Source organism: Temnothorax nylanderi, unplaced genomic scaffold (assembly GCF_030848795.1).
Source record: "Temnothorax nylanderi isolate EJ_2023f unplaced genomic scaffold, tnyl_v1.0 TNYL_tig0431_pilon, whole genome shotgun sequence".
Lineage (NCBI taxonomy): Eukaryota > Metazoa > Arthropoda > Insecta > Hymenoptera > Formicidae > Temnothorax > Temnothorax nylanderi.
Window position 1 is genome coordinate 25,314 of NW_027249493.1, and position 72,089 is coordinate 97,402.

General features: G+C 36.2%; 3 protein-coding genes across 3 annotated transcripts in view; 1 reads left to right on the forward strand and 2 right to left on the reverse strand.

The window, feature by feature from the left end:
- Window positions 1-3,857: 3,857 nt before the first annotated feature.
- On the reverse strand, window positions 3,858-6,314 carry LOC139782633 (uncharacterized). Its single transcript, XM_071721647.1, has one exon. It carries the CDS (start codon window positions 6,312-6,314, stop codon window positions 3,858-3,860), a length of 2,457 nt encoding a protein of 818 aa, XP_071577748.1.
- Window positions 6,315-34,380: 28,066 nt separating this feature from the next.
- LOC139782634 (uncharacterized) lies at window positions 34,381-36,973 on the forward strand. The gene is made up of 5 exons (XM_071721648.1): window positions 34,381-34,401; window positions 34,611-34,809; window positions 36,021-36,556; window positions 36,752-36,851; window positions 36,915-36,973. Exons 1-5 carry the CDS (start codon window positions 34,381-34,383, stop codon window positions 36,971-36,973), a joined length of 915 nt encoding a protein of 304 aa, XP_071577749.1.
- Window positions 36,974-51,634: 14,661 nt separating this feature from the next.
- LOC139782635 (uncharacterized) overlaps window positions 51,635-72,089 on the reverse strand; it is a 25,956-nt gene continuing 5,501 nt past the window's right edge. The window contains exons 3-7 of the mRNA XM_071721649.1: window positions 63,544-63,796; window positions 61,301-63,460; window positions 59,944-60,081; window positions 55,901-56,014; window positions 51,635-52,184 (exon numbers count right to left, since the gene is read on the reverse strand). Of these exons, the coding sequence (XP_071577750.1) occupies window positions 52,099-52,184; window positions 55,901-56,014; window positions 59,944-60,081; window positions 61,301-63,460; window positions 63,544-63,796 (2,751 nt within the window). The 3' untranslated portion in view covers window positions 51,635-52,098. The remainder of the gene's footprint in view (window positions 52,185-55,900; window positions 56,015-59,943; window positions 60,082-61,300; window positions 63,461-63,543; window positions 63,797-72,089) is intronic.

The following is a 72,089-nucleotide window of genomic DNA, read 5'->3' on the forward strand; positions in this document are numbered from 1 at the left end:
CGAAGATGCATCTGATTGTGAGATTAAGATGGAAGAGGAAATAATTGAAGACTTTGATAATGTGAGAAGCACTGACAGTAATCTTAGTGATAATGAACACGAGTCTGAGACTGACAATGAGTCTGAAGAAGAAATAGTTGATGACTTCGATAACGTAAGAAGCACTGATAGTAGTATTAGTGATGACGAAGATGATAGAGATGAACTTGTTAGAGATGATCTTCTGTATCCTGGTGCTCCCATAACTGTGGCAGAGAGTCTTCTTGCTATATTGACTGTAGCTTTTACGCATTCTCTTACTGGAGAATGTCTGAGTTCCATACTGCAGTTAATTGCATTACATTGTATTGGTAACATCAAGATTAATACTCTTTACAAATTTAGAAAGTATTTTGCAGATATTGGGAAGCATATTCTTGTACTTCATTACTATTGTTGAACTGTTTTGTTCCATTAACAGCAAAAGACTCTATTTGTAAATACTGTCAAAGTAAAAGTGGCAACAGTTTTTTTATTGAATTGCCTCTTCTGAATCAATTACAGGCCATGTTTTTGCGACCTAATTTTGTAAAAAAATTACAATTTAGATTTCATAGAGTAAAAAAGGCATCAAATAATATAGAAGACATATATGATGGTCGAGTATATAAACGTTTCTTTGGCAATGGAGGTTTCTTGGATGGAAAAAGCAATATTTCATTTATGTGGTATAGTGACGGAATTTCCATTTTCCATTCATCACATTTTTCAATTTGGCCCATGTACTTGGTTATTAACGAACTTCCATACAGAGAAAGAATCAAGAAAGAAAATATTATTCTGGCTGGTTTGTTTTTTGGAATTCTAAGCCAAATCCTAATCTTTTTCTTGCACCTATTCACTCACACCTTCAAGAATTCTTTGCTGATGGGATATATGCTTAATACACATAATGGAGACCAAGTACGGGTTCATGGAAAGTTATTATGTGCGACTTGTGATCTACAAGCTAAAGGATTATTTATGCGATTTAAGCTTTATAATGGATACTATGATGCAGTCGTTGCAAAATTAGAGGTATCAGACATAGAGTGGGAAAAATCGACTGTACAAGTATATCCTTATGAACGCATACATCTTCGCACTCAAGAGGAAGTACAAAACTATGCAAAATTTCTATTGAATTAGGCAAACCTGCAAAAGGTGTCAAAGGACCATCTCTTCTTTCCAACATAATGCCAGACATGATCTCAGGAATGGGAATTGATATTATGCATGGGATATTTTTAGGTCTGGCAAAAACTGTTGTTGAGATTATGGTTTGATCCTTCATTGGCTAGTGAACCCTATTCATTATCTGGTATGCTACATGTTATTGATGCTCGTCTCAGGAACATGCGACCACCAAGTTTTGTACAGCGAATGCCACGTGCAATTAAAACCCCTTATCTTTATGGAAAGCTCAAGAATATAAATTGTGGCTTATCTATTATTCCGTACCTATTCTCCTTGGTATCATGAATGAAAGATATTTTAATCACCACCTTCAGTTATTATCTGCTATATATCTCTTAAGCCAGGACAGTATCTCTTTACATCAAGTTGAAGTAGCAAAAGATCATTTGCACTTATATGTTTCCAATTTGCTGAATTATATGGTGTAAGGAATATGAGTATGAACGTTCATCAACTTTTACATCTTCCTGATGTTGTTTTAGATCTAGGGCCTCTGTGGGTATATTCTTGTTTCTTTTAGAAGATTTAAATGGCAAACTGAGTAAATTAATTCATGGGACCCGTCATGCAGGACTACAAGTTTGTTCAGGTGCATCAATTTATATGAATTTGTCTGTCCTGATTGGCAGTCTACCTGTTGATTCTAGAGTAAGAAATTCTGTGAACAGCTTAGATGTAATAAAAAGAAAAACAAATTGTTGAAATTATGATCCAAGACTTACGTACTTGGAAGTTTGGAATATTTAACTGAAGTACCATATAATATTCGTGCTATTCTTATAGATAATTTAGGCATTAATAATGGCAACATCCAAATTTTTTATCGGCTTGAAAAAAAAGGCATTCTCTTCTCTAGTGCAAATTACAATCGCTCTAATAAAAAAGTATCTCATTATGTATTATACACTTATGATAATGAGTCATATATCTGTATGATCAATCAATTTATAAGATGGTCTGACTGTAATTGTAATAAAAAATGTAGATGTTGCCTGCAAGATATATTGCATTGGAATTTGTTATAAAAAAGATATGTGGTATGTCATGATGTTCCTGGAATTCGCTTATCATATTTGTCTCAGGTTTATTCTACTGGCCAGTATGTAGCATTTGATGTTTGTTTTCTTGATTGCCTATGTTTTCATATGTTAGTTGATGGCAAAGAATTTATTGCTCAGCCAATTAATTCGTTAGAGAAAGAATAAATTTATATTTGTATATGTACTATTAGAAAAAATATTGTATTAAATATTTGTTAATTCAAATACTGAGCATTATTTACTCTCCACACAATTACACAATATATTACTAGACAATATCTTTTATATTTATAAATATATATTATATTGATAAACAACTGTGTGTTTTAATTATTTCCATCAATTGGTTCAGCTCTTATTCTGTGCATGATACAATTGTCAAAAATAATTTTGAGATTTTTTTACTTTATGCCAAAGTATAAAATGTCAGGATAAAATATAAAAAATCTCTTGAACTATTGATTTTTCGACAAATCTACTCTAATACTTTTATATGCAGATTAAGTCGACCATCATATTATGTAAAAAGATAATACAATTTTACATAAAAATGGCGGTGATCTTCATATGACCATAAAAAATCGATGTTTCCAAAAATTGATTTTACCATTATTTATCCTCATTTAAGCCATACAACTTTCATTTGAACAGATATTTTATTCAACTTTATTCTGCAAAGAATAAGAGGGAGTCAAAAATATTCACACAAAAGGGTAATAGATTAAAATAGTAGATTATCTACTGTGGCCGGTATTCATGGTCGATTCTTATTTCAAGACGGTCTGAAGTGATATCTTAAGATGCTAATACGGCCCTCTGATTGGCTGATGACGCCTTAAGACTGTACTTAAGACGATCTTGGATATAAGACCCGACTATGAATACCGGCCTGTGTATGTACATATTAACGTACTGTGTATGAACACACCACGCGCGCGCGCACACGCACACGCACACGCACGCACACACACACACACACACACACACACACACACACACACACACACACACACAAAACATATTGCACTTATAGAAACGTTTAATGCAAATTTCTCGCGAATATTTGAATATTACATCGTATCACTTATCTATTGGTGAAGGATAAATAGTGTAAGTACTAAAACATTAACCCTTACGGTACACTTTGAAAAAGTTTTTAAGTTTGTAGAATAAATGTACTTCAATTTAGAGATAAGGAGGAGATAAGGAGTGGGAGTCTTTCAGAATTTATAAGAAATTTCGATGGATAGAAATCGAGCTGACTCGAAATCCCCATGTATGTACCATAAGGGTTAAAATCGGGCGAAATCCGCGGATATTTCTTGTGAGTAAAAAAGGAACGTACTAACGTATTGTCACTCATCAACTGAAAAATGAGTGTGAAAACGGACAACCTACTTCGTCCTCATCCTTATGAGTAAAAAAGGAACGTATTAACGTGTTGTCACTCATCGATTGAAAAGCGAGTATTAAAAACGGACAATCTACTCAAAAATACTCATACGCATACTCGCGTATACTCATCATGTTCTTCGCAGTAGACTGCGCGTGCTTGAGAGTGCAAGAAACGGACACAAAATGATAAAACGGGCTAAAAACGGGCTAAAAAAACGATCTATATGAGGTGTAAAAGCGGTGAAATATTTTTGTAAGGGGATACTTTTTTATGAGGAACATTTCAGCGATTTCTCTCTTTTTTTTATTCTTTTCTCTGTCCAGTACTTCCACATCGGACCATTTGAAATCATGCCCAAGAGAAACACGATGTTTACTGACGACGGAATGGTTACTGTCGTCTTTCCTTATATCCCTGAAGTGTTCCGTTATCCGAGTCTTTAAATGTCGTTTAGTTTGTCCGATATACGATGCGCAACAATTATCGCAGTTAATTCTGTAAACCAATTCAGTCGAGCTATTCCTGTCAAGACGGTCCTTTCCTCTCCTTATAACAACGTCTAATTTTTTCGGGACAGTGTGAACAGCGACAAGACCAATCTTATTCAGCATGAGACGTATATCATCACCGAGGCCTTTAACATACGGTAGCACAAAACTTCTCCGTGGGTCGAATAAATTTTTCGGAGCGTTTTCGGTGTCACGTCTATGCTGAAGTTCTTTTATTCTGATATTAATGTGTTTGTTAATAAGATCCATCGGAAAGGAATTATTCAAAAGTATTTTTTTAACCGTATTGATATTAGATGTATGGAAGCTTTCATCTGACAATAAAATAGCTCGATCAAGTAGGCTCGTGATAGTGTTTACTTTATACTTAAATGGATGGCTAGAAAAGAAGTTAGTATATCGGCCGGAAAACGTGGGTTTTCGATACCAATTAGTGATCAACCGATTTCCCACTCTAATGACTGTGGTGTCAAGAAACGGGAGAGAATTATTGTTTTCTAACTCGAAAGTGAACTTTAGTCGTGGGTGGTAACTGTTGAATACGTCAAGTATGTCGTTTAATTTGTGCCTAGGTATTATGGCAAATATATCATCTACATACCGACGGAAAAGCAGAATTTCGAAATCGAGCGCACCCAAGCATTCACTCTCCAAGTCCTCCATAACTATATCGGAAGCTTTAGGAGAAAATGGGGAGCCCATCGGACTGCCAAAAATCTGTTCGTAAAACTGCCCGTTAAAGCAAAAGCTTGTGGAGCTTAATATTAAGTCAACAGCGTGTAGAAACTGAGGTAACGAAAAATTCGTATGTGGCGATATAAAGTGCCATCGCTTTTCAATGCCTTTTAAGACCAAATCCTTAGGGATATTCGTGAAAAGCGACGTGACGTCGAAGGAAACGAGGATGTGATCAGGACTTATAGTCACATCCTTAATAATCTTCACGAAGGACCAACTGTCCTTTACGTACGATTTAGGTTTCGGTAAAGTGTCCTCCAAAATCGTGTGCAAGTAACTGGCTATGTTATATAGCGGACTCCCAATAGACGAAACGATTAAACGCAAAGGAGAGCCCGCCTTATGCACCTTTGGCAGTCCGTAACAACGGGGAAGATTACCGTTGGTGCAATTTAACCGATAATAGTCGCAGTTATCTATAATGTCGTTATCGAGCCATGATCTAACTAGTTTATTAAGTTTGGTAGTCAATTGTTTACTGGGATCGTTATTTAATTTTTTGTATGTTGAATTATCATTAAGAAGATCCTTCATTCGATCGTTATAGTCTGTTTTATTCATAATGACAGTGATTTGACCTTTGTCGGCCTTGGTAACGAAAATATCTTGGTTATTCTTTAAAAACTTTTTGCAATTGTTAAACTCATTTAAAATGTACCGATCTATATATTTCATATGTAAATCTTTATTAAGAAAACGATGCAAGGAATCCGCAACCGAGCTGCGTGCTACGTTAATGGCAGCTGGAGGTATTTTGTAGCTACTATACTCAAAATTTTTTACGGTGTCAAGGGTAGTACGTAAGCGGTCCTTTTTGTCAAGGTTAGTGACCGGTAATCCGAATCTATCACCCAAACTTAGAATGTGTGCAACGTTGTCAGGAATATTAACATTGGCAATATTAATGAGCCATTTTGTTCTGTCATTATCGAAAAACGCTTTGTATAAATTATGTTTAGAAGAAATTCTGTTGAATTTATTGATTGCGTTGTGCCTCTGCTGGTCGTTGTGCTTGGCAATTTTATGACTGTTACTATTAAAAAACTCAATCAACAGTTGCTCAGGCAAAAGAGAGAAGAGATCGTTCAAAATCAACTCAATATCTGATCTAAGGAAATTTAAGTGGTGATTTAAATCTTTGATTTCCAAATTCAGAATTGCCTTCTTATAACGCTCCCCATATCCAACAAACCTGCGCTTAACGCTGAAACTTCTAAAATTAATATCAAGACGCATGTGCAAGATGTGCGGTGGTAGTATGTCGTGTCGCCTGCAACGGAGTAAGAAAACAAGTTGCTGTCTCGCTGTGCAGATTTTTAACGTGTTATTAATCCATGCCTTCATTAGTCGGACAGCACGCCGTCCAAACTGGTTGTAGATCGTGTGGTAAAATCCATTGTTGTTGTTGTGGGGCATCATTATTTAGGTCGATGATGTACAAGTATCAAGAAGTAGGAAATTGTTTCGCCAATAATGTATAACAGCAATAGTGTATTGAAATCGACAACAATTGGCAAAAATATATACATAAACTTCACAACGTTTCCACCCAAGCTTCGGGTCCTTATCAAGTGATCTAGCAAAACGAAATAACGCACGGGGTCAAATAACAACGTCAATAATCAAATGTATAAAATTCTTTGTAGTCGGCGCAAACATATTCAATCTAGATTAATTACCTGATGAGAATAAAAGTCCCACCGCCAACACATTCTCAATCTAATATTTAAGAGGTTTTGGCAGAAACATCACGCATAGAAAGCTGAATTAAATTAAATTAAATAAATAAGTATTAACTAATATGCTAAATTAAATAAATGAAATAGTGTCAAAAAGTAACAAAGGAGGGTAATTACAAAGAGAATGTCCCACGGTAGCACCAATTTCCAAAACGTGTCATCTTAATAGATAATGTCTCGGAGTTAAGACAAAAAAGATTTCCGAGTCACGCAACGACTCATGTTCACACAATAAGAGTCGGGAACAAACTGACGATATCGCATGTGTTTTTAAAAACAGACAAATTGTCAGAGTATCCAACATCTGAAAATAAAACAATTAAACGCATGAGATGACCTTATCGTATATAGGATTTAAATTATCCGTGTCCTTTTTCAGATTAATAGTATCCGGATACTTTTTTATGAGGAACATTTCAGCGATTTCTCTCTTTTTTTTATTCTTTTCTCTGTCCAGTACTTCCACATCGGACCATTTGAAATCATGCCCAAGAGAAACACGATGTTTACTGACGACGGAATGGTTACTGTCGTCTTTCCTTATATCCCTGAAGTGTTTTCCGGCCGAAGTGTTTTGTGCTACCGTATGTTAAAGGCCTCGGTGATGATATACGTCTCATGCTGAATAAGATTGGTCTTGTCGCTGTTCACACTGTCCCGAAAAAATTAGACGTTGTTATAAGGAGAGGAAAGGACCGTCTTGACAGGAATAGCTCGACTGAATTGGTTTACAGAATTAACTGCGATAATTGTTGCGCATCGTATATCGGACAAACTAAACGACATTTAAAGACTCGGATAACGGAACACTTCAGGGATATAAGGAAAGACGACAGTAACCATTCCGTCGTCAGTAAACATCGTGTTTCTCTTGGGCATGATTTCAAATGGTCCGATGTGGAAGTACTGGACAGAGAAAAGAATAAAAAAAAGAGAGAAATCGCTGAAATGTTCCTCATAAAAAAGTATCCGGATACTATTAATCTGAAAAAGGACACGGATAATTTAAATCCTATATACGATAAGGTCATCTCATGCGTTTAATTGTTTTATTTTCGGATGTTGGATACTCTGACAATTTGTCTGTTTTTAAAAACACATGCGATATCGTCAGTTTGTTCCCGACTCTTATTGTGTGAACATGAGTCGTTGCGTGACTCGGAAATCTTTTTTGTCTTAACTCCGAGACATTATCTATTAAGATGACACGTTTTGGAAATTGGTGCTACCGTGGGACATTCTCTTTGTAATTACCCTCCTTTGTTACTTTTTGACACTATTTCATTTATTTAATTTAGCATATTAGTTAATACTTATTTATTTTATTTAATTTAATTCAGCTTTCTATGCGTGATGTTTCTGCCAAAACCTCTTAAATATTAGATTGAGAATGTGTTGGCGGTGGGACTTTTATTCTCATCAGGTAATTAATCTAGATTGAATATGTTTGCGCCGACTACAAAGAATTTTATACATTTGATTATTGACGTTGTTATTTGACCCCGTGCGTTATTTCGTTTTGCTAGATCACTTGATAAGGACCCGAAGCTTGGGTGGAAACGTTGTGAAGTTTATGTATATATTTTTGCCAATTGTTGTCGATTTCAATACACTATTCCCATATATACATTTTGTACGACAATATCGGGGGTCTATCGTTAGTACGACTAAAAGGCGGTCCTTTTAGTATTTTTCTCGGTTCTTATACGTGGCCAATTACTTGCACGCATGCATGCACGTGCACACACACGCAGACGCACGCACGCACGCACGCGCACACACACACACACACACACACACACACACACACACACACACACACACACACACACACACATTCTGACTCCGCTGTTTTGAATTTTCATATTATTCATCATATCAGATTGGTTTTCAGTGACCCCAAAACCTACTATCACGTGCACAAGTTACGTGTCTTCCAAGTTTAATCAGCACTTCAATATTAATGAATTTTTATCTCGAAAAGGATGCGTTATATCAATAAATTGCAAGAGGGCATTTATACTTCAAATTTGACCCAGAATATGACCATATTTTTTTCAATTACAAATTTTAAGTTATAACTTTTTATTATGTGACTCTCTGCATTCTAGGCGCCATATTAAGGCCGCCATTTTGAATTTTTTCAAATGCGCACTCGGTATTCGAAAGCTTATATGTTTACATAAATTTTGCACCCTGGAAAAAATTTTTAAACCCTCTCAAATTTTGGACACGGCGCTGTTCCGGTTGACATGGAATGTCCCATATGTATTTTTGTTTATATTTCCCAACATTTTATTAACGAAATAATAAATAGAGTTTCTTGTCCTAAATAACATTACCGTTTTTCTTTCTTCAAATATACCCTGAATCCTAACACCACACTTCCAAAAAATCCTGATTTTACCATACTAACAATAAGTGTACGCTACCCAGTGTACTAAGAGAGAGAGGGACAGGGATGGAGAGAGGGGGGGGAGAGAGAGAGAGAGAGAGAGAGAGAGAGAGAGAGAGAGAGAGAGAGAGAGAGAGAGAGAGAGAGAGAGAGAGAGAGAGAGAGAGAGAGATATGATATGATATGATATGATTTATTATGCCCAAGCATGACTAAAGGGCAAATATACATAATTACACAGTGTATTGCACTAGCAGACTAGAAATGCAATGAAACAAGGAAAACTGCAATATTGGATAGTACAAATAGAATAACTACCGTATAAAATAACGCACTTAAAACTAATATAACAAGTAAGAAATAAAACTAAGAACTAACGCACTTAAAGCTAATAATAAAAAAGAAATTGAGGAAAGACAGACCAATGCATCACAGTTCGCTAGCAAGCAGAAACTTCCTAAGAAGATTCTTGAAGGAAGGGAATGAAGAAGCCGAAGTGATATTACAAGGAAGAAAATGCCAGAAATAGATCGAGGAAAGATGAAAAGAGTTTCTGTATGTGGTTGTTCTATGGGAAGGAACATGAAAAGTTTGTGATGCATGACGGTCGGATCTCCTCAACGATGGATCAAGTAAAGTGAAATGCTCCCTCAGATAAGAAGGAGAAGACATATAAAGTATACGAAACGTTTGGCAGCCGAGAAAATACAATCTCCTATTCTCAACTGAAAGCCACTTCAGTTGGCGTCTAAACGGAGTGATATGTTCATCACGCTTAAGATCAAAAATGAAACGAATACAACAGTTGACAAGTCTCTGTAATGCATTGTTCAACTCTCCACTCAAGCCATGATAAACCAGACAGCAGTAGTCGATATGAGGCATAATTAGAGACAATACTAGCTTTATCCTTAACCCGATAGAAAGAAAATTTTTATTGAACTTAAGCTTGTACAAAGCATGATGAACCTTCTGAGAGACATGTAAGATATGTTTTTTCCATGATAAATTAGACATGAATGTCACGCCCAGATTCCTCACTTCACTTACAAAGGGCAAAGGCGTCTGGTTTACAATAATAGGTGGCAAGCAGTCGAGGTCAATATCATTAGTATAAGACCTACTAGCGAATATGATTACCTTTGATTTAGCCGGATTAAGTTTAAGACCATTCAAGTTGGCATAGTTGAACAACGCATTTGCATCTCTTGAAATAAGCTCCAGAGCATGACGAATATTAGCCAAAGAACATTGCAGATATATTTGTATATCATCAGCAAATAGCATATGATAAACAAAAGACAGGATTCCACCAATGTCATTAATGTAAAGAGCGAATAAAAGTGGGCCAAGTACAGAGCCCTGAGGAACGCCTGAAGACGTGTATAACCATTCAGAAAAATTACCCTCATCATCCACTACAGCTTGATAACGGCCAGTAAGATAAGAGAAAATCCACGCGAGAACCGCATCAGAAAAACCGATTTCTTTCAACTTGATGAGCAGTCTTAGATGTGGGACAGTATCGAATGCCTTACTAAAATCAAATAGAATCATTAATGTAATTAGTCTGTTGTCAATTCCGCTCTTAATATCGTCACAGACACGTAGAAGTGCAGATTGAGTGTTGTGACCCACCCGATACGCAGATTGTCTAGGATTCAAGAGGTTGTATTTATTTAGGTAATCTGTGATTTGTGAGGCTACAATTCTTTCAAGGATTTTAGACATTTCCGGCAAATTAGCGATGGGTCTCGTATCGGACGGAGACAGCGGAGTACGAATTTTCGATAGAGGACGAATCAGCGCGCGTTTCCACATTGAAGGAAAGAAGGAAGACTCAAGTGAGCGATTAAGCAGCGGTAAGAGCCATTGAGAAACAACCGGCCAAGCAATACGAAGAACATGAAGCGGAATGCCGTCAAAGCCCGACGCACAAGAGTGAAGCGGTCCACTGGTTATGATCTTGTACACCAAGTCAGACGAAATAGTAGAAAAGACAAATTCAGGGCGATGAGAAGGTCGAGAAACAGAAGACATGGCAGAAGTGAAATCTGCATACAAGCAGGGAAGTAGAGAATTAGAGACTGAGGCATAATATGAGTTAAGCTGATTTGGTGTGAAAAAGCGGAGAGGAGAGACTAAACTCGACTTGACTAGTCCAAGACGAGCCAACTCCCTCCACATTTTAGCAGGGTCAGTGATATTACTAAGTGACGCATATTGAAATTCTCCTCTGGCACGTTTAATGTCGTTGTTAAGCTGATTACGAAAAAGTCTGTATCTAGCATAGCCTAATAGACTCCGTGAACGCTTTGCCTGTTTATACATTTGGTTACGAATACGGAGCCTGGACTTGAGTTCATCAGAAAGCCATTGCACAGGAGGCTTCCTGAACACAGACATGCGAGCAGGAGCAAAAACATCAAGTGCCCCAAGTAAAGTACGTGACAGTAAGGTACAAGACTCGTCGACATTAGACTCATCCAAGAGCACATCGATCTCCGTCTGAACCACAGCAGCAACAGATTGAAGATGTTCAAGGAACTCAGAAGTGTCCATACTCTTAAAACTACGTCGCAACATGGACCGCTTAATATCGAGCTTACAATTAAGTGAAAATGAAAGTTCCAAGAGATCATGTCCAGCAATGAATGGACTCAGGGATTTGGAAAACTCTTGAACCTTGTCACAGTCATCTACAATAAAAACATCAAGCCACGAGTCAGAAGTAGCAGTGTGATACGTAGCATCCGAGCTGACAACATATAAAGATAAGCTTAACAATAATTCACGCAAGTAATTAGCTTCAAAACTGTTCGCCAAGAGATTACAGTTTAAATCACCGCCAATAATAATGTGTTTGTAAAGATGAGAGACGCCAGTCAGTGATTCGACGAAGTCATTAAAAAGAAGGCCTTTAGGTCTCCTATATACCGATGCAAACAATATCACTTCATCACTCGGCAAACGAATCTCCATTATTAGATATTCAGGAGCATTGACATCGACCCCAGAGGAGATTGCAATTAATTTAACTTTTAATGACTTATGCACAAAGCAAGCAACACCCCCTCCCGCGCGTCCCACCCGATCATGACAAACTAGAAAATAGCCGTCCAGAGCCACAAGATCGTCCGACACCCCCTCATGAAGCCACGTTTCAGATACTGAGATAATATGATGAAAGTTAGTACTAAAGTATAGACGAATGAAATCAATATGACCTCGTAAGGAATTAGCATTGAATTGAGCAACGCGGAGCAATAAAGAATTACGTGTTGGGTTATGCCGAACGATCGATGACAAGGAACGAGCAGGTCGGACCCGTCAGACGAGCTTGGCGAGATCAATCTCAGAATTAACGAAAATAATAGGCTCCCCATCGGAACGCCTAGCGCATATCTGGCCATCTCTCACCCAGACAAACTTATACGCTCTCTCTTTAGCAACACGCCTGACCCGCTGCAGCAAATCGTAAGTACATTTGGGAAGCAATTCATTGACGTAAATATTGCCGGGAACACTCGTCGAGAAAACGTCACCAACCGTAAGACGGCGCCTGCCGCGCGTTACCTTGACAATGTGGTCGCGAATCTCACGTGACTTGAGCGCGACTATCACCGATCTTCTACGACCCGCAGCGTCAGCCCGATCGATGGCTGAAATGGACCCCGGCGCAGCATCACGCGCCACTGGCGCATCGCGCGCTGCAACGTCACGGGTCTCAAGAACGTCGGAAGTCAGCTGAGGAATTTCGAGCGCACGAAAAACACTCGCGACTAGCTCACCGGATGTATGAGTAATAGAAGATGGGATACCAGAAATTATAATATCCGACGTTCGAGGGACACGCGACGCAGCAGACAACATATTCTCACTCTCATCGCAGACATGCGGGACCAACTGAGCGGTCTTTAAAGCCTGGACATCACGTGCCAGAGCAGAGTTCTCCTGCTCAAGCTTGTCAATGCGCACAGTATTTTGCGCAACTGTGTCCGCGATGAGACTAAGTTTGCTAAGCTTGACGTTAATCTCACTAATCGCACGCCGCTGCTCATCAACAAAAGCGGAGAGTCTCGCATCCGAATCATTCAACTTGTCGCATAGCTTTTGCAACAGCGCATTGGTTGTAGCATGCTCCTGCGACTGCGACTGCGTCTGCATCTGAGTGCCCGATAACACACCCGGAAAATCGAAGGAACGCGCGCTCGCCTCAATTATCGGTGTAAGAGGTGTATCCAAAGAAGCTGCTAGAGATTTGCAGCAAGTGTCTGCATATTTGGTTGCAGCATAAGGTTTGACACAACCAGGGTGGAACACTCTCTTACACCCGTCACACCCGAGCGATTGATTCGCAATTGGCTTCTTGCACCTAGTGCACGCATGCGACTCCATGTATTACCGGCACTCAAATGCAGCCAACAAACAAGCAGTAATACGAGGTCACCGTAAATATCGCGATAAAAATCAATTGTGATGTCAGTCAAATAGCACACGTACACACGGAGCGGACAGTCCAGCAAAACGTGTTCCAGCAAAAGTAAACACACGTACACACGCACCAGAGAACGACGTCACGTATGGTTGCCAACCAGCAGTCACTCAGATAGCAGATAGCAGGCGCAATAGATCCACATGCACAGTGTAACGCATAGCAGCCAATCACATCGATCACAAGTATGGTGTCTCGCACAGCAGCCAATCGGCAGTCATAAGGCAGCACGTCACTCAGCAGCCAATCAGAGATCACGATAGCACGTGCTCAGAAAATAGTGTGAAGATAAAGCAGATCAGTAACGACAGGCGCATGCGCAGCTAAGATCAACGTCTCCCACAGGAACATCCAAGAATTAGGTTAGACCAGAACAATGATACTCGCACAAATCCTCTCAATTCAGCAGCAAGCACAAGAAAGATAATAATCGTGCATGACAAGCAGCAAAAAACACGCTAATACCTGCAACAAAATGGCCCGAAGGCAGCTTACGGCAGAAAATAGATTCACTTGAAGCAGGAGCAATAGAATAGACACACAATGATACTCACAGAGCGAGAGAAAGAGAGAGAGAGAGAGAGAGAGAGAGATTTATTATGCCCAAGCAAGGCTAAAGGGCAAAAATAAGATACAGTGCTGCAATACAAAAAAATATGCGTGCTCTCCCTCACATATGAGACAGGCAGGAATGAAGCAGCGAAGAGCTAGATACTGAAGTGTCCAATAAGCTAACGAAGTATGATTCTAAAAACTATAATAGTATAACTAAAGAACTAACGCAACTTAACTAGTAATATATTCAATGTAACTAACAACTAACGCAACTTAACTAGTTATATATACAGTATAGTTATGTAGTAAAGAAACAACAACAATAAACAAGAAGTACAGGAGAAAACAGAAGACGTAAGAAGAATGTTACCCTGTTTTCCGAGCAAGCAAAAATGCTTTAAGATGATTCTTAAAGGTAGGAAATGAGGAAATAGAGGTGATATTAACAGGAAGTGAGTGCCAGAAATAAATTGAAGAAAGATGAAAGGAGTTTCTGTAGGTGGTTGTTCTATGAGAAGGAATATGAAATGTATGAGACGCAGAAAGAAGGCGGTCAGATCTCCTCAACAACGGATCAAGCAACGTGAAATTTTCATTCAAGTAAGAAGGGGAGCACATGTGAAGTATGCGAAACATTTGACAACCAAGAAAATATAGTCTTCTATTTTCAACTGAAAGCCATCTTAATTGGCGTCTATACGGAGTAATATGTTCATCTCTCTTAAGATCAAAGATAAAGCGAATGCAACAATTGACAAGTCTTTGTAATAAGGTATTCAACTCTCCACTTAAACCATAATAGACTAAGCAGCAGTAATCAATGTGTGGCATAATTAGAGCTAATACCAGCCTTATTTTTAACCTCGTAGAAAGAGAATTTTTGTTAAACTTAAGTTTATGCAAAGAATAATGAACTTTTTGAGAGATGTGTAAAATGTGTTTCCTCCAAGACAGATTAGACGTAAAAATTACACCCAAATTCCTGGCATCATTAACAAAGGGTAAGGGTGTGTGGTTTACAATAATAGGTGGTAAGCAATGGAAGTCAATATCATTGACATAGGAATGACTACCAAAAATTAATACCTTTGATTTCGCAGGATTAAGTTTAAGATCATTCAAATTTGCATAGTCAAAAATAGCTTTCGCATCTCTAGGAATCATTTCAAGACCATGGAGAATGTCAGCACGAGAACATTGGATATATATTTGTATATCATCAGCAAAGAGCATATGATACACAAACGACAGAAAACCACCAATATCATTAATATACAGTGCAAACAGAAGAGGACCAAGTACAGAGCCTTGAGGGACACCGGACGATGTGAACAACCAGTCAGAGAGATTACCTTCATCATCAATTACAGCTTGAGAGCGGCCAGTAAGATAGGAGAATATCCACACAAGGACCTCGTCAGAGAATCCTAATTCTTTTAACTTCATAAGTAAACGGAGATGTGGAACAGTATCAAAGGCTTTGCTGAAGTCGAAGAGAATCATGATTGTGATAAGCCTGTCATCGATTCCCTTTTTTATGTCATCACAGACGCGTAAAAGTGCAGATTGCGTGTTGTAACCTGAACGATACGCAGACTGTCTGGGATTCAAAAGATTATGCTTATTTAAATAGTCAGTGATCTGTGAGGCTACTATTCGTTCAAGGATTTTAGACATTTCCGGAAGGTTAGCAATAGGTCGAGTATCAGATGGAGACAGAGGAGTGCGAATCTTAGAGAGAGGGCGGATCAACGCACGTTTCCATAATGAAGAAAATACGGAGGATTGAAGTGAACAATTGAGCAGTAAAGTGAGCCATTGGGAAATAACAGGCCAGGCAACACGGAGCACATAAAGCGGAATGCCGTCTTGGCCAGATGCATAGGAATGAAGAGGTTCGTTTGTGATAAGTTTATATACATCATCAGGTTTCAAAACAAATTTTGAACGTTGAGAAGGACTAGAAATTGAAGCAATGGCTGACATGAAGTTAATGTATGAGCAAGGTGATGAAGTATTAGATACAGAGACGTAATATGAATTCAGCTGATCTGGTGAGAAAAAGCGAAAAAGCGAAGAGGAGAAACCGACATAGACTTGACAAGACCAAGACGGGCAAGTTCTCTCCACAATTTAGCAGAGTCAGTAATGTTAGTAAGAGAGGCAAAGTGAAAATCACTCTTGGCGCGCTTGATATCCGTGTTAAGCTGGTTGCGAAGATGTCGGTATCTAGCATAGCCAAGAAGACTATTGGAACGTTTGGCTTGCTTATACAGCTGATTACGTGTACGGAGTCGGGATCTAAGTTCGTCAGTGAGCCAATGAATAGGAGGCCTTCTAAACACAGATCTACGAGCAGGAGCAAACACATCAAGCACGTCAAGCAAGGTAGACGACAGACGAGAACAAACCTCCTCAACGTTGGTCACATTCACAATCTGAACATTGATTGCCAAGGAATGAAGATGCTCAAGGAACGCAGAGGTGTCAAGGTTTCTATAACTACGCCGCAGTACAGATTGCTTAGAGTCAAACGTACGATTTAGAGAGAATGACATTTCAAGCAGATCATGTCCTGCAATGAATGGGCTCGAGGATTTGGTAAACAATAAAACCTCGTCACTGTCATCCACAACCAGAACATCTAACCACGAATCAGAAGTGGCAGTATGAAAGGTGGCTTCAGAGTCGACAATGTTCAAAGATAAACTTGACATAATCTCACGCAAGTAGTTGGCCTCGAAACCATTCCTCAAAAGATTACAGTTTAGATCGCCGCCAACAATTATATTATTATAAAGATGAGAAACACCAGTAAGTGATTCAACGAAGTCATTAAAAAGGGCGCCCTTAGGTAGGGATGTGCGATACTGTATCAATATTGCGAATATCGATACTTTGTAGCTAAAATATCGATATAAAATATCGATATTTCAGCCAACGATATTTACATGTATCGATACTAGATCCCGAATATCGAATAGTTATTTCGACGCATCTGACGCCTACGTCGCCAGCGTCGCCTACGTCGTTCGCCATACTGCCATTGCCATAATTTGCTTCGCAGTATTCGCACGTGCGCGGACCGGTTAACTTGCGTGCCGTGTACCCGTTGCCCCCGTTGGCTGTTATACGACATACGTCTCCGGTGCGTGCTCCTCGTCCGCACCTTCCGCGCGACCGATCCGCCCGTCGTCGTCGACGCGGGATAGTCGCGCTCGCGTACGGCGAGCGACGCGCTCATCCCAACTTCCGAGGAGATTCGCAGTATTCGCACGTGCGCGGACCGGTCAACTTGCGTGCCGTGTGTGTACCCGTTGCCCCCGTTGGCTGTTATACGATACGACATACGTCTCCGGTGCGTGCTCCTCGTCCGCGCCTTCCGCGCGACCGATCCTCCCGTCGTCGTCGATGCGGGATAGTCGCGCTCGCGCACGGAGTCGCGTTTGAGTGTGGACGTGTTCGAACACGTGTTTTGTCCTGAATAAATTTTTCAAGATTGCTGATGCAATCACCATTTCCACTCAGACTTCCAGTAATTTTCACTCAGATTTCGCTACGCAATCAGTGATTTAGACTGTTAAACAAACAGTGGTAAATCTGGCCGTATTGTCTGCTGAAAAGCGGCAGGAGCCAATATAAAAATAGGAAGAAGAAGAAGAAGCGCTCGCGCACGGCGAGCGACGCGCTCATCCCAACTTCCGAGGAGGGCTCTCCGTCGGGCGTCGACCATTAGTGTCTAGTGCAAACTGCAACATATTGAACATATCGGTCACTTCCGTGCAACCAGCTGCCAGCTATGCAGAGATTTATTCTGCAGTCGTTAACAATTTTAATAATTGTTTACCTACCAGGTGAGTAAAGTACAAATTGAATAATACGCATGATGTTTGATTTTATTTTGCTTCTTGGGTCTAATCAACCATGGGTCTAATCAATCAAATTTAAAAGAATTATATATGAAATAGTAGGGGTAGAAGAAACCAAAGAAAAGATTGTTCTTTGAGTTTTTGATGCTAATATGTTCAGTGTTCTAAAACGTCGAAAAATTGTATTTAAAATTAAAAAAAAATGTCCGTGTGTGTGTGTGTGCGGATTTAATGTCCGTGGTTGCTCTAACTTTTGTAAATTTTGAAATATTGGGCCATTTCTAATTTTATTATATTCTTCAGTTTTTTCTACCTCTATTTCATATATAATTCTTTAAAATTTAGCGAGGATCAGTGAAGGAGTTACCGATTTTTGCTTAAAAAGTTACATGTATAAGTTATACATGTTGTTCCAAATTCGCCGTTACTTCGGAATTTCAGTTCTATCCAGATGTTCGCCTACGACGACAGCGTGTACGGCTATCACGCGTTCACGTGTCACAGATAATAAGATCACGCGGGGGCCATGCTTCCGCATACCGGCGCCGCTGCCGAATTCGGCTTCTCGCGTGTTATGAAATGTCTGTGGTAGCTTTAACTTCCGCAAATTTTGAGATATTGGGTTATTTCTAATTCAGTACTAATTCTTACATTCTTCAGTCTTTTCTACCCCTATTTTATATGTAATTTTTTAAGATTTGGTTGATTAGACCCATCTTTATACGCGATCAAAGGTCTATAATATTTGGAGAAATGTCTGTGGTTGCTTTAACTAACTTCCGCAAATTTTGATATCGTGTTATTTCTAATTCTGTTATATTCTTTATTTTTTTCTGGAATTTGGTGAGGATCGGTGAAGGAATTACAAATTTCTGCTTAAAAAGTGTATAAGATGTACATGTAATTTTATATAGATTATCATTAAAGGAAGGTTGTTTTGAATTTTGCGAGGATCGGTGAAGGAGTTACCGATTTCGGTTTAAAAAGTTACATGTATAAGTTATACATTAGGGTGTGTCCATTTAGACGATATTAAGGTTTAAAGTTCAAAGTGTATAAAAATTATTCTTTTTTTTTCATATTATAACAAAATTATGAGCTTTATCGGATTTTTTTTTATTTTTTCCGTAAATTATTAAATAAACTGTAAAAATAACTTTAATTCTAGTCAATAAACATTATTAGTTACTCATTGAAGGCCATAAAAATATATTTTTTGTCAAAAAATTGGTTTTAATGAGCTAATATTCGTTATAATAATTGCACAAGTTTTTCTGAGTTAATGACACCAAATCACTATTATCAACCGAGAAATTGATTGGAATATACATTAGAATCATTCTCACGGATATTTTAATAAAGATTAAAAATTTTTTACCCAGTAATATATAAATTAAACATTCATAATTGTCAATCAATAAATTTATTGGAAAAACTATTTTGAAATATTTTTATCATTGATATTTGGTCTAAAAAAGTGGTATTTTATTCGTCAGCATTTTGTCAATCACTTGTGCAACTATTATAACGAATATTAGCTCATTAAAACCAATTTTTTGACAAAAAATATATTTTTATGGCCTTCAATGAGTAACTAATAATGTTTATTGACTAGAATTAAAGTTATTTTACAGTTAATTTAATAATTTACGGAAAAAATAAAAAAAAATATCCGATAAAGCTCATAATTTTGTTATAATATGAAAAAAAAAGAATAATTTTTATACACTTTGAACTTTAAACCTTAATATCGTCTAAATGGTTATATTTATGAAAAAAATATAAGAGACCTTTTTGAAAAAAAAAAGTTGCTCCAAAATGACACCCTATTATACATACATGTAATTTTATATAGAGTATTATTAAAAGAAAGTTGTTATTGAACAAAATGGAAATGGAAATAAGATATATCTGCAAATAGTAGAGATCTTTTTAGTAAAATCATTAATTACTTAATTGATTTTTGTAAGAGTAAGGGAGACCGGGGCTAAGCCGACACAATTTTTTCAAAGGCAATTTTCAACAATTAATTAAAATTTTCAAGCAAATTTAATGGTACACATTTAAAGAGCGTTCCTGCCGGTGCGACTGAGGTGACAGGTGCGAAAGTGTGCGTGAGGAAAGCGAAGTGAATTGAGAGTACAAGGAGGCAGAGGAGGGAAAGTGTGACGGAGCGAGAAGGTGTGGAGGCAGGAGAGCAAGGAGACGAAAGGGGAGAGTGGTGGAGTAACAAGTAAAGGAGAACTAAGGGTAGAAAAGTGGCAAGGCCAGAGGCAGGTTAGGCACGAGCAATAGTGAGAGTAGAGGGGCGTCGCGGTGGGGGAGCAGAGCCACGTGCGGCAGTGAGCGCGCGCGGCAAGGCACGAACGTACGAAAGTGGGTGTAGAGGGGCGACTGGACGGGAAAACTAGGACACGGCAGAGCATAGAGTATAGTATAGGACAGGTAAAGGGAGAAGAGAATAGGAGAGATAACGAATAGGAGGGTCAAATCAAGGTAGGAGCGGCGGATGGAGCAAGAGAAGGAAGTAAGAATAGAGAGTGAACAGCAAGAAGGCAAAGAAAAGAAGGGAGATGGCGAGGGGGAGAGGAGGGCAAGGGGCAGACCAACAAAGGCCGAAGAGCTTGGAAAGCTGAGAGGGAGAACGGATAGCCTAGGGTCGGTCTTAGATTTCTTTCAGAAAAGGAAAAGAGAAGAGGAGGAAGCAAAGGCGAGAGCAGAGGAAGAGATCCTAGGAAGGTTCAAAGAAACAAGGAGGGTCTACAGATCACCGCCAGCGAAGATTAAAAAAGGAGAAGAAGGGGAAGGAAATATGGAGGCAGAAGAGATGTTCAAGGAGATATTAAGGAAGATGGAAGAACAAGAGAAAGAAAGGAAAAAAGACAAAGAGGAAATAAAGAATGAAATCAAGGGACTAAAGGAGGGGATGATGAGAAGGGAGGAAATATGGAAAAAACAGAGAGAAGCGCTGGAAGAGAGAGTAAAGAAGCTAGAGGAGAAGGTGGAGGGAAGAGAGAAAAGATGGGAGGAGAAAATAGGAGAGAGGAAGGAGGAGAGAGAAGGGGAGTCAGGTAACGTAAATGAGGAAGTGGTGGAGAGGATGAGAGAGATAGAGAGAAAGCTGGAAAAAAAGGAGAAGGAGGAGAGAAGAAGAAATGTAGTGGTAAGGGGGCTAGAAGTGTGAAGGAGGGAGGGAGAAGACAAGAGGTGGAAAAGCTATTGGAGGGAATGAAGGCCAAAGTAAAGGTGTTAGAGGTGAAGAAAATAGGGGGGGATAGGGAAAAAGGAAGGGAAATGGTGCTGCTGAAGTTAGAAAATGAGGAGCAAAAATGGGAGATAATGGAAAAAAAGAAGAGTTTGGCGGGACGAAGGGAGAGAATCACGGAGGACTTGTCTTGGGAGGAAAGAAGGACGGATTGGATATTGAGAGAGATAGTGAGAAGAGAGGGGTGGAAGGGAAGAAGGGCTTGGATTAAGGCAAGGAGAATAAGATTGGAAAATGTATGGTGGAGATGGGACGCGGAAGAGGGGGTATTAAAGGATGAAAGGGGAAGGGTAAGAAGGGAGAGCGGAGGAGGAAAAGAAGGGGAGGGAGGCAAATTAGGAGGGGGAGGAGTAGGAATGGAGACGGGGGAATAGGAGGAGGAGAAGCTGGAGGGGTGGAAGTCGGGAAGGGAAAGGCGGAGGTTGGAAGAGAAGGGGAGGGGGGAAGTAAAGCAGAATGGAGAATCGTATTCTGGAATGTAGCAGGTTTGGAAAATAAAGATAAGGAGTTCTGGGAAGGGCTGAAGAAACAGGACGTCCTAGTCATGGTAGAGACGTGGATAGGGGAAAAGGGTTGGGGAAGAATAAGAGGAAGGCTGCCAAAAGGGTATGAATGGGGAGTGCAATTGGCAAGGAAAAGGAACAAAAAAGGGAGAGCGATTGGAGGGATGATAATGGGTATAAGAAAGGAGTTAAAAGAGAAGGGAACGGAAATAGTAATAGGCAGGGAGGGACTGATAGAAGGAAAGGTTAGGAAAGGTGACGAGAACTGGAGTATTGTTGGGGTCTACGCAAAGAAGGAGGAGATGGAAGATATGCTACAGGAACTGGGATTAATAATGGAGAAGAAAGAAGAAGGAAGATTTACGATTATTGGGGGAGATTTCAATGCAAGGACCGGCCAAGAAGGCGGAGGGATAGAAGAGGAGGAGGGGGCAGGACAGCGCGAAGGGGAAAGAAGATCAAAGGATAAAAAGATAGACAGAGAGGGGAGGCGGCTGATAAATAGCATAGAAGAGAGAGGATGGGAAATCTTCAATGGCAATGTGAGAGGAGACGAGGAGGGGGAGTTTACTTTTACGGGGGGAAGAGGAGACACGGTGATCGACTATGTGATAGGAGAAGGAAAGGTAAGAGAGAAGGTAGAGAGTATGACAGTGGGGGATAGAGTGGACTCGGATCATCACCCCTTGGAAATAGCCTTAAGGAGGGGGAAAGAAGGAAATGGAGGAAAAAGGAGGGAGAAAAAGGGAAACAGGGGGATATGGAACGAGAAAGGATCAAAGAGGTTCATGGAAAAAATAGGAGCGATGGAGGAAAAGGCGGCAGATTTGAACAAGGAATGGGAAGAAATGGAGGCAAGAATAAAGGAGGCAATAAAAGGGGTGGAGGAGGAGATGGGAGGAAAGAGGGGGAAGGTAGGATGGTGGGATGAAGAATGTAGAGAGGCGAAGAAAGAGGCAAGAAGAAAATTAAGGAATTGGAGGAAAGGAAGAGGAGAGGGTGGAGCGTACAAAGAAAAGAGGAAGGATTTTAGAGAGATGTGTAAGAGGAAGAGGGAAGAAGAGAATCAGAGATGGGAGAGAAAGGCGGAGGGAGCAAAGAGGGAGGCGGAAGTATGGGAGATAGTAAATATGGAGAGGAAAAAAAGGAGGGGGATTGAGGAAGGAATAGAAGAGGAGGAATGGAAAGAGCATTTTATGAAGCTACTGGGAGGAGTGGAAGGGAGGGTGAGGATGGGGAAAGAAGGAAAAAGGGAGGAAAAGGAGGGAGAAGAGGAAGAGGAGATTAGCCTAGAAGAAATGAGGAGAGCGGTAAAGAGGTTAAAGGGCGGAAAAGCTATGGGAAGGGATGGGATACCAGGAGAGGTCTGGAAGCGAGGGGGAAAGGGGCTGGAGAGTTGGGCATAGAAATATATTAACAGGATATGGAAGGGAGGGAGATGGCCAGAGAACTGAAAGGAGGGAATAATTGCGCCAATTGTAAAGAAAGGATAAGGAAAAAGAGCGGAAGAGTATAGAGGGGTGACAATAATGCCGTCGTTATACAAGGTGTACACGGCTATTCTGGCAGAGAGGTTAAGAGAGGAGACAGAGGTGAAGAGAATAGTACCACAGAACCAAACAGGTTTCAGAAGGGGGATGGGAACAATAGATAACATCTATGTGTTGAACTACTTGGTGAACAGAAGGTTAGAAAAGAAGGGGGGAAAATTGATAGTATGTTTCGTGGACCTTAAGGCGGCGTTTGATTCGGTAGATAGAGGAGTCCTAATAAAAGCAATGAGAGAAAGGGGAGTAAGAGAAGGGCTGGTGAGGAGAACGGAGGAGTTGTTAAGCGAGACGATAAGTAGGGTTGTGACCGAACATTTGATCAAGGATCCGTAGGACTTACTTGGATATAAGTATTTTATGGTCGCCACTGTGTTTTCAAGCGATTACACAGAACGCTTGTATTCTCGGTCGCCTTGATCGAGATGCTTCCTTCCTTCCTTTTTGAAATATTATCTTCCGACTGCGTGGCTCGTCACGTTTTTCGGCACGATGTCGTTCGACAAGGGCACGTACTCGCACTCGGTTCGCGTTTCAGATAACGTAATCGTAGGATAGGAAATGTGAATGAACTTTTAGATTTGTATTTAACTATAACAAAAATAAAATATATTTGTTTCGGCACAAAGTACACGAAATAGAGAAAAGTTATCTCTGTAACTGGTAACGGATGTTAACCGGGTTCAATCCCGAATCTTAAACTCTACTCGCTTTATAAAACACGCTACGCGAAAAACTTTCTTTCCACTGAGCGTATCGCAAGATATTTCCGAGTGATTCTATATGGAATAACTAACCGTCTACCGACTGACTCTCCACGGATTGACTAACCTCGAGCGTTCGCTCGAGCTGGCTTATATACCCTCTCTGGGCTGATATTCCCACCCACAGGCTCTCAACCAATGAGAATCGGTTGCGAAGCCCGTATTCGCTTTCTCTCTCCATCATGCAGTCGACTGGTCTGAACGCGCTCGACGCAAACAAAGATATCAAATTACCTCGCCGGCTCGAAGCTCGCGGCTTGCATCAAAGCAATGGAATTTTAATTGATTCTACGAAAAGACATGCGACTACATGACCGATAAAATTTATTCTTCTAGCAAACAAATATATGTTAATAAAATTGATGAATCCTGCGAATATCGTTCCCGACATTATTCTTATTCCATTTCCCCTAAAGTATACATTCTTGCACACTGTACAATGAGTACGGATGTCCCTGCTCATTACATAATTATCTAATCCCGTATGTACATTCGTTCATGCATACCTTCTCTTTTTCTTTTCAGACTCATCACGCTGGCTTTAAGATTCTTCAGGATTCACCAGGTAAGTATCGGTAAGTATGTAATAATTACACTTTCTCCCTTTTGGACAAAGTAACGTAAAACGCTTGTAATTCTTGTAAAAGGTATCCAACGTATTTATATCTGTTCACGCTACATGATTTTATCGTTAATACTTATTTAACACGCTTAATTCGAAATATCACGCAACTGACCTATGACAATGCAATAACTATATACGCATCTAAATGCAATTCTGACTTGATACACTTCTTTCTTTCGTTACAACAATGCATTTTATGCAATAAAATACGCATATATCTCAATAATTAATTATTTCATAAAAATAATAAAAATCTTTAATACTGACTCAAATTGAGTAATCAATAGCTCGTTGGATTCGTTTTACCTCTCAGAACTTATATCTATTGATAAAATATAATAATTACGCCAATTACGGATTTTGACCCTAACAAGTGCATTTCTTAATTAATGTCTCAAAATGAATTTAAATAGCATAGGATGGTTTCTTACATCCCTCTGAACGTGAATCTATCGAAATATCACGAAAATATTCGATAATTTGCAATTCGACAATTTTGCAAAATTTTGTGAAAATCCGTAATTATGAAAAATTTCAAGGTTTTTTCCCATAGGTGACTTTGGTTGGTTCCTCTGAACACAAATATCAAATAAAAACTTTAGAAAATCAATTAATACTAGTTTTGACCCCGAATGGTCATTTTTTTTAATTATAATGAAAATTGCATAAGTCACGTCAGATTCTCTTTTCATGTGTCCTCAGGAACACGTATATATCGTTGAATCATTATAATTCGACTTAACAACAATTTTCACCATTTTATTGAAAATCTTTAAATAACTGAAAATATCAGAATTAAACTACGTGAATCACTTCCAGGGATCATTAGAAATCGTTTAAGACGATTCGCAACTCGATCGGTCGCTTATTGACAAAGTGCACCCTAAATGGTGAAAACTCGTAATAACGAAAAATATTGAAATTAAACTATATGGGCAGTCTCTCTGGGACTAGACAAATCGTTTAAGCCCTTAAAAACTAAAATCGCATCATAAATGGCGAAGTTGCCCCCGAGGGGTGAAATCTTTAAATACCGTTAAAAATCGCAAATAAACTATACAGGCGGTTTCTCTAGGATCTAACGAAACGTTTGAATCCTTATTTCGCTAAATCGCATCACAATTGGCAGAGTCGGTCCAAAAGTGTCAAAACTTGGAATATTTCAATTTCTTTGAAATAAACTATATAGGCTCGTTCCCTGAGACGATACGAATGTGTCCACGCTCTTGTTCGATCAAAATTATCCAAACTAAAGATTTTTCTAGAAAAGTGTCAATTTTGTAAATATCGATCCTAAATCGACAATTGACATTTATCTGATGTCTGGTAATCATAAATGATCAAAATCTATCGTTATCCGCGCGAATTTATCTTTCAATCGATTAATCAGCTGATCGCGCTTAATTTGAATCCGATGGTAAAGTTATCGTATATTGAGCATATTCGGACTCGTCTCGATTCACTCTACGCGAATCTATCGAAAAATGTCGTTGCTAGACGTTGCTTTACGCTATTGGCCTATTTCGTCGCGAAATCTCCTTTCTGGCCAAATAATAATAAAATTAATCAATTTCGACTCTAAACGTCGAATAAAAGAAATATATAATTGTCGGATGCTTTGTACATCCCTATGAGCTATCGCGCTCTATCGGTTTCGTTAAGATTACAAAGTACTCGTCGTCGTGCATCACGATTACGCGATAAGTCCTATTCTCTACGTATGACGTTACTCTAATCGTTACGAATCTATATCCAGTCATTATAGTAATATTTAGCTCGTTTGGAAGAGCTCTTGATTATTAACTCGATAAAATAAACGAATATATTATAATGTATGACTTCTGTCACAACAAAAGAATAAATTGTGAAAATCAATCTATCTCTATTTCTCCAACCTTTGGGTATCCGGTGTCGGAACGTCGTCTGGCTTCATCTGCTGACTGCTCTGCATCAGCTGATCGACCTCCGGTGCCTCGCTGTCGCTGCTCTCCAATGGAATGGTGATATCAAGGCTGGTATCGTTATCATTAGGATCAACCTCGGGAATGGGAGTCGAGGAACGTAATTGCGGATCTATAGATTTAATCGCCGCCTTGGTTTTGACGGGTTCTCTCGTTGGTGTTGCCTCTCGTCCCTCCGTGCTTTGGCTTGATCTCTGGGTGGTCATTGCGGTAACGGATGGAGTCGATGAAGCCGTCTGAATTTTTACAGGCGGTTTCAGGGTAAGGGTAGGAGACGGAATGGGAGAAGAGTTCTGGACGGGAAGAGGAGTAAGGCAAGGGTGCCCACTGAGTCCGTTGCTGTTTAACGTGTTACTGGCGGATATGGAACAGGAAATGGGCAAGGTTAAATGGGGAGGAGTGGTGTTAGGAGGTAGGAGGGTATATACGTTGGCGTATGCGGATGATATAGTGCTGTTGGCGGAGGACGAGGACCAAATGAGGAGCATGTTGGAAAGACTTGAAGGTTATCTAAGTAGGAAGAGATTGGAATTGAACGTGGGGAAAACAAAGATTATGAGATTTAGGAAAGGAGGAGGGAGGGACAGTAAGAGAAGATGGAGGTGGGAAGGGAAAGAATTAGGAGAGGTGAAGGAATTTCGATATTTAGGGTACATGTTCCAAAGGAATGGAGGACAAGAAGCGCAGGTAAGGGAAAGGATCAAGAAGGCGGCGGCAGTAATGGGAAAGATCTGGGGGATAGGGAAGAGGAGATTTGGGAGAGACTGGGGAAAAAGATTGTGGCTATTTGATAGACTGGTGTGGACGGTAATGGGATATGGAGCGGAAATATGGGGATGGATAGAAAGGGAAGGAATGGAAAGACTGGAAGAAAGGTATATCAGATGGGTACTGGGAGTGGATGGGAGAACGCCATGGTATCTAGTTAGGGAGGAGACGCAAAGGGATAAGTTGAGAGGGAGGGCAGGGATGAGAGCATGGAGATTTGAGAGAAAACTAGAGGAGGGTAGAGGAAGTGAATTGGCAAGGCTATGCTGGGAGGAGGTAAAGGGAAAGGAGAAAGAAGGAAAAACAAGTTCAAACTGGGAGAGAGAAAGAGGAAAGTTTTTTGAAGGCAGAGGTGTTGAATTGAAGGAACTGGAAAAACTGAGACAAGACGAAGAAGAATGGTTCCACAAACTGTTCGGAGGGGATAAGGAAGTACAAAGAAGAGAGAAATGGGAAAGGATCGAGGGTGCGGAGTATAACAGATAGTACAAGGTGATAAAAGGAGAGGGTATTCCGGGGTATTTGAAGAAAGGATGGGGAGAGAGCAGATGGAACAGGGTGGCGAGATTTAGATTAGGAAATGAGATGAGAGAGAGCAAATACTGGGAAACGGAAGAGAAGAAGAAATGTAGGTTATGTGAACACAGGGAGGAATCATGGGAGCATGTGTGGGAGGAATGTAGGAGATGGGAATCAGGAAGTGGTAGCTGGCAGGAAGCGGTGGGATGGGTGCTAGACGAGGACGGAGGAGGGGAGGAATGGATGATGGAACTAGAGGGGGAAAGAAGGAGAGGAAAAGGGGTGATAGTGGAGGCAGTAAAAGGAACGAGGTGAGGGAGAGGGGGAGTAGGGGGGAGAGTGAGGAGGAAAGAGGAAAGATGAAGAAAGAGGAGGTGATTAAATTAAATTTACAGATTACCCAGGACTAATCAGGATAGAGGAAGAAGGAAGAATAATAGCGGAGGCGGTGGAAAGGATTATGGAGAAGAAACTAAAGAAGGTGGAGAAGGAAAGGAAAGAAGTGGAGAGAAGGAAGGAGGAGAGAATAGAGGAGCTAGAGGAGAAGGTAAGGAAGATGGTGAAGGAGAAGAAAGAGGAGGAGAGAAAGAAGGAGGAGAGGATAGAGAAGCTTGAGGAGAAAGTAAGGAGAATGGAGAGGAAGGTGGAGAGAATGGAGCAAAACGGAGGGAAAAGGAAGAGGGAGGACAACGAGGAGGGAGTGAGGGTAAGGAGGAAATGGTGGGCGGGGGTGCGTGAGAGGAGTGAGGAGGAGCAAAGGAAAAGAAATGTAATAGTAAGGGCGGAGAAGGAGGTATGGGGGGACAAGGGCTCGCACTGGGAGAAGGTGAAGGAGGTGTTTGCGGAAGGACTAAGGATAAGGGTTACGGTGAGAGAGGTGAGTATAGTGGGTCAAAGAGGAGCATGGATAACGCTTTTGGTGAAGCTAAAGGACGAAGAGGAGAAATGGCGGGTGATAGAGGCGAGGAGAAAAGCTGGAAACAGCTTAGGAGTGAAGATAGACGAAGATAAGTCGGTGGAAAGGAGAGATAGGGAGAGAGAGGAGAGAGAGGAGAAAATGGAAGGTAGGCAAAGGAAGAGATCGGAGAGATCAGAGGAAGAGGAAATCTCCAAGGATTTGGAAAAGAAATTGCTGATGGAGCCGGACGAGGATAAGGGGGAGGGAGGGAAGAGGGATTGGAGTAAATGAGGATGGGACGAATGGGAGGAAGGCCAGGGAGGGGTATCGACGCAAGATAGGAAGAGAAAGAAGACAAAGAAGAGCATGAGAAAGAAGATTCAGTTTTCGATATGAGTAGTTATGATTTGAATATGTTTAAGTTTTTTGATTTTGCTTGTAGAGGTTGTGACCGAACTTGTGGTCGTGAATAAGAATTAACTTACTTGAATGTAATTTATACGGTCGCCACTGTGTTTTGTACGCTGACACAGAACGTATATGCCCGTCAATGGCAATGACAATGGGCTTATTAACTTCCTTCCTTCCAGAATATCTTATCTGTACGTGGCTCAGCTCTGACGTTCTTCAGACGATGTAGCTTCAAAGTCCTTCACTCGCGTTCGCGTTACGTATTTGATATCCGGATATTAGGATAGGAATATTTAATTAATTATGAATCTGTATTGAATTAACAATAACAAGATATATTTTAAGACTTTGGTACATGAGTACGCTATTTGTCAAAATGGAAAGTAATTCCAACGGCTAACGACAATGCACGATGCCGGGTCTTATTCCTCGCTACGAGTCGAGTAATCTAACAATATAATTGTTGCTTAACAACCGTTCGCTGCGCGAAAGATAATTACAAGCACGCGAGTATACGCGAACTAATCTTTCCCATAAACGAGTATACGATCGTTAATAGTTACGCTTAAGATGTCCCTTCTAAACTCGATTTATACGAATACTCTTTCGAAGTATCACTGGGAAGCACCCATGGGAAAGAACCTCGAGCTGAGTTTGCTCGTCCTTATATACCCGAGCTGGCTGTGTCTTCCCACTACCTCGGCTTGAGCCAATGAGCAGCCAGTTCTATTCTGTCGCTATCTCTCTTGCACGCAGTGGACAGGTTTCTCGGAACCTTCTCGCGAAGTAAACAAGATATCAAGTTACGTCAAAGGCAACTGCCGACGTTCAGAATGACGCAATAACAATTTAATTATGCGACTGCGTGTTTTCGGATTTTCCCTTTTGCAAATAATAAATTTATATGCAAAATTTATATAATAATATGATGAATCCCGTTTTATCATTCGCTCGTTACGCAATATCACGCACTCTTTACATAAATACGGATTTTCCCTGCTCATTAACATTTTTCAATTAATGTCGCGTAATCATTCATCCCATTTATTTTCAGGTACATTTATTATCAACAGGACTCATCCGGTAAGTATCCAGGTAAGTATATTATGTTAAACAATCAATTTCCCTTTTTTCAGGAATCGATGTATAATCAACGCAGAACGCTTTGAGCGTTTGCAAAATGCATTCAAGGCACTTGTATCAATATCTCATTAAAGGATATGCACCTTAAATCAAGATAATCCATCTATCTCTATTTTTCATATAACTGACCTATGTCAATGAAATCTTCATATATATATTTTTATGCACTTTTGACTAGATGAACATTTTTCTTTATTTATTACAAGATTTTCTGTGCGTTTAAATATATATATTTATCGATATTTACGAGTCTCGTTAATTTTGTCAAAATCAATACAATTGCTTTGATTTGACTAAATGAGGATTTTCCTAGTTCCTCTTACGGTAAGTGAATAGATTTCGACCTTAAAGTCGGTAAATCACGCGAATTACAAAAGTTCGTCATTACAGATCGACTTTTGCAATCTTGACAAAATCAATGTTTTTTCAGCATGGACGTCTTTATTCAGTCCCTACGAATGATATTATAACGTCAAAAGTCTAAAAATTCATTTATTTAAACAATTGACCAAAAAGTGTCAACTTTTGAAATAATGCAAAATTTGAGAAAAGCACCTCAGATTATTGTTATTTGGGATCAATATAACCCATTTCTATGATTAAAGTTTCATCATTAGGCTTATTCTCGATTTTTGCAAATTTTTGCAACATTGTGAAATATTAATAATTATTGAAATATTATTGCATGGCTCGCTTCTGGGAGTCACTACGAACATTTTAAGACTAATAAAAAGTCATTCGGACTGTAAACAAAGAAGTTGCCCCAAAGGGGTAAAAATCTTATCTATTGCAAAATTCAATAATTTTATCGCATGGGTAGTCTCTGTAGATGATAACAAGACGTTTGAAACTATTCGCAATCGATTCGCATCATTAATGACGAATCTCACCGAAACTGGTGATTTTTTGTTCTAATTATATTTTCTCACTTTTGACATCATAAATGGTCTATTTAAGTCAAAACGAAACGTTTGAGACCTTAAACATCTAAATCGGATGATAATTGAAGAGTTAGGCCCGAAGGTATCAAATTTTGAAATACGGTGTATTTTCGCAATTAAACCATATAGGCTTGTTCTGTGGGCCACTAGAAAGTGTTCTAACATAATAATATGCAAATCGGATCATAATTATAGATTTTTATCAAAAGTGGTTAAAATGTCAATTACGCGTATTTATCTCGAATAAAACGCATGTACGTGTTCTACAAGACCTTTTAAAGTTAAATCGGTCGTCGTTAAATGATTTTCAATCATAAATCAAAAGTTTGATTCTTTATGACTCTAAGTCACTAAAATGGATATTTAATAGTAATCTTAGCCATCTGGCTTATCAATATAAAATATATATGCACTCGGGCATGTTCTTACTTACTATACTATCGCTGTATATCTTACGCTAAAATATATCTGGCTCGTTTGGAAGAGTCGTCAATGTTAATAGTATGTAATATAAGATAATCAATATAAGAAATATATCAATCAATTCAAGCAACATGGCTTGTGTCACATTTGCTCGTTAGGCAGAGCTACGTTAATATTTAGGTCTCTATAACCCTTTTCATTACTTGTTAAAATAATATGCGTTAATAAAATCAAGTTAATCAATAACGTTAATGCTATGATTATATAAACGATAAGAAACTCATTACAGATCTCGCTTTGATCCATCGTTATTAATAATAATATCTTTGTCTCTTTTCAGGCTCTGGACCAACCTTTATTCACGCTGTGAATCGGCTGTCTCTGCGTCATCGCTCTGGATCTGCTGGCTAGGCTGGATCAGCTGTTCCAACGTCTCCTCGCGGTCGCTGTCATCCAATGGAATAGTAATGTCAACGTCTGAGCTGACGTTTTCTTTATCGCTCTCGGGATTATGTTCAGGAATAGGAGTGGATGTACGTATACGAGGGTCGGATATTTTCCTCTCGGCCTTCGTTCGCATCGTCTCCCTTGCTGGATCGTCCTCCCGCTTGGCAGACATCTGAATTGATGTTGCGCTCGTTATTTTTCGATCGAGTGGTGTCAAGGAGGCCGACTGGCCTTTGGGCGTCGGTCTCAAGGTTTGGGTACGTTCCTCGTAAAAACAAAACGCCTTGTAAACCCCATGGGGATATGCAATAAATATACATACATACATACATAAAGAGCGTTCCTTCTGGTACAAAATTGCTTAAGGAAATTTTGCTGTACGTCGCTTAGTTTTGCTCCCAGGAAAGGAAAAGTAACGCGAAGACAAATTTTTAAATTTAAAAATGTTGGGGTAAACTCGACACTTTGCCTGATCGACACAATTTGATCTGGAACTTATTTTTTATTGTCTGAAATTAAATATACATTTGTTTATCGTGTATTTAGAAAGTACAAAAATTTGGAATTAAGTAAAACAATCATTGGAAATAATGAGAACAAAAATTGTTGAACATTCAATTATTTTCATCTAAACTCATGTCTGAAAAACAATTTATGCAAGTAAATTTGCGATTACACGTGTGCACACATTTGTCATGGGCTATATAGCTGCTGCATCACAAGCATCGTTTATTATTGGGAGCCAATAAAACAGCGTGTCGACTTTGCCCCAAACGTCGTTTTTTACTTTTGTTACTCCAAAAATATAAAAATTTTGAAAATATGCAAAAACTATTATCGGATTCGTATAAAGCATCGAATTTCCCATCAAAATCACTTACCGGTAGATTCGCAAAAGTAAAGCTCGATGAAACAGTAGACATTTTCGAGAGATCAGAAAAATTACTTTTCACTATCAAAAACGCTTATGTCGCGTTAAAAATTACACTATAACTCAGAATGTTACCAAATTCCGTTGATAATACTGGCACATAAAGACGCATTTACAGTAGGAAAGGCAAGTTTTTACGATAGATTTAAATTGGCAAAAAGCCCAGTGTCAAGTTTGCCCCGTTGTCGGGTTAGCCCCGGTCTCCCCTATAACAGATATTAGTATAACAGATATTAGTTGCAATAAAGTTTTATTACAATAAAAAAAAGTGTGCAAGTAGAAACTTGTACATTGCTTCTTCATAGTTTTTAAGTGTGTAAGTAGAAACCTGCACATTGCTTCCTCTATGAGGGAGCCAAATTAATAAATATCTACTAATAATTATGCATAAAAATACAGGTTTTCTCATAGAGGAAGCAATGTGCAGGTTTGTACTTGCACACTTGAAAACTATGAGGAAGCAATGTGCAAGTTTCTACTTGCACACTTTTTTACTGTGATATCTCATACTTTCATTCGTGAGTTTTCATTATTCCTGAGTGTTTTTGTTTTTAATAATTTTACAGACGTGCATGATTGCTACGTCAAAATTAAGTTAACCGTATAAGTAATTAAGTGTGGGAAGTAGAGAAAGAGAGCTATCGTCAGTATTGTCCACGTTATTCAGCACTTAACCCAAAACTTCGTCTTCGTTGACATTCTACAAAAGTACGCATGCATAACACACTATTCTTTATTTCTTTAAATATTGTTATATCCATTTAACATTGATCCTTCACTAATAACATTATCTATAGTATTGAATATTTTTATTGTGTTCTATCACTGAAAAGATAAACACGAATTTTTCAATTTTACATTTCACAGTGTCTCGTCCCAAAAGCGACATTTGGAGGTTCTTCATAAAATCTACTGAAGGCGGAATATGTTCAAATTGCACGAAGACTATAAAAACTGCAGGAAACACCACGAATTTACGTTTTCATCTTAAACGCTTACATCCTGAGATTTTTAACACGCAGTTTCAGAAGGAGAATATCGCTCCTGGAGAGAAAGTAGCATCAAAAAGAAGAAAAAATAATATGGTAGTATAACACGTTTTGTATAACAGATGATTCAAGTTTTGACATATCATGCACAATGATGTGTTTTGGTAGAATTAGAGAGCCTCTAGGAGAGACTGGAGAGAGAGGCGCCAACGGATTGATGTGACCAGCTCTCCATAATTGGCTGGCAACAATATGTAGTAAAATGTAGTAAGACATTGCGAGATTGCGACGCCAATGCAGAAGAGCACAGAAGAGGTTTAACCTCTCCTCACCTCGCAATGTCCACTACATATTGTTGCCAGCCAATCACGGAGGGCTGGTCACATGATGACCTGTTGGCGCCTCTCTCTCCTAGAGACTCTTTAGGTAGAATCAGATCAATTCCCCCTTTAATAGTAGAATTACTATTACATTTATCAATCAAATAGAAATTTTAACTATATTTTTTATTACGTTGATATTAGTCTCAAGACTCTGAAAAACATACCGAAACGGACGACGAGCTCGAGATCGTAGATGATCCTGATTCTCAAACGACTCGAACATCATCGACAGTATCGACCACATCAATGTATTCAGAGGCATCAAGATCTTCCTTTGTTCCAACAAAGACGAAGCAACCTAGGATTGACATGGCTTTCCAGAAACAGAAATTATTTATGGGTATGTAGTTTTTATTAGTAAATTTTTTAAGGATGTTTAAAATATTTATTATTTATTATTACCCAGTAAAAACAGCAAAATTCAGTATTATTTGTGTAAACATATTTTAAGGTATTCCTTTCATGACACCAAAGTCTTAAGAATTAACTGATTTTTTGGTACGAGAAAGTTAAAATGCATATTTTTACGCCAGAAAAAAATTAAATTACATTACCGAACATATAAAGAAGAATTATGACTTTGAAAATTCGATATTTTATATGTGACGTTATAGAAAAAGTCTATTTTCTACATTTCAATACAATAATTTGTTTATCAAATATGTTAAGATATTAAATATTAACTGCGCTACATATTCGCTAAACTCTATACTTTCGATAGTGCCGATAAAAATACAGAGTCACCGAATATTTAAACAAAATATTTATGTTAAAAGTTGACTTGAAATGTGGTTTATAGATGAATATTTTTAATGGCGACTTTCCAGGAATTATTTGGCAGCGCTGCAAGCTGTGCGCTCATGTCACACTTCAGTTTATCACGTATGGTTTATTATCTACTATTTATTATGTTTTAAAAAAGAAAAATAATCCAAAAATATATATCGCATAAAAAGTATAAATAAAATATATAAATATAAACAAAAATACAAATATAAAAATATAAATATAAAGATAAAGATGAATATATAAATATAAAAATATAAATCAAAATTTTAATTTAAAAAAAATTAGCAGTTAGGTAAAACATAGATACGCATAAATAATTTATTTTACATAACAGGTTATAGTTTATATTTCTTATCACTCATCATTATTATAAAATCTCTCTTTGATAAAAAGAAAATGTCACAATATTTTTTGATTAATGAAATTGACACTTACATTGACACTTTTGTTATCAACTTCACATTTTACAATCGGCGCCCTGAAAAGCGCAGCGTTGCCATATTGTTCTGACAGTAAAATTTACCGAAAAATGAAAAATTTCTAAATACACATAATATTTTCACTTTTTTCTTATAATTAAACATAATAATCAATTATAACTTGATTTTATATAAGTTTAATGCAATATACAAGAGTTTGCTGAGGCCCTGCTTAAGCGCCTACAAAATACGCTCCTCCGTGAAAGGAATACCTTAATTCATCGATTAATTGTTATATATGTATATGGGATTTCGTAACCATTTTTTTCATCTTAAATGACAGTTGATACACCTTGTAAAACAAAAGATGAAATGATGTCGAAGGATGAAAGCGACAGTATTCCATTATTGGAGTTAGATGATATTTTAAGTCCTATTAAATTGAACGATACCGACGAAAATAAACAGCCAAGTCCATCGATGCTCTTTACAAAAATTACACCATCTCTAAAGAAGGGACTGATGATGAGACAATCTCGACTTACATCTTATACAGTCGAGAATAATGAAAAGATGATGTCCTCAAGTATAGAGGCAGCTAATATATTGCATAGTGATGAAGATGAAGTGATAGAAGCCAGTCCTATGCAAAGAAGTGTTGCATCTAAAGTAAAAAATTGTTTAAAACTCAAGAGGAAAATTCCTGCAAAACGTTTGGATTTTTCATTATGTCAAATGGAAAATAAATTAAAGGATAAAGTTAACGTAAGTTCTAAGAAAGGACATCTAAGAAAGGACATTTCAGAGCATCAGCTTAACATGCGATGTAAAGCTGACAGAGCAAAGTTAAACGGCTGGGATTGCTGGGAATGCAGAGATGTAAGAACAATATTAACAATATAGTTATGGGATATAAATAAATAAATATAAATAAATAAATAAATATAAATAAATAAATAAATATAAATAAAAAATATAAATAAAATAAATATAAATATAAATAAAATAAATATAAGTATAAATAAGTAAATATATTTTTCTCATAAAAAAGTAATTATAATATTTCATTTTTAGTATTATAAAAGTTTGTCATTATCGAAAGAAGAAGAACAAAAACGAAAGAATCAATGCTCGCGACATCGATACAAATATGAGCGACCAAATACACCAGACGGTATAATATTTTATTTTATTATCACTTTTTATGTTACATAATATAAATAATAAATTTTTTAAGGCTTTTGGGATGCGGAGTTTCCTGAGACAGACAGCATTGACAGACTATTTGGTTTTTAAAGCTTCATTGCGACTCATGGTACAGAAACATTGACTAAATTGTTTTCACTGGGTACATTAAATATAGACATTTTTATTTTTATTCTACTTATCTAAGCGTATATTCACCATAGAGGATATTTTTTTGCAATACACTTCAATTTTAATCTCACCTTTTAATTAGTTGCGTTTGATTCTAAATATCAAAGCAAACTACGTTTCTCTTCTATTTCTCTTCTAGATGGGGGATCGAAGGCTTCTGATATTACTAATAAACTGTTATATATGATCGCAAAGGATAACTTACCATTCTCTACGGTGGAAAAAGAAGGCTTCCAAAAATTCATGCAAACCGTCTCACCATTGTACAAAATCCCTTGTAGGAAAACAATAACGGCTCTTATGGAGGGAAAGTATGAGTTTTTATCAGACATGATTAAAGTCCCCCGCCACGATCACCCGCCCCGACGAACAACCGCGAACGCAATCCTCCAACTCTGCCAACAGCTGCTCGTATTGGGGGCGGGTCCAGCTGGGAGGGGCATACACCGCCACCACGGAGATGGGCCCGCAGTCGACCGCGACATAACCCATGCCGACCTTTCTCGTCGTGCACGATGGCGATGTCTCCGTCGCCCTCCATGTTATCGCGACGGAGCCCCCGCGATCCCCCACCCAGTTTCCTCGGGGGACGCAGTAAGGCTCCGCCGCGATTCCCAAGCCACCCTATACTTTACTCCTGTAAAAGGATTTTGCGATCTATGAAGCCGTTTCAAAGAACGAGCTTTGACAGATATGTCGTACAGATGCCTCGTTAGGCATTTTTACATTTTTTTCAATTATTACTAATTTTTTTATATTCCCACTCTTTATTAGTACCTATACTTTACTCCTGTAAAAGGATTTTGCGATCTATGAAGCCGTTTCAAAGAACGAGTTTAGACAGATATGTCGTTGAGTTCATCTTATCAACACTCTGCGTTGATTGGTTGGTTCTAAAAGTAAGAGCCAATCACGTTCGACTGCTACTCAGCGGCTTGGTCTGCTGAACGCGCCCAATGCCTAACGAGGCATCTGTACGACATATCTGTCAAAGCTCGTTCTTTGAAACGGCTTCATAGATCGCAAAATCCTTTTACAGGAGTAAAGTATAGGTACTAATGAAGAGTGGGAATATAAAAAAATTAGTGATAATTGAAAAAAATGTAAAAATGCCTAACGAGGCATCTGTACGACATATCTGTCAAAGCTCGTTCTTTGAAACGGCTTCATAGATCGCAAAATCCTTTTACAGGAGTAAAGTATAGGTACTAATGAAGAGTGGGAATATAAAAAAATTAGTGATAATTGAAAAAAATGTAAAAATGCCTAACGAGGCATCTGTACGACATATCTGTCAAAGCTCGTTCTTTGAAACGGCTTCATAGATCGCAAAATCCTTTTACAGGAGTAAAGTATAGGTACTAATAAAGAGTGGGAATATAAAAAAATTAGTGATAATTGAAAAAAATTTTAAAATGCCTAATAACAAGGCATCTGTACCACATATCTTTCAAAGCTCGTTCTTTGAAACGGCTTCATAGATCGCAAAATCCTTTTACAGGAGTAAAGTTTAGGTACTAATGAAGGGTGGGATTGTAAAATAATTAGTAATAATTGAAAAAGATGTAAAAATGCCTAACGAGATATTTGTACCACATGGGCCCGATTCTCTAACGAGAAACGTATGCGCACACACTGCTCTAACAGAAAGGCTGCAAATTGATTGGCTATCGCACAATTTTTAGCCAATAAGCTTGCAGCTTTTCTGTTAGAGCAGAGTTTACGCATACGTTTGTAGATAGAGAATCAGGCCCCATATCTGTCAAAGCTCGTTCTTTGAAACGGCTTCATAGATCGCAAAATCCTTTTACAGGAGTAAAGTTTAGGTACTAATGAAGGGTAGGATTGTAAAATAATTAATAATAATTGAAACAAATGTAAAAATGCCTAACGAGATATCTGTACCACATATCTTTCAAAGCTCGTTCTTTAAAACGGCTTCATAGATCGCAAAATCCTTTTACAGGAGTAAAGTTTAGGTACTAATAAAGGGTGGGATTGTAAAATAATTAGTAATAATTGAAAAAAATGTAAAAATGCCTAACGAGATATCTGTACGACATATTTGTCAAAGCTCGTTCTTTGAAACGGCTTCATAGATCGCAAAATCCTTTTACAGGAGTAAAGTTTAGGTACTAATGAAGGGTGGGATTGTAAAATAATTAGTAATAATTGAAACAAATGTAAAAATGCCTAACGAGATATCTGTACCACATATCTTTCAAAGCTCGTTCTTTGAAACGGCTTCATTGATCGCAAAATCCTTTTACAGGAGTAAAGTTTAGGTACTAATAAAGGGTGGGATTGTAAAATAATTAGTAATAATTGAAAAAAATGTAAAAATGCCTAACGAGATATCTGTATCATATATCTGTCCTGGTTCGATTGCTGTGTAGGAACCAGACAATGTAGCCAACCCCGAAACTGCCCACAGCTGCGTGCGCCATCGCGCCGTCTCTCGCAAGATCCGTGAACTACTGCTGTGACATGATTGCTGCTCTGCGTGAATATTTTTGTGAAAAATATACACGATCGTTTCAATGCTCTCATTTTTATTCCAGGCTTTCAATCTCAATTTCAAATGTACGTTATTGTTTGTGCACGTCTTCTGAAGGGTGGGAAAGTTTAATTTCGTACATATTACGTATACAACTGTTTATATTAGAAAATAAGGTTATGAGGTGACAGCATTTAAAAATTTTTTTCAATTATTACTAATTATTTGACAATCGCACCCTTCATTAGTACCTCTACTTTACTCCTGTAAAAGGATTTTGCGATCTATAAAGCCGTTTCAAAGAACAAGCGTTGACTGTAATTGTCGGTAATTTGAGTCACTTTAGCATCCCCTTAACTATGCTATACTCTATGCCCCGTCGCGTCTCGGTTTTTTCGTCGCGTCGCCCCTCTACTCCCACTAACGTTCGTGCCTTGCCGCGCTCTGCCGCACGCGGCTCTTTTCCCCACCGCGTCACCCCTCTACTCTCACCGTCGTTCGTGCCTAACCCGCCTCTGTGACTTGCCACTTTTCTACCCTCCGTTCTCCTTTACCTGCTACTCCTCCACTCACCCCCTTCGCTTCCTGCTTCTCTTGCCTCCACTCCTTCTCGCTCCGCCACTTTCTCCCTCCTCCACTTCCTTTACCACTCACTTTTATACACTTTCCTCGCTGGCTCTTTCGCACCTGTCAACTCTGTTGCTCCGGAAACGGAAGTCCTCTATATGTATTATGTATATTTACGCTATAAAATAATTATATCATTAATACTATTAAATAATTAATAAGTACAAAACAAATTAACGATGGAGGATTTATACGCTATAAAATAAAACTCATATCATTAATATCACTAAATAATTAGTAAGTTCAAAACAAATAAACAAGGAAACATTTTTACGCTATAAAATAAAAAATCTTTTATCATGAACATCATTAAATAATTAGTAAGTTCAAAACAAATAAACAAGGAAACATTTTTACGCTATAAAATAAAAAATCTTTTATCATAAACACCATTAAATAATTAGTAAGTTTAAAACAAATAAACAAGGAAACATTTTTACGCTATAAAATAAAAAATCTTTTATCATGAACATTATTAAATAATTAGTAAGTTCAAAACAAATAAACAAGGAAACATTTTTACGCTATAAAATAAAAAATCCCATTCGGTTTCATTTATTGATGAAGTTGTTGTTGCAAGAAAGAATAGAAATGAGACACTCCATCTGGCTCTCTTCAGGTACTTTGCTTAATCCGAAAGCTATGCTACCCATCATATTTTGGATTACAGGAGTCGAATTTCCATCTATGGGCAGTTGTTGTGATGCCGCTGGCATTGGATTTTTCAGTGCAGTCTGTAATGTACTGGCTAACGAGGACATATTTTTAGAAGATTCCATTATCACTGAATCAATTTCATCATTTCGAGCTGTTCCTCTCGTCTTCTCTTCTTCACAATATCAGCTACTGGCGTCTGTTTCTGTGGAGTAATGGCAGAGGCCATAGCTTTCAATGCACTCGTGGATGCATTGTCCTTTACTGCAGAATTCTCTACAGAGGATAGCTTTTCATCTTCAATAGTGGATCCTGTAGTCAATTCTGAACCTGTATTAATTACAAAAGTATTAATATAATAACTTTAGTATAACATTAGTATAAAAAGATGTTGCTAAATATCAAAATGTTCAAGAATAAACACCAGTATATACGTAGGGAACGTCCCAGATGCGCACAGTGTAAAACGGACACCATCAATCAGATTAGTTAGGTACGGGTTAGGATAAATGTACGTAACTTGATTGGTGATGTCCATTTTAAACAGTGCACATTTGGAACTCATCTGTATATGTATATATACATACAGGATGCTTTCCATGTAGTAAAACAAGTCGACATAAGTGTCATTTTATTTTTATTATTCACTGAATGAAAAAAGAATGACACTTGTGTTGTAACAGCAAACTATTATAAATTATCTATGTGTAGTGTACTTTACAATTTTTCTTACCTACTAATGAATCGTTCAAGTCACTATTCCATAAGTCGCGGCTGTCATCAGAAGTTGATAGTGATGTAGGTTTTGATTGATACAAAGGTGATGATGTTTTCAACTGTGACGTTTGCAAAACTGAACTCTGTACAGGTGAAGGTCTCTGGTAATTTGATGTAGTCCTACACAAATATCGTTATATATCGTTACATTTTAATATAAACTTAGAATACATTCAGAGAAATGTTATTAGCGCTAAAAGCATTCTGTATTTGTTTAGAATGATACTTTTAGCGTTAATGGTGTTTCCTTTAACAAAGCACATCATCGATATCGATTATTGTTCAATGGTAAACAAATATAAACACAAGAATAATTCACTCACCGTCTAGGCTGAATATAATCTACAAGAAACATGAGATCATCATATAGTTCCCAATTTGATGTATATGAAATATGATCCGTACTCGCGCCAGATCTGGCTTGTGATTGTACGACCTTTCTGCGTTCCTTTCCGAACTTTTGTCGGACACGGTAAAATTATTTTTCTGCAGCGGTCCCTGTAAACACATAGTACATTGCGAAACTTTTCACCAAAATCGGCCATATAGAAAAATGCCACTTAACCACACTTTTTCATATTTCACAGTTAACACTTTTATTATTATTAATTATAATTCATTATTTACACTTACCAGACATTGGCGGTGTCATTGATGCCCCAATACTATTCCATATCAAAAGTTTGTCACCTTTTTTACTGTAACTTTTCAATTTTTTATTATATAAAACGGGATTTGATTTGATAAGATGAACAAGCGTTTTCCATATTACAATTTGCGCCTCCGATGCGTTGTCAGGAATATTATCTAATAACGTGTTGTCTTCACAATAATCCATAATCACTATCACGAAAGTTTATTTGAACGTGGACACATTCAATCTAACCTTCTTTTTTTTTCTATATTAAGTGGCCTGTTGCGTTCAATTTAACCTAACCGCTCTTTGAGTGCAAAATGATTATTCTTTTGCGTTCTGATTGGCCAAGCGTAAATGTAAAGAGTAAGAGTAGGAGCAAGAAATAAAATTAATTTATTTCGCTTACGTCTTTACGCCAGCTCTCTTACACCGGAAGTAGCTCTCTTACTTCTACTCTTACTTCTTACGCCCGTCTTACTACATGTATTGTAGACGAGCTTTTACACCTATTCTTACTCCTTATTCCACACTTACTTCGTGTATTGTAGACGACGCTTTAGGCAAACTTAAAAAAAAACGTGTCAACAATAGTACCTTATGAGTGATATGGAAAGCTATTATGTCTATTAAGTTAGCACGCCCCCCGCACAAAAAATACATGCAGAAATTAAGTGCTCTTTATGTGCTAATTATGTGCTTCACGATTTTTGTGCTCAAGCGGTTTCGCGGGAAATCGCAATTGAAAGTGGAGGTGCTGGGGTCCTGTGAACTTGGCACACCATACCTAAAAATCTAAAAGTTTTCTTAGAGTTCTGACTTCCTTTTGAATAGTTCTAGAGTTCTAGATAAGCATTTTAAATAGAATTATTTTTAGAATTAGAATGCTTTATTTCTGCCCTTCGGCTTGAAATGGGTTACAATCATACATATATACATATAAACTTTATAATTAACAAACAAAATAGAATATTATTACTTTAAGGGGATCCTGGAGTGACGGGCGAACTCCGACGGGATAGCGCCATCATCTAAGCGGAACTAAAAATGTCGGTAATAATTATCGACACTTCTAAGATATTAGAAAAGATATGTTTTCTACCTTACCGGGCTATCTCAGAACATGTGTTGGAAATACATGATACGTTGCACACATGCAATGTGTCGACGCCGTCGACGGCCTCGGTAGCATGTGTGTGACGGATGACTCTCGTGCCGCACACAAGTGCGTGCCGTGTACGTGTGCGCTGGGAGCACCGCGTACAACCGAGACCCGTTTCTATTATTCCGTAACATTGCATTGGATATTTTTCTAGTATATATATGTATATCATATATTGGATATATATATATATATATATATGCAATGTCGGAAGTGTAAGGCATATGTATAATGCATATTATAATGTACACACATACACATATACATATACGCAATTATAGCGCCTACGCAATTATATGTATGAGAGTATATATACATTCCATGTATATGCGCTTTATGTATTATAAACATATGTTCTGAGTGTTATTAGTATTTTTATTTCACCAAAAGTGAATAATGTAAAATACACAAACTTATTATATATATATATATATATGTGCTGTTTATATATTTATAATACAAAATGACAAATATATTTTTAGTACATTTTTTCTATGTTACAAAACCATATGTTTTGAATATTGAGAAAATAGAATATTAATACCGCCAGAATTGACGCTTCTAATTTTTATTATAATGTAGTATGAACCTTTCCAACGCCCATTCTCATGAGGATGCAACCAATATATTTTTCCGTCTCTCCGATCGTAATTTACAAATGATACATTTGTAATAATTAGTACCGTCAAAATAGACGCTTCTGGCATTTTATTTTGTCAATACCGTCAGAATAGGCGCTTTTGACATTTCATTTTGTTAGTACCGCCAGAATTGACGCTTCTAATTTTTATCATAATGTAGTATGAACCTTTCCAACGCCCATTCTCATGAGGACGCAACCAATATATTTTTCCGTCTCTCCGATTGTAATTTACAAATAATACATTTGTAAAAATTAGTACCGTCAAAATAGACGCTTCTGGCATTTTATTTTGTCAATACCGTCAGAATAGACGCTTTTGACATTTCATTTTGTTAGTACCGCCAGAATTGACGCTTCTAATTTTTATCATAATGTAGTATGAACCTTTCCAACGCCCATTCTCATGAGGACGCAACCAATATATTTTTCCGTCTCTCCGATTGTAATTTACAAATAATACATTTGTAATAATTAGTACCGTCAAAATAGACGCTTCTGGCATTTTATTTTGTCAATACCGTCAGAATAGACGCTTTTGACATTTCATTTTGTTAGTACCACCAGAATTGACGCTTCTAATTTTTATCATAATGTAGTATGAACCTTTCCAACGCCCATTCTCATGAAGACGCAACCAATATATTTTTCCGTCTCTCCGATTGTAATTTACAAATAATACATTTGTAAAAATCAGTACCGTCAAAATAGACGCTTCTGGCATTTTATTTTGTCAGTATCGTCAGAATAGACGCTTCTGACATTTTCAGTAGTCAGCTCATGATCAACGCCTCTGACACTGAATTAAAATTAAATCTAGCTAGCCTACGATTGACATCTCTGGCACTAAAATTAACCATGCCACTTTTATAATATCCTAGATAGCAAAACTTGTCATATTTACAAAAACTGAAATATGTACGTAAACTCGTGACGAGCGTTTGCACAGATAACATGTAATACTGTGTGTGCAAATGTTCAATCATTTACATTACACATTGTAGCTGCAAACAGTTTACAGCATCAATTTACACATCTTGGTTGTAAAAGTACTATAAGTATGAATCCTAGACGGAGCTACAATATACATTTACGCAATATTTGTGGCAACAATACATAAATTGTTTTCAGAAACGTTTGTATGACCGCACACATTTTGCTATCTAGGATAACACGTTCTCACACGTTGTACAACTCGTGCTAATACTTCGCGTAAACGGCAAATGGCTCTCAAGGTTGCACAAAGGTGCAGCACAAGCAAGCTCGCGATATTTCGAGTTTTTACGACTCTCAACGAAAGTATCGCAGAATACTCCGCACGCGTAAATGGTAGAAAATTGTCATCGCGTAAACGCATAGCCCCGCCACGTAAACGTAGTATCGTTGTGAGTATAGCATCTCAGCTGATAGCCAAGGGATCACATCGCTACCGTTTCCTTTCGCGCACACACTCTCACACTTCTTACTTCACTACTCAACTCCTAACACTTGTTACGTATATGCGTGCGTCAGTGACGCACAATGAAACACAAGAGACATTCAGTCATAACCTCTCGACGATCCACATGCTATCGTATGCTACCGATGCGTGCGGCAACACTGCAACTGCGGCACGTGGCACGCCGAGTGAGCGAGAGAAAATATATCGTTCTCTCCTTCTCGTTCTAACTGTCACAGCTGATATGATCGAGGCTGCTACAGTGTGGATGTGGAGCACACAAGGAAAGAACCGTGTACGGCGTTGGAGCAGTAGAAGAGTGCAACATACAATCGGCTGCCTCTTTCTCTCCCGAGCTATAGCTATAGCTAATGTCTCGAGAAACACATACATTAGCACTTTGGCTCCTCTGTTACATGTCAAATGTCCCTTCCAGCGTGTATCCCATAGGCGCGAGTCACTATCGTGTCTCTTATTTGATTATCAATTAAAAATTGATATTACTACAAATAAAAAACATTATTAATAAAAATTACTAATTAAATTAAACATACTAATACTAATCTTGAATTACATTAAAATTGATTCTGTAAATAAAAGATATAAAGTAATTAAAGAAATAAAGAATAGAAAGAGTGCAAATAATAGAAGTGCACTCTTGGCTAAATGTACGCTTTTTACTGAAAAAATTATTTGATATTAAATAAAGATGACTCATTGATAGCAGAAGAAAAATTAAATTATATTATTTGTTTGGGATCAATTATTCTGATAGTAAAATATACAAGAATAAAATATATCATCTTTCTAAATAAATATCAACTTTTTTCAGAAAAAACAGTACAAATTGGCCAAAAGCATTTCTCCCATTTACGTTTTTTCTATTCTTAATTTCTTTAATTACTTTATATTTTATATATTGTATTTACAGAAGAAATGTTAATGTAATTCAAGATTTATTTAATTTGTAGATATACATTTTTAATTTAATTTCATTTTTAATAATTTTTTTTAATTAGAAACTATTATGATAGTTTCGCGCTTAGTGTTGAAAGGGACACACGAGATATAATGGACGAGCCAAGGCGATAACGTATAGTTGTATACGTTGATTTTCGAGGCATCAGCTATAGCTATAGGTACACGCATACACGCATACACGCATGCACACACGTATACACGCAGAGTGTAGGGGATGACAATCGCTGCTCGTCGAGCGACCGAGCTCGAGCCTCGAGCGTGCTATGTTTTTTCTACGCCACTTACGCACACAGAAACACTGCACTCCGTGTGACGACGCGCCGAGTGAGAGAGATCATCTTTCCTCCTTCTCACTCACTCATGCGGCGATCGAGGCTGCTCTGTTATGTTTTCTCGGCGTGGCTCGTGAAAGGACAACTTCGTACCTCCTGGACCTGGATTGTGCTAAATTCTTATTAAATTGTTTAAAGTTTTCCATGTACGTAATGTATCGAGTCGGTAGAAGGCACTGTTAAATAATACGCGTGGTCGAGCGAGTAAGACGACTGGCTGGAATGCTGGACGTCTCAGGTTCGATCCCTACTATTTGAAACTTTTTTTTATATTAAAATGTATTAAAATAACTTTCTGTAATATATGAAAGTAAAAAATAATTACTTTATATTCATTAAATTTATTCATATATTTTGTAATAGCAAAGAGACAAATAATTAAAGACGAAGAGATGTCATTGCTTTCAATGAAATTGATGAAGATGAAAGTTATGAAGATGTCTACAAATATATGAATAATTTTAATGAATATAAAGTAATTATTTTTTACTTTTATATATTACAGAAAAAGTTATTTTAATACATTTTAATATTAAAAAAAAAGTTTAAAAATAGTAGGGATTGAACTTGAGACGTCCAGCATTCCAGCCAATTATCCTACTCGCTCGACCACGCGTATTATTTCAGTGACTTTTATCGACTCGATACATTACGTACATGGAAAACTTTAAACAATTATATCTCATAAATAAACTATTGCGCATTGACACGAGTTAATGTATCTTTTATTAGTGGGAGGGGTGTACAACATATTGAAAATTTAGCACAATTCAGGAGGTACGAAGTTGATTGTCCCCTCAGATCCACGCCGAGAAAACAACAGAGCAGCCTCGGCCCTCGATCGCCGCATGAGTGAGTGAGAAGAAAGAAGGAAAGCAATCTCCCTCTTGCTCGGCGCGTCGTTACACGGATAGACAGAGTGTCTCTCTGTGTGTAAGTGGCATATATATAATGCGTACGAGTATTATAATGTATATACATATATATGTCATACGGTGAATTCCAGGACCATTTTATATATTTACTGGTTAGTTCCAAGACTTTATGTAACATTGAGGTCAGGCATGGAAATTTTTTATGTCGTGCGTTTATTTCCAGGACCGTCTCGGAAGTACCCAAATATATCATTCGATAAATTCCAGGACTCCTTCTCAGGACTGTCCTGGAAGTATGAAAAATATATAATTCAATAACTTCCAGGACGCGTCCTGGAAGTATGGAAAATATATAATTCAATAACTTCCAGGACGCGTCCTGGAAGTATGGAAAATATATAATTTGATGAATTCCAGGACTTTCTGTTATTTTAATATACAGTGTATCTCAAAAGTCCCTGAACAATCAAGCATGGCAATAAAGAAGCACTATCATGAAAAATGTTTCAAATAAAAGGGATTTTAGGATTTCAAAGAGAGTAATTATTTAGTATAGAGAAACCAGCTCCAACGACCTTGATCTGTATAATTGTGATTTTATTGTATGTGTTTGCAACTTTCTATGCAATCTATGCAAAGCAAAGTTGTCTCATATCTCTTAATGTTTTCGGTATGAGATTTACAAAAATATATTAACAAATACATTTATACAACGCAAAGTGAGATTTACAACTTATTTTTGTTTTCCAAATAAAACAAAGTTTATGAACTATTCATACCTAAAACAATTAAAATGTTATAATAATTGTATTTCTATTATAATATTATGATTCAAATTTTGCGTGCTGTTTATGTTACGAATGCTCACATTGTTAAGGTCTCCACACAATGAAAAATATAAGGAACAAGGAACAGATATTAACGATTGAAAATAAGAAATGAGGAATAAAGCTGGTGTAGCATTAATACACAGCTTCCAATATGTTAAAAATCTATTGCCTGTTATTCTCTGTTTCTGTTGCCTGTATTTTTTTATCGTGCATCCAACTTTATTCTTGATTCTTTATTCCCAATCGCTAATATCTGTTCCTTGTTCCTTATATTTTTCATTGTGCGGAGGCCTTTATACGCCATTGATAAATTTCCTAACCTTAAACTCTTTATTTACCTTCAATTAAAGCCTGTTTTATCACTTCATATAATAATTAGTATAAGCATTATAATGTAATTTTAGAAGTGAGAAATCACGTATTATATATTTTCATACATCAAAATAAATTATTTGTACACATATAATTATTAGTATAATTATTCATTTTAATTTTTCAAATTTTATTTCATGGACAGTAAAATATTGGGTAAAACTCCACAATTAGGGCCTATACGAGAAATTAATTGAGAGAAGATGAAATGTATGTATTCTTGCTTCCTGAATCCAAAACTGTTGATAAAATTTGGGTCGCTTGTAATTTCTAAGATATTGTCATAAAAATTAGATATAATGCGGTAAATATTTAGTACTGGAGAGGTACTCCCAATTTCCATAATTTTATAACATGTTGTCAAGGACATGACCCTGAGTAACTTTTTCTTATAACATAATCGGCGGTCATTGCTTATAAAAGTTATGAACAAAAAAAGTTAAAAATATATGAATTTGTCAATGCTAAGAGGAGTAATTTGCTGATATGTGTATATGACAGTACACATATAAGCGGAAAAAGGGCTAACGCCCCTTCCTCACAGCCAGGGGTGGGGGTGGACTTTGTTTCGCCTGGAAAGTTGAAAACCCGAACCATATAATGATAGACCTCGTTTCGCCCTATAAGCAGAGGTGGGGTAGGATAGGGTGGACTTCGCTTTGCATGGAAATTAATGTTGTCCAGAAAACCATTCATGCCCAAGGGAAGTGCCCGTTAGGTGACATTCGGGTCGGAGAGATCCGAAGGTCTCCCAATGGACAGGAATCGTACTGGGTCCGCTGCCCGCTTCTCGTAGCGAAGCAGGTTGCAGACCGGGGTATAAGGTCGATTCTACATTGGTCGTATCGTAGCATCCTAAGTCGTAACTCGTAAGAAATTGACTAATCACAGTTGATTATTCTCCTCAAATTCGACTGTAATTGGTCAATTTTTCTACGACTTACAGGTTATGACGCTACGATACGACCAGTGTAGAACAACCGGCCTAAGATTCGGGTGGGGTGGTCGATGACGGCTGCGGAGCTGTTGCCGAATCGCCCTATCCAATGGTATCGCTGCTTGACGTCCGTACGTGTCAGGTAGTGGTGCACTGCTGAGGTGGACTGTGCCCCGCCTCCTGCCTGTCGCAAGATGAGCGGGGGGACGGCCGCAGCCTCCGGTAGTTCGACTATTATGTACGCATAATAGGAGAGGTGCTGCACCTTCAGACATCTCCCTCCGACGGGGAAGGTGTCTGGAGGACGGGAAGTCGGCGTTCCGGCGGGGATTCCGGGGCGCCGACCAAACCTCCCAAATTAACAGAAAGGGTGGCGGGGTGGGTGGTGTCCACACCCCGCCACATACACAGATAAGTAGGCTCTCTGAGCCATAAAGCTCAAAGCTCAGAGACGGTAGCCTGTATAGGGCTCAGCATCGGGAAGCGCACCGGATGCAATAGTAAGTGTTCCCGGGCGCTCCCCATAGATGATGGTTAGGACACTCGCAGGGTTTTAGCCGGTAGGCTATGCATGTAATATCGTGGGCGATGTACATGCATAGAATCCGGCACTCCCCCTGTCCTCTTCCCGGAGGACAGGGGGGTCTTCCCCTTTGGGGCTACTGGGTAAACCGGGCTAGTCCCGGGATCCCAGTAGTAGAAGATTTCCCTGCGTCAAGAAAAAAAACCTCCGGTAGTCCCCGGGACTTCAAGGGGGGAAGGGGTGGACACGGATTAAACCGTGTCTGTCCCCTTGCTTCACTTCCGGTCAGAGGGATGGTCCGCTCATGACACTGCGTAGACAGAGGGTAATGTGTGCCCTGTATCATACATTATCGCTCCCGAGTGAATCGACTCGCTGCCCGCGTTTACAGAGCCTCCAGGAGAGAGAGGCGCCAACGAGTCATGTGATCAGCCCTGCGTGATTGGCTGGCAATTTGTAGTAAGGTAGACATTGCGAGATTGCGACGCCAATGTAGAAGAGCGCAGGAGAAGTGAGGAGAGGTTAAAGTCTAACTTCTCCTCACTTCTCCTGCGCTCTTCTACATTAGCGTCGCAATCTCGCAATGTCTACCTTACTACAAATTGCCAGCCAATCACGCGGGGCTGATCACATGACTCGTTGGCGCTTCTCTCTCCTGAAGGCTCTCTACCCGCGTCGAGCAGATAGTCATGGGCGTTCCTGACCAAAGGCCCGAAGGGAGGCATGTAACCGCCGGAGTGTCGTAGGCGGCACGGACCGGGGGGTTCATGTCGGCTATTGCACGTGACTCTCCTGAGCTAGGGAGGCGGAACGGTGTGGCCCCGTTTCGCCTCTAGGTTTTGCGGTATGTTAAAGGGTCCTTCTGACTCCCCTGGACGTGGGCGCGAAGAGCGCGTGGCAGTGGGACTTCCCCAAAGAAATACGACAGTGTATCCAGGAAATTTCCTGTATGCCGGGTGGCCACAATAGGGTTTTAGCCGGTAAGAGTCCGGCGTAACCCTTGACTTCCCCCGGGGTCAATGGTATCCATGAGGATTTCCCTACTTAAAAAAAAATAGATAATATATTTAGCATAGGTACACAATTATTTTTATTTTATGTATTTATTAAAATTTTTTATACACTATAACTGTATAAAATACATTACATAAAAATACATTTTTTAAATATTTTGAATAGAATATTTTCTATTTATCCATGTTTTACATACATTTTCATTATCTTTGTTAGACATCATAAATGTCTATAAAAACAAAAGACTTTTGTTTTAAGAAAATAAAAGGTTATTTAAACGTATTGCCAATTAATATTATTATAGTAATAGAAAATAGATATCACACGAAAATCAATAGAAAGTAATAAAAAAATCAATACAAATGTATTTTTGTTCCTGCAAAATAAAAGGTATCAGAAGAAAATCAATAAAAAGAAACATTTTACTTAAGGCTCATGTATCTCTTTAAGAATCATGTCCTGTATTTCAACTGGACCAAATTTTTGTAAAATTTTGGATTTTTTATATGCAATTATGCATTCATTTATGCTAGGTATAGTTTTCCTACTGATATAATCAGCAAAAATCGATTTAATTTCCTTTCGATACAAATAACTTTTAGTATCCGTTTTTATTGATGCTTTTGCTTTCTTGATTTGATTATGTATCCACGTTTTTATAACTGGAGCTTTTCGATTTTTAAAACATTTGTTCTGTGATCTAAATCTTTCTATACTAAGTAACGATGGTAATTTCTTTTTAGCCATATATTCATGGGGGGGGGGGGAAAGCAGTGAGTGCTAGTTTTTTTTGTTCTTCATCCCACCGAGGTTTTTTCGTTCCTCCATATGGAGATGCTGAAAATAACGTTCATAAAGAATTATTTCTTTAGAAAAGAAAAAAATAAATCAATTATAATAATATGTTAAACTATAATATTTAAAAATTAAATACTATAAAAAAATAAATACCCGAGAAAAAATGAATACGTATAATGTGGTATAAGATGTAAAAATACATTGTAAGATATGAAAAGATCTAATAACATGTGATTATATGTATAATAAGATCCGAAATTTGGCACGATATGATCTTATCTTTATATAATCATATTCGGCTTGACCCATCGACATATACTACTGGACTGCGTCATCCGTATCTAAACAGTGTACTAAGGCTACGGTCAACGTGACGCTACAAATGCTTCGAAGCATTCCTCTTCTCTTTTCTTTCAATGAAGAAAGAAAGAGAAGAAGAACGCTCCAAAACATTTGTAGCGTCATGTTGACCGTAGCCTAAAATGGTCCGAGTCATAGAAAAAGATAAAGCGCATGTGCGGTCAATCTCTGACTCTTTTCAACCAATATTACAGTGTTGAATAAAAAGAGAAGATATTGGCCGCACATGCGCTCTATCCTTTTTTATGACGCAGATTGATTTTCACGTAGTATGCGCAGTCCAGTAGTATATGTCGATGGCTTGTATAAGATCAAGCCGAATATGATTATATAAAGATAAGATCATATCACGCCAAATTTTTTTCGGATTTTATTATATATAATCATATGTTATTAGATTCATTCATATCTAATAATGGTAATAATGTATTTCTACATCTGACCATATAAGTCACGTCCGTCTGTCTGTCTGTATGTATGTACGCGAACTACTCATTCGTTAGTGGACCAAATTTTTACCACAGGTACATGAAATAGGGGTAGAATTTCCCGGGGATGAAAATGTCGTGGTTAATTTTTCGTTACCGATTTTCTGGAAATCGATTTTTTTAATTTTTTTAATTTTTCGGGAAATAATCTACCGAATTCGGGAAATAATCGACCAAATTTCAAAGAATTGTATATGAAACAGGGGTAGAATTTCCCGGGGAGTGCCATAAAGTGTATAGTTTTTCGCTACCGATTTTCTGGAAACCGATTTTTGTAATTTTTCCAATTTTTCGAAAAATTGACCGAATCACATTCGTTAGTGGACCGAATTTTTACTAAAAATATATGAAGTAGGGGTAGAATTTTCCGGGGAGTGCCATAATGTGTATTGTTTTTTGTTACCGATTTTCTAGAAATCGGTTTTTTTTATTTTTTCGGGAAATAATTGACCGAATCTCTTTGTTAGTGGACCGAATTTTTATCAAAAGTATATGAAATAGGGGTAGAATTTCCCGGGGAGTGCCATGATGTGTATAGTTTTTCATTACCGATTTTCTGGAAACCGATTCTTTTAATTTATCTAATTTTTCGGGAAATAATTGACCGAATTACATTCGTTAGTGGACCGAAATTTTACCAAAAGTATATGAAGTAGGGGTAGAATTTTCCGGGGAGAGCCATGATGTGTATAGTTTTTTTTTATAGTTTTTATAGTTTTTTATAGTTTTTCTTTGAGATTTAATCACTTATTTCTTCAAAAAAATTGGAAAAAATAGAGTGAAACATTTCCAATTTTTGTTTAAAAAAATATACGTAATTTTTAAAAAAATGTACATTACGTCGTCTGTCTATAAGGAGAAAAAGAAGAAGTAGAATAAGTTGCTAATTTCACATATTAAATGTCAGAATCATGGAAAATAAATCAGAAATAAAAGCAGTAAATAATGAAATGAATTCAAATGAAGAATCAATAGAGAGATTGAGAGAATTGGAAGAATTGAGAAATGGTAAGAGAGAGAGGGAGAGAGAGGGAGAGAGAGAGGGAGAGAGAGGGAGAGAGAGGGAGAGAGAGGGAGAGAAAGGGAGAGAGAGGGAGAGAGAGGGAGAGAGAGGGAGAGAGAGAGAGAGAGAGAGAGAGAGAGAGAGAGAGAGAGAGAGAGAGAGAGAGAGAGAGAGAGAGAGAGAGAGAGAGAGAGAGAGAGAGAGAGAGAGAGAGAGAGAGAGAGAGAGAGAGAGAGAGAGAGAGAGAGAGAGAGAGAGAGAGAGAGAGAGAGAGACTATTTGCGTGTCTTATTACATATGTCCTCCGGGGCGAAGCCCGGGTAACCAGCTAGTATCTAATAATGGTAATAATGTATTTCTACATCTGACCATATTATACCCATTTTTTCTCGGATACTCTTTAATAGTAAGCGAAATATAAATTAAAAAACATATATGAAGTATATTATAATATGAATCACATTTATCTAAGGTAGATAAAAACAGTTAACAAATAAATACCAAAGGAAAGACAATATAAATCTGAATAATATCAATCCACTTTAGATTTTCAAGACAACGCAGAATAAGATTGATCCATATATAAACTATATAACAATAGAATTTAATCTTATTTCTTACTGAGGACAATTCTAAATAAATTAAAATATCTAAGTGGCTTTTTATCTTTCTATAGTTTTTCTATTACGTAACGAGACAATTATTCTTTTTTGTTTTTATGCTGTTTTTCTTATAGAGTTAATCTATTATGTTATACAGTGTATCCGGTAATTTTTTACCATGTCAAAGTATGAAGGTAGATCGGCCCAAACTAAAAAGGAAAGTCATATACCATTTTGCAACTATTGCGAATTTTGCAAAACGGTACATAACTTTTCTTTTCAGTTTGGGTTAATTTACCTTCATACTTCGGCATGGTAAAAAATTACCGGTACCCTATATATCTTTTATACAATACAAGGTAATAGTTAAGTACTCTAAAAGATTTTAAGAGGTGATTTCTCACACAAATTCAAGACGGAAACTTTATATGACTATATGTTTGAAACGGCTTACAATTAGTTTCAAAAATACAGTGTTAAAGTTAAAGGAAAAATTTTGTTATTTCCAAAAATTTTGAAAACCACTCAAGTTATTTTGATAAACTTTAAAGTTTTATCGAAATAACCCGAGAGTTTTGAAATTTTTTGAAATAACGAAATTTTTCCTTCAATTTTGACACTGTATTTTTAAAACTAAGTCGTTTCGGACATATGGTCATATGAAATTTTTGTCTTGAATTTGTGTGAGAAATCATCCGTTAAAATCTTTTAGAGTACTTAACTACCACCATGTAAACAGGGTGTCCTATTTTAACTTTCGTACCGTAATATCTCGGAAACCGATGATTTTATTGAAAAATATTTCTGACAAAAGTTGTAAGGTTTGGAGAAAGGCTATCAGATGAGCTGACTAAATTTGGGGTCTGACGCCCACTTTGGACCCAATAAGACCCAACTTGATTTTTTTTAAATAAAACCTCTATTTTTTATTATATCATCTTTTTCTACGAATTCATTTGAACAACTTTTGTCTGAAACATTTTTCAATAAATCATCGGTTCCTGAGATATTATGGTGCAAAAGAAACATCCTGTAGAATTAATTAAATAGGTTAAAATTTTTATTTAAAAAAACACTGACCAATATTAATTTTATCTTTTTTATAATAATGTAAATGTAAATGCAAACTTAAATTAAACACAAACATTAAAATTGGATATTAATATAGTAATATTATTTTTATTAAGAAAAGATAAAATAAATAAAAAATAATAACTACTATTATTGTAATAATACTATCATTGTAATCGAAATAATAAATTTTTATAAAAAATATTTAATTAAAGAAAAAAAATTACTTACTTGAACGTTTCTTCCTTTTAGAATTAAAAACTGAATGTTTTTTCTGTTGATTTGTTTTATCTGTTAGAATTTTTTTATTCTTGCTAGAAGTACATTTTTTTTGGCTGGTAGATTCTGTAAAATTTTTGTATAAATTGTCATATAATAATTTAGATTATTTACGAATTAAATTTATAATATCGATATAGTAAGATTTATAATGTTATATTTATTTAAGGACAAAATTTATGATAGGTATTCTTTGCTATTTTTCTTATATTTTACAGAATATGAGGTCCTACATTTTTGAATTTATTTTAGAATGTAAATAAATATAACATTTTATTAATTTTATTAAACATTAACATAATGTTAGATATTATTAAAGCATCACTTTAATATTATGAAAGCGAGAAATTATATAAATGTGAGATATTATTAAAGCAAGAATGTTTGTCAATAAAATATATTCAGTTAAATGTATATAAATGCTTGTTTTATACTATTCTTTCTACATTATGTATTGATTTATATCTGTGAGTTTTTTGGATAATATTTAACCCACGTAGGAGATATATTTTTATTTTAGATAAACTGATACATCAAGATCACATTTACTTTTTAAAATAAAAATGCGAAATAAATGATACGTTTGATATTATATATTTCTCTGTTAATCTTTAAACGAATAAAAGCTTTCTATAATAATGTATACTTTTTAAGAGAAGAATAAAAGCATTTTTATTTTAATTAGATCGAGTAGATCTTAAGACCATTTTTGGCTTTTTATAAATTTTCAATTTATTTTAAAAACCTTAAATTATAAACTCAAAAATTTATTTTAAAAGTTGGTATTAAAAATATATAAAAAATATATCATATTTTTATTTAAAAAGCAAATATAATCTTAATACTTTTTTATCTAAAACAAATATATTTATAAAATATAACCCTTTCAACACTATTATATAAAAATATTTATAAAAAACATTTTTTTATTAAGTTAAAATAAAATAATTTTTTAGCAAATAAAATTACGTAAAATGTCCTATACTTGTCCCTACATATGTAATAAATTTACATTACATATGTAATAAAATTATTATATACTCTTTATTATAAATAAGTTATAATTTTATAATTTGTAATTTTATAAAATAGCTTGACTACTATATAATATATTGAATTAAATATACTTTATTGACAAACATTTTTTGTCAAATATTCTTTAATAAGATTCTTTCTAATATAAACTAACGCAATAAACATCTATTGCGTAAGTTTATAATTTTAATTTTATAAAATATTAAAAATACTATCATAAATCTTCTGTCTAACAATAAGTTAAAGTGTTACAAACCTTTTCCTAGTGGCACCAAAAAACCGCTTTTTTGAAAATTAGTTTTTTTCTCCGGTTCCTTCATGTTAAAAATTTTGAAAAAATTTGAGAATATAGCTTATAAAAAGTACTTAGCACACAATTTTTTTGAGCTTTAGGCGCGTTGAATACCTAACCTAAAAAAATAAAATAAATATTTGAATCAATTTTTTTCTAATTTCTTTGATAGTTGCAGGTCTAATTACTCTAGAAAATTGTATATTTTAGTGTTCTACATGTATTAGAATTTTTTCAGATTTTTCGGAATGGTGGGCCGTACTCAAAAATGCGAAAAACCCTATTTTTAGCCACTTTTGGGCCTTTTATGGTCCTCAAATGATTGATAGTGCTTTAACTGACTCTAAAATAAACATAATATATTACTTTTGGATATATGTTGTCAATATTTGATACATTCCGATACGTCTCATATGTTTTTGAGCATGAAATCGGTCATAACTCAACGAGAAAACCCTACTTTTTGTATAAAAGTGCCTATTTTTCGTCGATTTCTGGATTTTTGGTTATTTTATCTAAGTTTTTTTTGCATATGATTGGTAAATGTGAATATAAATATAATAAAAAATTGTACCTCTTATACATATATATTTCAAAGAAATCGTTTATTTATTCAAATATATACATTTTCATGAAAAAAAATTAATTTTTAACATTCCATGATCGTCTCTTTAATCCTCCTCGTCACTATCTTCCTCAATTACTGGTGTTACTTCTTCGAAGTCAAACAATGTTGTAAGTATCTCAGCTGGTCGAATAATCCTTGACAAGTATCTTGCATGAGACAGGTAAAAAACTATGGCGGCTATATGCGAGCAACACCCTATAGTTCTGTTACCATTAGCGCCGTTACAGCAATAACGTCTGACACCGTTGAGTCCCACACTATCAGGTTGATATTGTAAATAAGATTTGTAATATCAACCTGATATCGCCATAGTTTTTTACCTGTCTCATGCAAGATACTTGTCAAGGATTATTCGACCAGCTGAGATACTTACAACATTGTTTGACTTCGAAGAAGTAACACCAGTAATTGAGGAAGATAGTGACGAGGAGGATTAAAGAGACGATCATGGAATCATAAAAATTAATTTTTTTTCATGAAAATGTATATATTTGAATAAATGAACGATTTCTTTGAAATATATGTATAAGAGGTACAATTTTTTTTATTATATTTATATTCACATTTACCAATCATATGCAAAAAAACTTAGATAAAATAACCAAAAATCCAGAAATCGACGAAAAATAGGCACTTTTATACAAAAAGTAGGGTTTTCTCGTTGAGTTATGACTGATTTCATGCTCAAGAACATATGAGACGTATCGGAATGTATCAAATATTGACAACATATATCCAAAAGTAATATATTATGTTTATTTTAGAGTCAGTTAAGGCACTATCAATCATTTGAGGACCATAAAAGGCCCAAAAGTGGCTAAAAATAGGGTTTTTCTTTATATCTCGGAAACAAAACATTTTAGAAAAAAATGTTTCGTACAAAAGTTTTGTGACTTCGAGGGAGACATAGAATGGTGTTATTGGTTTGACCTTGGACAATCGTTTGAAGATCACATAAATGTCACTTTCAATTTCTTAAATAGAAACCCTTATTTTTCAATACATGTTCTTGTAGCTTACCACGAGAGCTTTTCAAAACTTATAGTAAGTATACTAAGTAAAGTTCTCTTTTGTTAAAAATTTCCTGATATTTTAAATTTTGTCATAATATTTTTAATATAAAATATGAAATATCTTGTAAAGTATTCATGTTTTGATGACTTTACTTTCATATTTTTATATGTAGAATAATGAAAGGAATCAAATAATAATATTAATTTTTACATTTACAATTTTGCAATCAAATTGTTTAAAATAATTTTTTATGTATTTTTTACACTTGATTCCTTTATTCTACGTATAAAAGTATCAAAGTAAAGTCATGAAAAAGTGGATACTTTACAAGATATATTTCATATTTCATATTACAAATACCATGACAAAATTTGAAATATCAGGAAATTCTTAACAAAAGAGAGCTTTCTTATAATGTTTTGAAAAGTTCTAGAAGTAAGCTACCAAGAACATGCTTTGAAAAATAAGAGTTTTTATTTAAGAAATTAAAGATCTTTGTGTGATCTTCAAACAATTATCAAAGGTTAAATCAAGACACCATCTTATGTCCCCCTCATAGTCACAAAACTTTTGTATAATATAAAACATTTTTCTCTAAAATGCTTCGTTTCCAAGATATAAGTGATTTGTAATACTTTAACAAACTCACCCTGTATATTTTACTATACAGGATGGTCCACAACTCGTATATTTGAAAATGCCACTTATTTTTTATGACACGGAAAAATGTTTCAGACAAAAGTTATATGGTTTAAAGGAAGACAAATAATGGTAAAATCAATTTTCAAAAAAATTAATTTTTCAAGATCATATAAAAGTTATTGCCATTTTTAAGTAAAATTGTATATACAGAAAATCATACGATTCTATTTACAAAAATGGTAGTGACCTTTATGTGATCTCAAAAAATTGATTTTTTTCAAAAATTGATTTTACCATTATTTATTTTTTATTTGACCTTACAACTTTTGTCTGAAATATTTATTAGGGGCCATGAATGTTACTGTTATTAACAGAAATGCTTACCACCATATGATTCATAATCATCAATGTCACAAAAGTCATTTGTTGTATCATTATTTTCATCAGTATTAGCATTTTCATAATCGTAATCTTCTTCATCATTATCCATGTTTCCATATTTAGGACTATTTTCCATAAAATCTGTAAAATATTTAGATACTTTTTACAAATGCATTTTGCGCGAACTTATTTAATATTATTTATTTTAATATTATCCAATTATTTAACAAAAGACACTTTATAAACAAATTTTTTATTAATTTAAACTCACTTTATTATTAACCACAATTTTATTTAAAAAATTAAAGAATATTTTATTATCTAATTGCAGAATTAGCATTTTAACTCTCGGTTGTCACACCTCTTTTATGAACATTTTTTAAAAGATTTTTTTTAACATGATGCTATTTAAAAAAGTTAAATTTTTTATAATAAGAATACATTCTACAATGTTTAAACTTAATTCTAGAATTTTTTGCGGTCTACTTAAACTGTTAGTTTCAACAGCATGCAGCTATTTGAAAATTGGTTGGGGTCATTTTGACCCCGTGTGACAACTGAGGGGTTAAATGGAATAAACATTAATAAAATTTACTGCAAACACACAAATATCTATGTATGCAAAGAGATTTTTGTTTTAATTACAACATTGAATTTTGGTTTTTTCCGCAAACTTACTATTTTTAAATTATTTACATATATTATTTTAAATTGGAGGTGGGTATTATTTTAAATGAGAGTGACTAGAAGGTGGAATATCACAGTGGAGAAAATCTTTCATAAAACAAAATCTGTTTGCTAAAAACGGTGTCAATTTGTAAGAATGAACAAAGTATATGTACCATTAGTGGTTAATTAATCAATATTAATTAATTATTATTCTGAAAATGTTATTAATGTAATTAAGCAACATTACACAATAATCAATTATTAATAAACCAAATTACTCAATATTATTAAATTTTATTTAATACTTATCAAATTTTTAATTAAGTTAAACAGATAAACATAGTGGAAATAAATTCTTTATAAAATATTTCTCCTTATACTAACCTTGCGATAGAGAAATTCTTCTAATCTAATTTTATAAAACTGACAATAAATCTTAACTCAATATATATTTACTAAAAAAAAGTATTTTAAAGATATATATGCGCATTTAATCAAAGTTTTGGTTACGAATAACCTTCTGGTACACCAGCGAAAAAACACGCTGCGAATGGACTTAACCCAGTCAATTTTAAATTAATGAAAAAATATTTTATAATTATAATAAAGTACAATCCGAATTTATAGCCATAGTAAATGATATTGAAATATGACAATAATTGAATTTGAAATTATACAGTAAAAAACTTACCACATTGTTCAGTATCACTGTCTTCAAACGAAATATTCTTTTTGGATGTATCTTGATTTAAATTATTTTTGTTATTATAATTGCATAATTTAAAACTATCTTCAATATTTTTATGCTTTCCATCTTTTGGAATGTCTTTATAACTGAAGACGTGAACATTTTCTTTCCCTTTCTCATCATCTATACCAAGACCTTTTTCTAAAACTTTAGACATATCTAAGATATCAATTGCTGCTACAGGTTGACGGTATATTTGCCTATGAATTTTTTCATGATGTCCCATAAAGTTTGCGAAACTATCTATTCTATTTTCTGGTAAATTTAAGCTTGCACATGTTGTTGCAATATGTTTCCGTAGGTTTGTACCCCGTAATGTTTTTGCACGTTTAGCACCACATTCGTGAGCAAATTCACGCATTAACATACATGCTCTAAGAAATTTGTAACGTTTGTTAAAATATCCAGGAATTCCGAATACATATGGATTTGCAAAAGAAACACGTGCATTTTTTCGAAATTTTAGAATCATTTTTATGCTTCTACGCATATCGAAATCTAATAATAATGGGACAGATCTTGAAAGCTTTCCGCGAATAATTATGCGCCTATATTTGTCAGCAGTTTCTTTATCTTCTGGACGTAACTTCCGATACTGTTCATCACTTTCATCAATTTTCTCACATTTTTTGAGATCACTTATTAATAATCGTTCAGTTTCACCTGCTCTACGGCGATTAAATAACTGAATGTAAATAAGAGTCGCCTTTGCTAAAGTTAACCAAGCTTGATATGTATATTTCTCTTGTAATTTTTCATATGAAGATTTGCGTAAATTTGCAACATATTCATTCAATTTAATGATATCATTCTTCGATGGAAGAATCACTTTTTCATTGCGTCTTTTTGCAATTCGACTTTCTACTGCAACTTTATTTACACTGCATCCAAAATCTTCTTCAAGCAAAGATAAAAAGTCAGTAACACATTCTTTTCTGTTTTTATCATGTCGCTTAATACACTTAGTTTCTAAAATTTTACCCAGTTTTTTTATGCATGTACCAAGACTAGAAGCTACAGTAGGAGCTCTATATATATTTGTTGTTTCGTTTAAACCAGCGAGTATATTTACTGCCTTGATTGCTGCACTATAAAATTTTGGATCATAAAGTGAAGCAAAATCTGTTATTTCTGAATCAATTTCCTTCAAAGTAATTAAGTAACGACCAAGAAGTCTAAGATGAGCTCTAATCATGTCATGCTGATGTTGCAAAGTATATTTTCTACACATTTTATTGCCATAACAAATAATGAGGTGATCGTATCTAATTAGACGTACTACGTTATCTTCTCTCATTACAGGTAGAATATGATCTCGTAGCTGTTGACAAGCTTCCTTATGAATACGGCCAACTACTTTACGTGCCAAAACAAGAGTTGATTTAACAGTTTGTCCCTGTTTTTCATTACAGATTTTAAAATGATGTCTAAGGCTACTTTTGGCAAAAAAGCCTCTACATTTAGCACATGGTGCAAAATCTGTGGCGTCTCGTTTCTTTTCTTTTTGTGGTCGTCTACATGTTATTATATTTCCAGTATTAAACTGTGGATCTACATTATACAGGAAATTTCCTTTTCTTCTTAAATAATCTATAAATTTTCTACGCTCGCCATTACCTTTTGGCAAAAATCTAAATTTTTTTACGTCTTCTTCGTCTTTATGCACACTTTCCAAGTGTCGAACTATTTTTGTTTGCATTTTATGACAGAAAAAACAAAAATTTGTTTTACCTTGACCTTTAGGACCACGTAATGTTTCAACAAACATATTAACGTCATCACAAGCAGAAAATCCTTCTACATTAAGTTTAATAGATGTATCAAGAGATGTATTTACTGTTGTATCATTAGGTAAAGAATTGCAGAAAGTACTATTGCAATTAGAAGTTGAAGCTGAATTATGATTAACATTTGTAGTTTCTGTACTATAATCAATATCTGTAGTTTCTGTATCTTCTGTATTATAATTGATATCTGTAGTTTTTGTATCTTCCGTATTATAACTACTGCTAACACGTGGTTCATAGTCTGTCGTATCATTACTATTATCAATATTAGTTCTTATTTCTATTATTTGTTGTTTATTGTTACTTCCTAAATCTCCTGTAAAAACATTAAAATAATTTTATTAGAAGCAATAACTCTTCATTAGAAATTAAAGAAAAAGATATTAAAGCAATATTTACCAGTACTTGTATCCATAAAAGATAAAGATTTTATGCTTTGACTTGTAGTAGCATAAGATTGTTCAATTTTTTCAATGTCAATAGGCAATAATATATCGTCAGTTTTATTCAAAACTGTAGAATGGAAATAAACATCTTTATTTATTTTTTCCAATACTGAATTACTATAATCTAGATCTAGATCTTCATTTATGTAATCATTACGAACTTCATCGTCAGAATAAGTATTTGCAGATGTATCTGTATTTTGTGTCTGAAAATGTAATACATGATTATTTCTCATATTATAGAATATAACAGAACTTATGTATAAAAACAATAAGTTTAATTAAATACAGCTTTATACATTACCATATTTGATTTTTCTGATGAATGTATATCTGTACATTTTGTCGTGCAATACATTTCCACTTGACTTGAATTATCATTCGAAAAACTTAAAATATCTTCATTGTGAATATATTCAACATTATCGTAGTCTATATTTTCTTCTAAAAAATCTTGTAAGTCTGTGTTTCTGATATGTTCAAGAATTGAAGTATTCGGAAGTTGCAACTTAGGTAAATTATTATTTAATTTTTGCTTTATATCTAAGAGTATTTCAATATTATCTAAAAATGTAACATAATTAAAAAATAATTGCTATCAATGCTTGTACAGTTAAACATAAAAAAATATTTAATAAAAACATAAAAAATAATTTAATAAAAATAACTAAATAATAAATTACATAAATATCAATTTTAAATTAAGCTTCTCATTACCATTTATTCCCAAAAGACGTGCAGAATATCTTGTTCCTGTTTGATACTTGATAATACAAGTATCTTTGTCTACCTTTCTAATATCCTTAGTTCGACATACATCATACATATGATCGGAAAATTTAATTATTGCGAACATATTTAACAAGTTAATCTATATATTTGTAAAACGATTATCTATAAAATGACACAATAACTTTCACTCCCACGTCTCAACCGTCGAATAGCAGATTATAGTCGTATTGCACAGCAACGTGATAGATGTTCATTTGTTTATCGTCTGTTCGCTAACGCATTATTCCCTATTATTTAGTGTGTTCCGAAATGTACTACTATTATAGTACCAAAAATTTATTAGCAAATGCGATCACTCGCACTACACCAGTGCACAGTGAGCCTATTCTGTAACTCCTAACGACATTTTCATTATTATATTTACGTTGCGCAGATATTAAGCGTCGTCTACAATGGCAGCAGGAGTATGCAGTAAGACGTAAGCAGTAAGCTATTGACCAACCACAGTCAATTATTCTTGAATTGTAATAATCCCATTAGTCAATAAGTTACTGCTTACGTCTTACTGTATACTCCTGCTGCCATTGTAGACGACGCTTTATATATGATAAAAAAGCTGCGCAATGACAATATAAAGATAATGGAACTGTCGTTAAGAATTACAGAATAGGCCTACTGATTAATGTTCACTAAAAGCCGCTATACATGAAATTATTTAAATGCAAATATTTTAAATATCCAAATAAATAACCATTAATGATAATGTCATGTTATTTAGCAAAATATATTAATTATTTTATCGTCAAAGTGATTATATTGTTATTGCATTTAGATCGACATATCGAATGGACCGCTGATAGCAGTGGAAGGGGAAACCGCACCCGTAGAGTGAGAGGCAGATAATATGACTACGTTTACACGAACCGATTTACGCCAAAGTTATAACATCGATGTTATAACTACTGACGTTAAATGCCGTGTAAACGCTCTTTTACGACGACGTCATCACATCGATGTAATAACTTCGTCATAAAAGAGCGTTTATACGGCATTTAACGTCAGTAGTTACAACATCGATATTATAACTTCAGCGTAAATCGGGCCGTGCAAACGTAGTCATAATTTCTGTATTATGCCCGTATCACACTAGCGGCTCGCTAATTACACGGAAAATATCAATCCATGTGACCGCACCCTAATGGCTTCTGCACACAGGACGCGGAAACGCTTGCCGCGCGGCAAGAAGCGACGCGGTAGCCAATAAACTTTTGGTTCTTACGGAAAAGCAATACGTTGATTGGCTACCGCGTCGCTTCTTGCCGCGCGGCAAGCGTTTCCGCGTCCTGTGTGCAGAAGCCATAAGGCTGGCGTCCCATGAAGCGGATTACGCGGAAGCGGAACGAGCGTATCACCAATTACGGGATCGTTCTGATAGAACCCTGTCAAAGATTCCGTCGAAACGGTCCCATGATTGGTGATACGCTTGTTCCGCTTCCGCGTTATCCGCTTCATGGGACGCCAGCCTAAAGCTGGATTCAGACAGGACGCGTCAAGCGTCAAGCAGCGAGCAGCAACCTAATCAGCAAGGTGATATCAGCAGTGGCGTAGAAAATATCGCCTCGCTGATTGGTTGCTGCTCGCTGCTTGACGCGTCCTGTCTGAATCCAGCTTAACAGTTGCTCTAAGCTAGAGTGAGAAAGCACTAGACGCAAATCAACTACCTCGCTCTGTCTTAAACTGCCAACATCCGACTTTAAATGCTGGTATACCAGAAGTATATAGGAATGCTTGGTCTACATTGATTAAAATAAAGTGACAGCGTGAGGTTAGAAAATATCATCGACATATAGAATGGACTGAGCGTCCCTGTCGAAAAATACGCGCTCGCTGTAAAGTGAGAGAGACTACATAGGAGGCCTATTTTGTCTCTCTTGCTGACTTCTTATTGGTGATTTTGTCCCTCTTTACCAATGAGATGTCAGCAAGAGAGACAAAATAGGCCTCCTATATAGTCCCTCTCACTTTACAGCAGTATTTTGCGACAGGGACGCTCATGGGGCCTATTATGTATCTTGAAACAAGATGAAAATGCGAGAAGTGAGAGAATTCATTAGAATATCTACAATTTTATTGGTTGAAATCTAGTAAATCTGTTCACTTCTCGCATTTTCACCTCGTTTCAAGATACATAATAGGCCCCCAGGCCAGTATTCAGTCGGTTCTTATTTCAAAACTATCTAATGTCTTAAGATGCTAATACGGCTCTGTGATTGGTTCATGACGTCTTAAGATTGTACTTGAGACGCGGTCTTAGGGCCATTCTACAATACGTCGCGAACGATGACAACTACTAGTTAAAAAGTGTTATTTTTGATTGCCGATTGCCAGTTGCTGTCGCCAAAAAAGTTAAAAGTTTGCCAACTCTCTTTTGACAACCGCAACTGACAAGCGCAATCAGAAATAACACTTTTCAACTAAGGACAGGGTCACATAGAAACACTTAGGCTGCATCCCTATGGAGAGAAAAAAAGCGAAACGGAATTAAGCCGTGATCAGACTACGGATTGGGATTGAGATTGGATTGAAATTTCACCAATTAGAGCAAAGTTCAATAAACTTAAAGTTAGTTTTCTTTATTCTGATTGATTAAATTTCAATCCAATCTCAATCCCAATCCGTAGTCTGATCACGGCTTTACTCTGATTGGCTAATCTTTAAGTGGGGGCTCTCAAAATGGGATATTAGCCAATCAAAGGAATTCCGTTTTAATTCCGTTCCGCTATTTCTCTCTCCATGGGAATGCAGCCTAAGTGTTTATATGTGCCCGGGTTTTTAGTTGAAAAGTGTTATTTCTGATTACGCTTGTCAGTTGCGATTGTAGAAAGAGAGTTGTCGAACTTTTAACTTTTTCTTTCTCCATGGATGCACCCTTAAGCAGTAAGACGTATAAGCAGTAAGGAAATCAAATTTGCATGCGCTACCGCTTATGGCTGTGTTCCTTTATTCACTGCCAGTACTGAAAATCTATAGTTACGTGACGCAAACTATATATTTTCAGCACTGCCAGTAAAAAAGGAACACGGGGTATGTTATGTCTTAAGTTCTTAACTGTGATTGGCTGATTTGCTTACTACTGCTCAAGTTTTACTGCTTAAGTTTTTCTATGTGCGCGGGCCTTAAGCCCGGGTCTACAACAAGTGTTTTAAGCCTTAGGCCTCAAGAAATTGATCAATCACATTCGAATTTAAGGAGAATAATCGACTGTGATTGGTCAATTTCTTAAAGCTTAGCCCAGGTCTACAATAGGTGTTTTAACCTCTAAGCCTTAAGAAATTGACCAATCACAGTCAATTATTCTCCTCAAATTCAACTGCGATTGAACAATTTGTTAAGGCTTAGGGCATAAAACACCTATTGTAGATGGGCACTAAAGGCTTTTGCACAAGAATTGCCATAACCATAAACGTAAAACATAAACATAAGCTGAAGAATTAAGGCCATCGCACACAAAATTGCATAGGCTGCATAAGCATAACATAAGACCGCTGGACCAATGAGCATCTTATGTAAATCAATATGGCGACTTTATGCTAGATGCTCATTGGTTTAGCGGTTTTATGCTATGCATATGCAGCCTATGCAATTTTGTGTGCGAGGCCCTTTAATCGGGAAGCACACACTTCTGCACAACGCATAATGCGTAAGCATAAGAAAATTGATTGGTTCATACACATGTGCATAAGGAAATAGACCAATCAGTTTTCTTATGCTTATGTATTATACGTTATGCAAAAGTCTGTGTTCCCCGCTTTAATCAGAATATTGCTATAACTTTGTGTATTCTAGAAAACAATAGAAATGATGATACAGTTGGCCGTAAGCAGAAACAAGTAGGATTTCAACTGGTTAAAATTCTACTTACTTCTGCTTTATCATCATTTCTATTATCTTCTAGAATACATAAAGCTAAAGCAATATACTGATTGGTTCTTCAGCTTATGTTTACGTTTTGCGTTTATGGTTATGGCAATTCGTGTGCGATAGCCTCAAGCGGGGAGCACACACTTCTGCATAACGCATAATGCGTAAGCATAAGAAAACTGATTGGTCTATTTCCTTATGCACATGTGTATGGACCGATAAGAGGACCGACATGGATAAGAACCGACTATGAATACCGGCCTATATGTTGATGGAAAATATGTCATATCAATCGATACTAAAGGGTAATGGAATATAATACAATATACAGATTTGTAGGTATGATTTCTGCTTGATGTTTAATCACTATATTACACATCAAGCAAAAATCAGTCCTACGAATCTAATATATATAAAAATACGTATATTCCAATAATCTCTGGTATGAAATCGATTAATGTGACGTTTTCTAACCTCACGCTGTCACCTCATTTCAATGTATTATTATTACTTTTAAACAAAGTGTTTTTTAAACAAAGTGGCGCGTTGAATAAGTGTACTTTAGTCAAAATATGAGGTAAGTTACATACATATATAAGTAATTTAAAGCAAAATTCTTTCTCTTTTTACATAATAAGATTTATTACTGTTACTTACAAGTGTTGCTTACTGCATTTAATACTTATTAATCTAAGATTGCACATTAGTGATAGCAATGTTCTTAGCAATGGTCTAATAATTAATTAGTCTTTTTCAATTTAGTCGTACAATTACTATCATATTACTCCGACAAATGACAAGTCAATGTATCTACGCAATACATAGCAATACTGTAAAAAACATGCAATTACACAGTGTAAGATTCTAATTTTTAATCTTAACATTATTTGTTTACTAAACTATAATGAGATGTATTTATTAGTGATATGTACTAGTGCTGATAACATTTCTACTAATTATAGGGTGCGTTCCACTTAACGCTCACAACGCTTCTGAGCATGATTCGTCCTTATTTAACATTTGACAAACAACAAAGATGAAATGATTCTAAGAGCGTTGTGAGCGTTAAGTGGAACGCACCCTATAATTACCCTGTGTTTAAAATTCTAATATATAATGCTTTTAATTTAGATTATTAAATGTCAATTTTACTTTTACAGGAGCTGAGAACAAAATATCTTATGCATCCATAATAACAAAGGTCTCTAGCTGTTGTCAAACATCAAGAGAAAATCCATTTACAAAACATGAGATTCTGTTGAGCGAGAGTTCAATATTAGTCTCCGCTTTCAGAATCTTGTGAAATGTTATGGAATCATCATCATTGCTGTGATTAGTTGCTTTGTGTATTGAAAAATCAATGTGCTTCTAGTCTTAACACATATTTGAAGAATGTATAAAACATTTATATTCCTAGCCAGCTAATGTATATGTGCGTGTATGTACAGTAGTGACAAGCCATTTTCATGAAATCAGCTGTCGTACTAACACTTTCAATAATTTTGAATACGTTATTCGATTGCTAGTCGTTCGCTAATGTTTGCATGTTTTTTTTATTTTGTTTATATATTAATTATTTTTGACAAAAAATGGAAATTAAAATGGGGGCAAGTGTAACCGCCATTTGGAAGCTTTACTCATGATTTCGGTGAATATTTCGGTGTTAAAACGTTTTCTAGTCGTTTGCTAATCGTTTGCTAGATCCGTGTATACAAGTATTGTTCTTATTTTATCGATAAATTGCCCATATTTTATGTTAATAACATGTAAATTATCTAGTAACTTTAGTTCTAGTGACTTTTAGGTGACTCGAACGCTCATGCGTCGTTCTTAGTTAAGACGTGTTTTTTACAAGTTGCATACCTGTTAAGTGGTACACGTGCTACATGTTGTATGTATGTACATAAACGTTGCAGATAAACATCTGGGGGTCAATCATGTATTAATGTGGAACGTGGAAAGTAAAAAGTTTTATATGACTATCTCTTTCTATTTAACATTAATAGAAAGAGATTTTTCATTTTTCACGTTTCCACCCTAGGGGAAAAGATTCATAATTGATCCCCTGTTTATTTACTATTTAACACTTTACATATATGTCATACGTCGAACTAAGAACGGCACATGAGCGTTGAGTCACCAAAAAGTCACTAGAACTAAAGTTACTAGATAATTTACGAGTTATTAACAAATAAAATATGGACAATTTATCGATAAAATAAGAACAATACTTGTATACACGGATCTAGCAAACGACTAGCAATCAAATAACGTATTCAAAATTATTGAAAGTGTTAGTACGACAGCTGACTTCACGGAGGTGGACAAGCCTTTGTTCTCGAAATTGATCAATCACATTCGAATTTGAAGAGAATAATCAACTGTGTTTGGTCAATTTCTTAAGGCTAAAAGTTTAAAACACCTATTGTAGACCCGGGCTAACAGTTGGAAGTTTTCTGAGCTCGGATTGGATTATTCTTCTAAATCTAAAAAAATAATCGAATTTTAATTCGAAAAGAAAACTTTTAATAGTTGGTTGGGTTCAGGAGACACAAGTGATCAGTGAGCAATTAAAGGTGCCTTTTCACGTTGACGCTCGATCAGCTCAACGCTCATTTTCAGCGAGCAAAAATCTTTAGAAATAATATTTTTTATTTTGCATATATCCGTAAAATATTACTACTTGGAGATATTGAAAATAATTAATATTTTACGTACTTCGAAGTCCATTTTTGATTGTACTGGGACGATCAACGACGATTTAAGCTGGCCACACACACTTTTCGTAGAACGTAACAGTAAGATTTCGACCAATCGCGTTGTTCGAAATCTTACTGTTACGTTCTACGAAAAGTGTGTGTGGCCAGCTTTAGCCTCAACGTCAACGCTGGATGTTGAATAAATTCAACTTCATTTCTTGACCTTAATAGCGTCAAAGCGAAGCCACGTGACCCTAGAAATAATATTTTTCATTTATATATATATATATAAATAAATTTATATATCTATATAAATAAAAAATATTATTTCTGAAGATTTTTGCTCGCTGAAAATGAGCGTCAAGCGTCAACATGAAATTGCACTTAATGATTATTGGCCTTTACTTAGATTCCAAAATCTAGACCAATTAGGCTGAGTTTCCACTAAGCGCGTCATGTGTCGCGTTATCACAAGTTAACTAATCAAAACATCCCATTTTATTACATTACTTGTGACGGGATGTTTAGATTGGTTAACGACAGACGACGCGACGCGTGACGCGCTCAGTGGAAACTCAGCCTTAGGGCTCAGACACAATGACAAAAATAAAGCGGGGAACACAGACTTTTGCATAACGCATAATACGTAAGCATAAGAAAACTGATTGGTCTATTTCCTTAAGGCCATTGCACGTAACAAAGTTTTAGTTTTAATCGTAAGGCCGTAAGAAAATAGACCAATCACACTTGATTATTCTTCAAGCGCGAGGAGAATAATCGACTGTGATTGGTCTATTTTTTTACAACCTTATGCCCGTATCAGACTACGGATTAGGATTGAGATTGGATTGAAATTTGACCAATCAGAGCAAAGTTTACTAAACTTGAGATCAGTTTTCTCTGTTCTGATTGATTAAATTTCAATCCAATCTCAATCCCAATCCGTAGTCTGATACGGGCTTTACGATTATGACTAAAACTTTGTTACGTGCAATGGCCTTTATGCCCGTATCAGACTATGGATTGGGATTGAGATTGGATTGAAATTTGACCAATCAGAGCTAAGTTTACTAAACTTGAGATCAGTTTTCTCTGTTCTGATTGATTAAATTTCAATCCAATCTCAATCCCAATCCGTAGTGTGATA

Excerpts from the sequence above, each read along its gene's own strand:
- LOC139782633 (XM_071721647.1), bottom strand. The coding sequence starts at position 6,314 with ATGCCCCACAACAACAACAATGGATTTTACCACACGATCTACAACCAG.
- LOC139782634 (XM_071721648.1), top strand. The coding sequence starts at position 34,381 with ATGCAGAAGAGCACAGAAGAG. Across the intron at positions 34,810-36,020 it reads GAAACAGAAATTATTTATGG|TTGATACACCTTGTAAAACA; the intron begins GTATGTAGTTTT and ends CTTAAATGACAG. Across the intron at positions 36,557-36,751 it reads ATTGCTGGGAATGCAGAGAT|TATTATAAAAGTTTGTCATT; the intron begins GTAAGAACAATA and ends TTTCATTTTTAG.